The following is a 72,089-nucleotide window of genomic DNA, read 5'->3' on the forward strand; positions in this document are numbered from 1 at the left end:
TCTTATGTAGGCACTAATGACTATAAACACCTTCTAGGTGTCCCAAAGGTTCTGGCATGTATATCAGTATTCTTTTTTAATTCTAAGAATTTTTAAATTTCTCCCTTGATTTTTTCTACCACACATTCATCATTCAAAAGTGTATTGTTCAATCTCCATGTGTTTATATGGTTTCTGTAGGGCTTTTGGTATGAATTTCTGATTTCATTCCATTATGATCTGATAAGGTGCAACAAATTATATCAATCTTTTTGTTTTGGCTAAGAGTTGTTTTGTGGCCTAAACTATGGTCTATTGAGAAGAAAGTATATTTAGCCGTTTTTTGGATGAAATGTTGAATAGATGGCTTCTAAGTCCATTTAATTTATATATTTCAGATCCAAAGAGTCCTTACCGAGTTTATGTCTAGATTACCTAATCTATTGATAGAGGTGTTGAAATCATCTGGCATTATTGTACTGGGGTCTCTCTGAGGCTTTAATTTGAGTAGTACCTCTTTTCTGTAATTAGTTGCACTCATGTTTGGAGCATAAATATTTACTATCATTTTGTCTTTTTGTTGGATTGTTACCTTTACCAGTATGAAGTGACCTTCTTTGTCTCTTCTGATTAATTTTGGTTTGAAGTCTGCTTTGTCAGATATGAGAGTAGCAGCTCCCTCTTGTTTTCAGTCTCCATTCATATGATTTATCAGTTTCCATCCTTTTACTTTCAGCCTGTGGCTGTCTTTGTCTATAAGGTGATTCTCTTGCAAACAATGTATAGTTGTGTCTTGTTTTTAAATCCATTCTGACAAGTTATGTCTTTTAATTGGAGAGTTGAGACCATTTATATTCAATGTTATCATAGAGAAATGTTTATTAATTCTTGCCATTTTGACTTATTTATATTGTTTAATTTGGTCCTGTTTCTCATTTGCTTATATACTCTTCAAATGAGATTTGTTGATTTGTGAGCTTTGGGGTTTGTTTTTGATTTCTTCTGTGTGGAGTATTTCTTTAAGTAAGTTTTGTAGTACTGGATTATCAGACATGAATTCTTTTAGTTTCTGCTTATTTTGGAAGGTTTTTGTTTCCCCTTTGATTTTGAAGTATATCTTTACCAAATATAGTGAACTTGATTGATGGTTATTTTCTTTCAGGACTTGAAACAAATAATTCCAAGCCCTCCTGGATTTTAGAGTTTGCGCTTTGAAATTGGATGTAATTCTGATTGGATTATTTATAAATGTGACCTTATATTTTTCTCTTGAGGCTTTAAAAATTCTATTTTTGTTCTACATGTTAGGCATTTTAATTATAATGTATCATGAAGAAGTTCTTTTTTTGATCTTGTCTATTTGCATTCTGAATGCCTCCTGTATCTGGATGTCCATTTCATTCTCAAGTTTTGGAAAATTTTCTGCTGTTTTTTCCTTGAAGAGAGTATCCATGATATTATACTGCATCTGACAACCCTCCTCAAGTCCAATGATTCTTAAATTTTGCCTCTTAATGTTGTCCCATAGTTCTTGTATATTCTGATCATGGTTATTTATTTACTTTTCTTTAATAATGTCTAAAGAATGAAATTATGGCATTTACAGGTAAATGGATGGAGTTGGAAAATATCATGCTAAGTGAAGTAAACCAATCCCCAAAAACCAAAGGCCAGTGTTTTCTCTGGTAAGTGGATGCTGATCCATAATGTGCGGTGGTGGGTGTGGACAAGGAAAGAATGGAAGAACTTTGGATTGAGCAGAGAGGAGGGAGGAGAGGAAAGGGAGTATGTGGGGGGAAAATATGGTGGAAGGACACAGACATTATTACCCTATATATGTGTGTGATTGCATGAATGCTGTGACTCTACATCATGTACAACTGTTGTGGTATAAACTAATCAATAAGAGTATAAATTATAGGTTATAGATTAGTAAAATATATAATTAAAGATATAAGATTTTGAAAAGTGAGATAAGATAATTATAAAGCAAGAACTGTCATAGATAGGCCTAAGACTCCATTTTGCTGCCATCTATAAAAAACTGTTACAAGAGCTGTTTCTGAGAAACTGAAATGAAAGCTGTTTTCTTATATTATATTGTTTTCTGTACTTTGTACCCCACAAAATGTACTCAACCCATGATAAGGTGGTCTTGGTGACCTAAGATTTTGACGTAGATTCTTGCCCTGCTATCCACCTGCTCGAACTCAGGATACGATTGTCTAACACCTGCTTGGACCCAAGATGTGGTTAACTGAGTTGCAAGGCTGACCACTTTTTTCTAGCTTCTGTGATTGGCTTGCTTGCATGACACTAAAGAAATCTCCTCAGTTGTGGTTTTTATCTTTAAATTCCCAGGATACAGGGCAGGGGGCTTCTCTTCTCCAACAGAACTTCAGTCTTTATGGGTGGTTGACAGTCTCTGGCCAGGTAAATAAAGCTCTCATTGATTAGAATTTGGACTTAGAGTGTTTTCTGAAGCAGGTCCCCATAACACAACCAGAGAAATGAAAAGTTGTGCTTCATTTTTGTAAAAAAAACAAAATAAAATCTAAAAAATCAGTTTAAATTTTACTAATAAACTCTTTTTGTTTCATTAATTTATGCATTTACTTTTGTTATTTCTTCATTTGCTTAGTGCCGTAGTCTGGCTGGGCACAAATCACGAGCCACTGAAGCAGGAACAAACTTTATTTCTGAACTCCACCAGCACACTCCACACATGCTCCCTGGGAATTCTCCTGAACACTACGTGGCTCTTCCAGGAACCAGCAACAGGAAATATCCCTCCAACCAATGGGAACTCTCCAGGAATCCTGCGAGAGCTCAAGCGGAACTCATCGGGAACTCCGCCAGAACTCAAAAGTCATCATCTTAATGGCTCGCTAGCGTCACCTCTCAACCACTACTTCTGGCAAAAATGCCATGCGTCATCCCTACTTCTGGCAGAAATGCCATGCGTCATCCCTACTTGACTGTGGCCCTCAACAGCTTAGTATTTACTTAATTGCCTTTACATAGATTTCATTAAGTTGAAATTTATATATTTTTAAAAAAATATTTTCCCTAGTAAATATTTAAGTCTACAAATTTTCCCCTGAATATTTCATTCTACCTGTTTTAATATATAATAATATTTTTATTATTCATTGATGCAATGTGACATTTCCATTTTATTTTCTCTTATATCCAAGAGTAATTTAGGACATTGTTTTTAAATTTCTAAGTACATATTTTGTTTAATTACATTTAATTCCTGATGTCTGAATATTGCATTATACTCAATGAATATGGCCTGTGTTGTATTTTTCTGGGGAGAATCAAAAGTGTTTTCATCATAGCTTAATATAAGGGTCAAATTTTGGTTAATGACTTCCTGTTGCAACCAAATTTGATTTCATGCAGTTTCTTTTAGTATTTTTTTCCTAGAGGATTTATTTGGGTAGTGAACTTTCCACGTTCCCACAAGCATCTTGAATATTTTTGTTTTAGTCTCACATATACAATAACTTGCACATTATTCAATGGACATTCATTAAGAGTCCTTCATGTTGAGGAAGTCAGGTCCTAAACTGATGTGTAGGAGTGTTAGGCTTACATTTTCTTCTAGTAGGGGCAGGGTTAGTGGTCTAATACCTAGGTCTTTAATGCACGTTGAGTTGAATTCTGTGTAGGATGAGAGACAGGTGTTAAATTTCATTCTACTACATATGGATTTCCAGTTTCCCCAGCACCATTTAAGAGGCTATCTTTTCTCCAATGAATGTTTTTGACACCTTTGTCTAGTATGAGATAATTATATTTATGTGGGTTTGTCTCTGTGTCTTCTATTGTATTCCATTGGTCTTCGTGTCTGTTTTGGTGCTAGTAGCATACTAGTTTTGTTACTGTAGCTCTGTAGTATAAATTTGAGGTCTGGTTTTGTGATGCCTCCTGCTTCACTTTTCTCACTAAGGATTGATTTGGCTATTATGGATCTCTAATCTTTCCAAATAAATTTCATGACTTCTTTTTCTGTTTTGATGAACAACATCATTGGAATTTTAATAGGAATTGTATTAAGTCTATATAGCACTTTTGGTAGTATGGCCATTTTGACAATATTGATTCTGCCTGTCCAAGAACATGGGAGATCTTTCCATCTTCTAAGGTCTTCTTCAATTTCTTTCTTTAGTGTTCTATAACTTTGTAACTTTCATTGTAGAAGTCTTTCACCACTTTTGTTCCCAAGTATTTTTTTAGAGGTTATTGCGAATGGATAGTTTTCTTTTTCAGCAGATTCATCATTGGTGTATAGGGGAATTATTGACTTATGGGTGTTAATTTTATATCCAGCTACTTTGTTGAATTCATTTATTAGTTCTAGAAGTTTTCTGGTGGAGTTTTTTGGGTCTTCTCAGTGTAAGATCATATCATTGGCAAATAGTTTGAACTCTTCTAAATGGAATGGTATCAAATTAAAAAAACTTCATAGCAAAGGAAACAATCAAGAAGGTGAAGAGAGAGTCAACAATGGGAGAAAATCTTTGCATCTGCATCTCAGACAAGGCATTAATTTCCAGAATATACAAAGAACTAAAAGTGCTTAACATCAAGAAAAACAAATGACCCAATCAATAAATGGGCAAAGAAACTAAACATACAGTCCTCAAAAGAAGAAATATGAATGGTCAACAAATATATGAAAAAATGCTCAATATCACTAGCACTTAGAGAAATGAAAATTAGAACTACACTGACATTTCACTTCACTCCAGTCAGAATGGCAATTATCAAGAATACAAGTAACAGTAAATGTTGGTGAGGATGTAGGGAAAAGGGGACACTCATACGTTGGTGGGACTGCAAATTGGTGCAAACAACTATTGAAAGCAATATGGAGATTCCTCAAAAAACTAAGAATGGAACCACCATTTGACCCAGTTAAACCACTCCTCCGTATATATCCAAAGGAGTTAAAATCAGCATACTACAGTGACACAGCCACAGCAAAATTTAAAGCAGCTCAATTCTCAATAGCTAAGCAATGGAACCACATAAATGCCCTTCAACAGATGAATAGATAAAGAAAATGTGGTATGTATACACAATGGAATATTACTCAGCCATAAAGAAGAATGACTTTCTGACATTTGCCATTAAATATAAGGATCTGGAGACTATCATGCTAAGTGAAAAAAAGCCAATTGCCCCAGAAAAACAAATATCTAATGGTCTCTTTGATATGTGGATGCTAACACACAACAAGGGGAGAGGGGAAGAATAGTTCAGTGGATAAGACAAAGGGGAATGAAAGGAAGAGAGAAGGATGGGAATAGGAAAGACAGTGAAATGAATATGACATAACTTTCCTATGTACATATATGAATACACCACAGTGAATTTCAACATTGTGTACATCCACAAGACTGGGATCCTAATTAGAGTAAGATATATTCCATGTTTGTACAAATATGTCAAAATAGTCTCTACTGTCATATAGAACTAAAAATAATGAATAAAAATGTTAAAAAAAGAAAAAGAAAATGTTGACTTAAAAAAAGCAACCTCATTTTACTCACAAAATCTGGAATCTCCTAACTTGATTTATTTAAAGATAATTTAATATGCTATCAAAACTGTCTGGGGCTACTTTTTTTTTTTCCAAATTCAAAACATAAAGTTCATAGACTCTAATTAGATGTTTTTGTCTTGAAGGAATCATTTTTCATCAGAAACTACAATAGATACTATGGATCAAAGTACAATATCCAGAAATGGGATCTTTGAACATTGGGTAAAAATGCTTGTCGCAACTGTTATGTAATAATTAAATTAACTTTAAAAATAGACTTCCTTGTGTAAGCATAGTACTGGAAACTGAATATGAAAATGAAAAACATGAATCTCTTATCCTTTAAGGATTTGCAGCTTCATGGGTAAGAAAGATGATATATAAGGTACTGTGACAGTAGTTAAGAGGAAAGTGACAGTGCATTTAGACGTCTTTGGTGGGAAGGTGATCTCTTGGCTGAGTGATCTCAAAGTTGGATTTTGAAACTGGATATTAAAGGCTAAGGAGGGGGAGTCCTGGGACATATGCAGAAAAATGTTCTCAGACTTGGAAATATCAAAGAAAAAATATAAATCCACAAATGGTCATGTTGTCCAAAGAAGCTGGAGCAAAAGTATGTGGGTTGAAGTATGAGAAGAAAACAGGGTACATGACTATCAGATAACAGAAAGCTGTCAATATCAAGGGGTTTGGATTTTATCCTGCGAGGGTCAGAAGCCCAGTTTTGGAGCCAAGAATTTTGTTCAGATTTTCTAACCCAAATCATAGGTTTCATTACTCTATACTGTCAGATATGTGTCCTTGGTTAGCCAGACCCTGAATGTGACTAGAAGCCTTCCCCAGACATGTCCCTCCCTTCCCTTGCAAACCACTTTTCAAATATAATGGATTCATAATTCTCCCTGGAACATTCTGTTCTCTTTCAAGCCGTAGTATGCCCAAGGCTGGCTTGGCTGGGTGATTGCTAAAGCACCTAGTGTGGACTTTCTTGACCTCGGCAACATGGGTACCAGGGGCTTGATGGGTAAGCCAACTGGTACATAATAAGGAACATCAGAGGGCCGGCACCCAGCACACACGTTGAGCCAGAGAGCTAAACACAGGAGGAAACTGCACAGGCAAGGCTTGGAAGCTGGAAGAAGATGGGATCCCAGCAAGAGCAGGTGGGGAACAAGCCATAAACATCACACAGGACTTGCGTTTCGGGACTGGTGGGCAAGTGGTGTGTGGTTAGGCCAGGCTGTCAGGGCATATGCTTCACTTCTGCAGGAGCTGCTCCTGCTGTATAAAATACTCTTTCTTCATTTCTTCAGGAAGAAAAAGGCCTACACTTCCTTCAGTGTTGCTCCTTGGAAGTCCTTCTAAGACACCATTCCTCCGTCTGGCTTCCTGTGGCTCTCTGCACCAGCCTCCATGAATGAATTATTTTGTTTTATTTTTGCTTCTGTGGCCATCTTCCCCTTCAGATTGTGAACTTTCCAGGACAAAGTCTTGTCATTTATTTCTCTATTCCAGAGTATCTGGAGAGGGCCTGCACATAGCGAGTAGGTAGGATTTCTGAGAGACAACAAAGTTACAAAGCTAGCTTTCATCATGAGATGTCTGTCAAATCCAGGAGACCTGGAAATACGGCTTCTGTCACTGCATGGAGTGCAGCAAACAGGAGATCACACCGGAGGCTGTCCAGATGGAGAACACAGGCCCTCTCACAGGGAGGGCTCAGGGGATGGGTGGGGACAGACCTGTACACTAGCATGCCTTTTTGTGTGTCCAGAGGGCTAGACCAAAACAAGAAAAATAAAACACAACAAAACAGGTGAAGAATCCAATGGAAGATTCTGATGCAAAGCTTCAACCTCAAACAATGATAGCATTGTATTTTAAGATTAAACTAGGGGCTGGGGTGTAGACAAGTAGTAGCATGCTTGTCCGGCATGCATGAAGTCCTGGGCTCAATTCCCCCATCCCCAAAAAAGAGTGGATGAGAAACAAACCTTACCATATAGGCGGCAACACAAGAACTTGCACATTTGTAACATGACACCAGAAGATAAAGCTATTTCCCCTGAGATTTTTATTATTATTATTATTATAAGCTTAGCCTTAGGAGGGTTTGCAGTGCAAACTTTTACTATCTGCACAGTTTGAAATAATAACAAAATAATTTGGTTTAAAGTAATAACAGATTGGTAGTGACCTGTCTCCCTAGGCAACTGGTTGAAACAGAGGCAAAACCCTCTGGAAGTATTCATCCTTCAATCCTGGGCTCAAAGGATTTCCATGGTTCAGGGTCAAATAAAAAAACGAGCAACTATACAAGAAATAACACTCTATATGTGAAGAAAAATCAGAAACATGATATAATAGAAACAACACAGACTTTGGATACTAGAAATATTAAATGGAAAAGGAAATATTTGAAGACTTATGGCTGAGAATATTCAATTAATATTGAAGATATTATTCTTCAGGTACAGGAATTTCAATGAATCTCAAACAGGATAAAATTAAATTCACATTTATAGGCAATCCAAGCTCTTATAAGCAATCAGAGAGAAAGAACATATTGCCTATAAATGAGTAGTCAATAAAACTAACTGCTGTCTTCTCAGCACCAACGCAGAATCCAGCAGAGAATAAAGAAATATCTTTGATGTGATGAAAAATGTTTTCAATCTATGTTTTTAAGTTTTTGCACTGAAGTTTGAATCCTGGCCTTCCTTGTGCATGCTAAACATGTATGTGCTCTACCACTGAGTTACACACTCAGCATTCAACTTACAATCCTATATTCTGATAAATCATCTCTCAGGAATGAGAATTTTTGTATTTTATTATTTTGCTCACCATTTACTGAGCTTTCTTATATGTGTAACACTTTTCCCTTGTTCTTCTAGGATCTACTAATTGTAGTAGATATTTTGTTTGGCTCCCCAACTCTCAAAAGAACCCTTCCCCATTGAGTGGTGGAAATGAAGACTGAGAAGTTGATCTCAGTTCAAGAAGTGAACCTTAATAGTCTATTTTCATCACTCCTTGTTTTGTGATTTAAATTGAGAAACATCTTATTAAAATGCAATTTTTGTCTAATTACTTTAATTGGTAAAACTGATTTTTGAATACAAAATAATTTTAACTTATAATACATAAAAATTATATATAACAATTGGATAAAATGTGATGTTTACACACACACACACACACACACACACACACACTTATAACACTTAAATCAGATTAAACATGTCTATCTCCTCAATTGTATATCGGTTCTTCACGGAGATATCTTCAAATATTCTTTCTTCCAGCTTTTTTGAGATATGCAGTAGGTAATTGTTTATAGTGACTCTACTATGTAGTACTATTCCAGAGCCTCTTACTCTTACTCTTACTCCCACTCCCAATTGTAATTAACACCGATTCATCAACCTTTCCCCATCCCTTCCTCTCTCCTCTCCTCTCCCTGGTTCTGGTAACCACCATTCCATTTTTAACTTCTATGAGGTCAAGTTTTTAGATTCCACATTTGATTGCATTATGTCATGCCTGTCTTTCTGTGCCTGGTCTATTTCACTTAACTGTATAAAATATTCTTTCTTCATTTCTTCAGGAAGAAAAAGGCCTACACTTCCTTCAGTGTTACTCCTTGGAGGTCCTTCTAAGACACCATTCCTCCGTCTGGCTTCCTGTGGCTCTCTGCACCAGCCTCCATGAATGAATTATTTTATTTCATTTTTTTGCTTCTGTGGCCATGTTATATCCATGTTATCACAAATGACAGGATTTCATCCTTATTTTTGGCTGAACAGAATTCTATTTTATATATACACTATATTTTCTTTGTCCATTCATTACTTAATGGATACTTAGGCTATTTCCATTAAGGTATTTAAGTTTTTTTTTTTTTTGGTGGTTTTCTATAATTTTTAGGTTTTTTTTTCCAGTTCTATGAATAGTCACTGGTATTTTGATAGAGATTGCACTGTATTTGTAAATCACTTTGGGAAGTGTAGACATTTTAATTTAATATTGATTTTTCCAATTCAAGAACATGGATATCTTTCCATTTCTTTGTGTTCTCTTCAACTTCTTTCAATAGTTTTCTTTTTTTTCTTTCATTGTAGAAATCTCTCACCTCTTTGCTTTTTATTCTTTGGTATTTTATTTTTGGGGTAGCTCTTGAAAATTGGGTTGCTTTCTTATTTTCCTTTTTAAATAATTCACTATTGGTGTCTAATAGCAATGTTACTGATTTTTTAAATTTTTTTTATTGGTTGTTCACAACATTACAAAGCTCTTGACATATCATATTTCATACATTAGATTGAAGTGGGTTATGAACTCCCAATTTTACCCCAAATGCAGATTGCAGAATCACGTCGGTTACACATCCACAATTTTACATAATGCCCTATTAGTAACTGTTGTATTCTGCTACCTTTCCTATCCCCTACTACCCCCCCTCCCCTTCCCTCACATCTTCTCTCTCTACCCCATCTACCGTAATTCATTTCTTTCCTTGTTTATTTTCCCATTCCCCTCACAACCTCTTATATGTAATTTTGTATAGCAATGAGGGTCTCCCTTCATTTCCATGCAATTTCCCTTTTCTCTCTCTTTCCCTCCCATCTCATGTCTCTGTTTAAAGTTAATCTTTTCTTCCTGCTCTTCCTCCCTGCTCTGTTCATAGTTGCTCTCATTATATCAAAGAAGACATTTGGTATTTGTTTTTTAGGGATCGGCTAGCTTCACTAAGCATAATCTGCTCTAGTGCCATCCATTTCCCTGCAAATTCCATGATTTTGTCATTTTTTAGTGATTCGTAATATTCCATAGTGTATAAATGCCACATTTTTTTTATCCATTCATCTATTGAAGGGCATCTGGGTTGGTTCCACAGTCTAGCTATTGTGAATTGTGCTGCTATGAACATCGATGTGGCAGTATCCCTGTAGCATGCTCTTTTAAGGTCTTCAGGGAATAGTCCAAGAAGGGCAATAGAAGGGTCAAATGGTGGTTCCATTCCCATCTTTCCCAGGAATCTCCAAACTGCTTTCCAAATTGGCCGCACCAATTTGCAGTTCCACCAGCAATGTGCAAGAGTACCCTTTTCTCCACATCCTTGCCAGCACTTGTTGTTGTTTGACTTCATAGTGGCTGCCAATCTTACTGGAGTGAGATGGTATCTTAGGGTGGTTTTGATTTGCATTTCTCTGACTGCTAGAGATGGTGAGCATTTTTTCATGTACTTGTTGATTGATTGTATATCCTCCTCTGAGAAGTGTCTGTTCAGGTCCTTGGCCCTATTACTGATTTTTTTAGAAAATATTTTTTTAGTTGTAGATGGACACAACCTTTATTTTATTTGTTTTTTTAATTTTTTTAATATGGTGCCAGGGATTGAACCCAGTGCCTCAGGCATGCTAGGCAAGCACTCTACCCCTGAGCCACAACCCCAGCCCAGATGCTACTGATCTTTATGTGTTGATTTTATATCCTGCAACTTTGCTGAATTGGTTCTAATAATTTTTTGGTGAAGTCTTGGGGTTTTCTGTATATAAGATCATATCATCTACAGTGACAGTTTGACTTCTTCCTTTTCAACTTGAATGAAAAAGCTCAATAATTTCTGCTTTTATTTTATTTTATTTTTTAAGTTTTCATCTTTAAGGAAATGACTTTAGAAACAATGTACATTTCCAAGACCTTAACACTACGGTTTTCAGAATCACAGTAAGATACACTGAATTACATTCATAATTACTATGAATGCCAACATTTCAAGTAGTAATTTCTGTTATATGGCAAACAAGATTAAGAAAATGACCATCAAACAAAAAAGACCCATAGCTTCAAACAAGGCAAATCCCAGGGTGGCATACAAGAACAGCTGCTGCTTCAGCAAAGGGTTTCTGCCAAGGATAAGGCTTCCAAAGACTGTTCCAATACTAGCACCAGAACCAGCCGCTCTTGCTGTTGCAGCACCTTGCACCAATAAATGTGGCAGCAGTACCAATGTTTCTGCTGATTGCACTGGTTTGAAACTCCCATCGGGTTAGCTGACACACACCATTCCAGGCCCCATTAAAAACTGTTGAGTCCTCTCAAGGCCTCTCAGTATTATCTGGTGGAGATAATACTGAGGCAGAAATGGGCCGGGCTGCACCTCTGGATCCAGCACAAATCAGAGCAAGGGTGCAGGTGAGCGTGGCACAGGTGAACACCTTAGACTTCTGGGGCACTATGACTGGAGGATTTGAGTGACAAGCCACATGGGCTCCTCTTCCACTTCCTCTTTTCCCAGAGGTGGTGGTGGCATCTGTTGAAGGAGCGGGCAGAATTTCTGCTTTTCGAAAAACAACTTCGATCTCCCAATTCACTTTCAGAGTATTGAATTGTTTCTCTGTTCTCTTGAAATTTATTGAGTTTCCTTAAAGTAGCTATTTTGAATTCTCCAGTCAAGACTTTGCAGATATAAGTTGATATATGGTTGGTTTTTGGTGTCTTGTTTGTTAGGTGAGATTATGGTTCCCAGGAAGTTGTTGTTGCTATTTTCCACTTCCTCCTCTTCCTCATCCTCCTCTTCCTCTTCCTCCTCCTCCTTTGTAGCTATGTAGATAGAGAATCAGAAATACAGAAAGTTTAAGTGATGTGTCCAACATCTAATGATCCCCTAAATCATGCATGATGGGTAGAAATATATAACATGACTCAAAATATTCAACATAATAGTATTAAGATGTTCCCCAAAAGTGCTTGATGCTTGTTGGTGTACAAAGTCATGTGCACTTTGAATTTCTAGGTAATTATTGGCAATCTTCATAATCTGCCTATCCTTTGGAAATTCTAAGCTGCTGCCTATTTTCTTTAAAACTGAGGACACTTTGGTTACTTCAGCACTACATGGCACTGTATTTCCAGGTTTGCCTCATCAGCTGAGGCTGTGTTGCTGTTGTTTCAGCCCTAGTGGGTGCTCCAAGATAAGGTCTGTCCCATATCTGCAGTTGGCATATTGTCCAGGATGAAGTAAAGGAATGTTTAAAGAGAGTAGTTTGTCCCTGCAAGTCTCAACCTGGGGCCAGGTTGGTCCCAGATACTTTTTCCACAGTCACTGGCCTATGGTCAGGCCCTGTGGGAGTCTGCCTGGCTCTGGGCCTTACCATGGAGAGAACAGTCTCAGGCTCCTATACAATGACTTGGTGCCCACCTCCCTTTTCTTTACCCAAGAGGACAATTATTCTCTCCACGTTGCTGCCTAGGGTTGAGGAGAGAATGGTGAGGGCAGTCCTTTGGCCACCAATGCCACAAGACTAGATCATGCTCGGAACCCACAACTAATGAAATCAGTGCAGCATGGGGGCAGGACCAAGCCCTTTCTGCTATGATAGACTTGCATTCTTCAACCACTGGAACCTGGTCCAGGTGATTCTGGCTGGAATATAAGCCTGACTGACAGGAGCAGCAGGTACTTGGCACTGGGGCCAGTCCAGAGCTCTGTCTGTAGGCAGTGACCTGGGGACCCAGTGTTAGGTTTTATCAGTTCAGCACTGAGTTTCAGAGAAAAGTCCTGTGCTCACTCTTCTTCTCTATTCTCCTGTGGCTGGAGGCTTACTCCTCTCTGCATGAGATAGAGAATGGGTGGTAGAAGCAATCCTTGGGTTGTCTGGGTATAAGCTGGCTCATACCTCTGTCTCACAGCCACAAGGACCTAAAGAGTGGTGGGAGTGTGTACCAGGCCCTCATGTTGGTGGTGAGGAAACACAAGTCTGTGCCACTGGGGTGGCTGATCCCAGGGTAGGTCGAGGAACACTGGCTTGGGGATAGAGGTTGGTGCTGAGTCTCACTGCAGTGTGCTAGCTCTCAACTCCAAGGCAAAATTCTCTGTTCATTTTCCTGCCCTGCTTCCCACAACTGGAGTCTTGCTCCTTGCTGTCTACTTAAGATTAGAGAAGGGTTTGTAGAAGCAGTCCCTTGGCTGCCTGGTCAAGGAGGATCCGGAGACTTAGGGTGTGGATGGCCAGCGTGGAGGCAGGGGACATGGGTCCCTGTCTAGCATTGAGATTCACGGTGGTGGGTCTGGTAATGGGTTTCAAGTCTAAGGTCTAGACGTTCTTTCCTCTTCTTCTCTGAGTAGGAGGTATCCCTTTCCATGTTATGCAGCTAGTACTGCAGGAGGGATGATGTGGGCAACTCTCTTCTTCAATCTGTCTTTCCTTATTATTATACTAAAACCAGGCACTTCAGCCTCTCACCTGACTCCCTTAGTTCTTTAAAGATAGATTTTTGTGAATAGTTATTCAAAATAATGTCTCTGTGGGGAGACCACCATTAGGTATCTTATTTAACTGCCACCTTGCTCTGAATCCCCTGAATCTTAACAATATTATGCCTTCCAACATATGAACAAAACATCTCTCTCCATTTGTTTAGCTCTTTAATTTCTTTCAACAATGTTTTATAGTTTTCAATATGTAGGTCTTACACTACTTCTGTTAAATTTTTCTAAGATTTTGTTCTTTTTGATGCTATAATAAATGGAACTGTATTGTTAATTTCATTTTCAAACTATTCATTGCTGGTGTTTAGAAATATAATTGATTTTGGTATATTGGTCTGCAACCTTAATGAACTCATTTGTTGGTTTTAAAATCTGTGTGTGTGTGTGTGTGTATGAATATTTCTTGGAATTTTGTACATGGAATGTATTATCAACTTGAGTAGATTTAGTTTTACTTCTTCCTTTGCGATCTGATGCCTTTTATTTATTTATTTTTCTTGCTTAATTGTCAAGGTTAGAGTCTTGAATACAATGTTGAATAGAAGTGGCTAGAGTAGACATCTCTGTGTGGTTCCTTATCTCAGGGGGGAAGGCATCTAGTCTTTCATCATTAAGTATGATGTTAGTAGTGGGGTTTTTGTAGATAGATTCCCTTTATCAAGTTGAAGAAATTTTCTTCTATACAAGAATTATTGGTTAAAAGTCTTTTTCTTTCAACCAATGAATATGTAATATAGCCTCCTATCACCTTTATGGTTTCTGATGAGATATCAGCCATTAGTATTATTGAAAAATCCTTGTTTATGATGAGTCGTTTCTCTTTTGCTGCTGTAAAAATCATGTTTTTGGCTTTGGACATTTGATTGAGATGTGTCTAGAAGTGAATCTCTTGAGTTTATCCTATGTGGAGTCTGCTGTTTTCTCAAATTTATAGATTGTTTTTAATCAAATTTGAGAAGTTTTGGCCATTATTTCTTTAAGTATTCTTTTTGCCTTTTTCTCTGCAGCTGTGTTGCTGTGACTACCATTATTTGCTTGTTGATAAACTTGATGGTGCTCTACAAGTTTACAAGGTTCTTAATTTTTTTCTTAATACTCTTTCCTTTTGTTTTTGTACTATTTTCAAGTTTATTGGTTCATTTTTTTTCTTTGTATGAATCATCTGGTAAATTCCTCTAGTAAGTTTTTCATTTTAGTTATTATACTTTTCAACTGCAGAAATTCTTAGTCCACTCCATCACCTGTGAACCCCATGTTTCCTGGCCTCAGGTTCAGTCTCCAGACTCAATCTCTCCCACCCCTGCCCTTTTGAATTCCCATCCAGGTGCATTGCTCTCAGGTGGTCCTACAAGCAGCCAGATGAAGGGGAAGGGGTAGAGCCAGTGGGTTTCCACGATCAGTTGTCCTCTGTGTAAGCCTCTCTTTATATTTGATTTTCTGCTGGTCACTTAGGCACACTTTGTCATGCAGTGTGGGTTTGCCGGACCTGTATTTCAGGCCAGACTCAAGTTTGCCAGGAACTGGCTCCCTCAGCAGCTTGGCCCCACACCACAGCTGCAAAATTGTTCCTTCCGCTCTGTTCTTCATGCAGCTGGGAGGGATGGAGCTTCTTTCCTGCATCAGGAAATTGTCAGTTAGGCAGGCAGTGTCTTTGATCTCTAAAGTCTCCACACGCAGACATGCCTCAGGCTTCCTAAAAATGTGCGTCCCTTTAATTCTCTCATCCCTCCGGTTTTCTCATAGAGGGACCACTCTGGCTGGTGCCTCCAGCTGTGGCAGTGATGGTGGCACCGGGGATTTCTTCCTTCTTTTATTATATCCAACCTCCTGAGTCCCAGATCTCCGTTGAGTGTCTCATATTAAACTCCAGTAAAGCCCTCACTCTTTTTGTGCACCCACCTTGATGAGAAGCTGCCTCTCTACTTTTTTGGCTTCATGCCATGGAACAGCCAGGAAAGTGACCTTCTCTATTCCGCCATCTTGAAAAACCCACTATTCATTCTTTAAACATATTTAAAACAGCAATTTAAAATCCTTGTCTGGTAGGCTTTCTCAGGGATGGTTTCTATTGATTGCCTTTCCCTGCCTGTATGGGCCACACTTTCTTGTATCTCTTCATGAATTATAATTTACTTGTTGAAAAGTGGGACCCTTTAAATAATAGTATGAAGTGACTCTGGGAATAAGATTATTCTTCCTCCCAAGGAGTTATTGTTGCTGATTATTTGGTATTTTTATGAGCTAATTTTATGAGCCCGTGCTCTTTGTCATGTGCTACGGGCCACTGACATCTTAGTTGGCTTGATGGCCAGATGATGATTGGATAGAATTGATTTAAACTCTTGAAATCAATAAATTTTCCACTCTGCTGAGGGAATCTGCATTGAGGCACACCTTCTAACATTCATTTGAGAGTTGACTATGCTGCCTTATTTGCCGTTTCCTGATTGTACAAGGCTTCAACATCAGCCCGAGGTGAGAGTTTGGGAACTCCTCAGGTCTTTTCTATGTAGCTGTAGGTAGGTACATAGCCCTATGTATATGTATGGCCTTTTAGAGTCCAAGGAATATGTCAGAATGTTTCAACAATCCTATCTTCTCCATATTTTTATTTTAAGTTTTGTGACCAGTCTAATATTTGTTCCAGTTGTTATCCACCACTGCATGTAGTAATGGAGTTAATTGATTGGTGTTTTTCAACACATGTCCCTGGAGAATAAGTCTTTTGCCCTGGGTGAAATCCAAGTCAAGTCAGACAAAGCTGTGCAAGAGGGGTGTTATAGGAAATCTGTTTGATCAAATGATGATAACTATCTCTATAATATTTTAATGTTAGTATTAAAGACTAGATATGTAGACTTAGTTAAATCAATTTGGTGCATACAATCAGTTTTCCCATTAATTATTCAACAAAGAATCATAAAACTATATTTTCTGAGTTCTTGCATATTAGAAATGTTTTATATATAGGTATATGTGAGAAAAATGTTGGACTTGATATAATATTGTTCGGGTCACATTACTTTTTTCCCACTGAACACTTTGGGTAAAAATTGTTCTACTGTCCCATTTTCTACCATTGCATGATATGAAAAACTCTGAGGCTAACCTAATATTTTTCTTTATGGTTATTATTTCTTTGGATTCTCCAAAGGGGATTTTATAATTGAAGAAGAGTATACTTAATATGATAGGCCTCTTTGGTGGGTCTCCTCCCTACTTTGAGCCCTATAATTTGAACTAGGGGTGCTGTACCACTGAACAACACCCAAAGTCCATTTTACATTTTATTTTGAGATACAGTCTCACCAAATTGCTGATGCTGGCCTCAAACTTGTGATCCTCCTGCCTCAGCCTCCCAAGTTGCTGGGATTGCATGTGTGAAGCACTGCACCTGACTCTTTGGTAATTTTTCTCTATCACTTTTTACTAGAACAGTATTGTATTGCTTTTGAATATGGTCAAGCTTTATTTTTATTTTAAAATACTGTGTTAAATTTTGAATATTAATTTCTCTCACATTTACTAAGTTTAGTCTTTAAAGATATAAATCAATTGCATATGTCAGTCTTTGTGTCTCACCTCTACAATTCTTTATAATTCTTTTAAATTTTTTATCATTTCCCATTTAATCATTTAATTTTTTAAATTCTAATTTTCCTCTATTGATATGTTGGTTTATTTTTATTTATTTATTTACTTTTTGCAATATCTGGCCTTCTTTTCCTTCCCTCCTTTCCTTCCTTCATTTCTTTTTTCTTTTTTAAAATTTTTGTACCAGGTATTGCATCCTGGAGCACTAAACCACTGAGCCACAACCCCAGCCCATTTTTATTTTTCATTTTGAGACAGGGTCTTGCTAAAGTGCTTAGGGCCTTGCTAAGTCGCTGAGGCTGGCCTTGAACTTGTGATCCTTCTGTCTCAGCCTCCCGAGCTGTATACCACCATGCCTGGCCAAGCACTTTGAATTTGATGGCCATGAAATATTATCTTTAAACTATAGCAACTAACTGTGTTGTATGACACACATAAATCCCTTGAGAATAGAGCCATATATTATTCTTCCAATCTTCAGAGAGCAGACATTCTGGAAAGGCTAATAAAAGATACCTCTCCAAGCCAATATTTATTAATTCACAAATAAAAACTTTGTCTCAGACAGGGTGATCCGGTCCTAAGTTTCATCGGATGGAATCAGGCCTCTGGCCTCTCAGGCATGGCTCTCATATCCTAAGGATGATCAGAAACCAGAGCAGACCCATTTTTCAGTATATGGGCAGATCTATGACTTCCAGGGCTCCATCAGAACTCACATTCCTCTAGTCCTGTATTTCTCAACCTTAGAATCAGTGACCTTGTGGGCTGGGTAACTCACTGTTGCAAAGGGCTGGGTAATTCATTGTTGGATGTTTAGTCACATCTCCAGTCTCTTCCCACTAGAGACCAGTAATAGAACTCCTTCCTGTACCCCAGTTATGATCTGTCCTCAGTTTCAGGTTTTCTCTTTCCTGGTATCATTATCTCTGGGACCTCCTTTCTAGTTTCACCCACACACCAGTATCCAGATGGTAATTCTGAAGTTTAGGCTATTTCATTTCCACATGTTAAATACGCTCAGAATTTCACACTGCCCAGGGCAGAGTTCTAGATTTCCATCATGGTTTAAGGGAGCTTTATAAGCTACCCCTGCTCTGTCTCTGACAGTACCCCTAATTCTCAGATACACACTCAGATCAATCCACCGAATCATTCACTGTTCCTCCAACACGCTGCGAAATTTCATGTCATCTCTTTTTGCTTTCCTGTGTCCAAGATTGTCATTCCTTCTCATACAGAATATTCTACTCCATATTAGAGTCCCAATGTGAAGTCATTCTCCTAGGAAAACTTTACCTCTTCAGAGTCCCTGCATTTAATGCAGTTTTCATTAAATGGTCTAAAAATTTGTGTTTATTTACAAAGAAAAATTCCCCTTGGCTTTACATTCCATCTTCCTAGCATCAGACCCTGCCCAGAAGAGAGAGAAAATCTGAATCCTGGATGACAAAAAGAGGAAGAGTCAAAGACAGATGATGGGTGACACTCTCTTGGGTGACAGAAGTCATGCAGGCTTGTTGGTCTTGGGTCTGTGGGTAGGCTTGCAAGCTGGGCTCCTCAGAGTCTTCACAGGTCGCCCAGGAATTCCAACCACTATGATGGAAAGTGAGTCTTCAGGAGAGCCTCTGAGACAAAGAAGGTGGCCCTGAAATCTAGGAGAGAATCAAAGACCTAAGATGCGGAGTCCAGAAAAGGCAAAATGGGGCAGAATAATGCACTTGCTACAAGCCAGGCACAGACCTTAAGATATTACACTTAACCTATTTTATATTTACAACATTTTCTCTTTACAACCCAGTGAGTCAGGTTCTGTTTTACTGACAAAAGGTCTGGAGGCCCAGACAGGTTTTTGAAACTTGTCCCAGTTACACTTGGTTATGTGTAAATCAGGAACCCAACCCATGCAGTATGGTGCTAACCCAGAGAAAAGACTGAGCCTGGGAGGGCATGGACAAGAAGAATGGCCCGAGCAGGCCAAGAGGGGCCCTGGGAGTGGTCAGGGTTTGGGCTGTACACAGCTGAGGGTAGTAGGTGTTGGAGTTCCCACTTGTTGTTCAGATCTTGGGGAATTCAAAGGCACAGGAAGCTCATTAGGAAGTTGCTAGAATTGTCCTCCTGGGATCCAGGCTCCCTGGAGCATAGTTTCAAAGGAGAGCCTCTCCACCTCCTGATACATCCCTCACACAGAGCCCAGCAGCCGTGAAGAGAAAGGAGAGTAGGGGAAGGGGAACCGAGAGCTGTTTCTCCCCGTTCTACTGCCCTCCTGTCCCTCTCTTTCTGTCAGACTTAGGGTGTGCATTTCTGTCAAGCATCTGGTCTTCAGTTATCAGGAAAGACAAGGTGAAAGAACAGGGACTTTTTCAGGAAGGCTAAGGTAATTGGCTGTTCCATGTCCCCATCTTAACCAGGTTTGGTCCTGACAAGAGGGTGGCAGATGGGATATGGGGAGATTAGCGAGACACCACTGGATAGAAGATAGAAGGTAGAAGTGCATGAGGGGTTCAAAGGGAAGGTAGGGATTTGGGGAACAACCTTGGAACTGAGAGTTTCTCTAAGGATATCTTATTGAACAGGGGACAGATGCCTCTCACACATATCCTGGCCATCCAGTGATGTTCCTTATTACAATCACCCAGGACAGCAGGGCTGAATGTGTTCTGCAGCCTGTTCACCCAGCCCCACCTCCCATTCTCTCTGCCTCTTCCCCTTTAAGCATCCATTCTCTTTTCCACATTCTGCCCCATAGTAACTGTACTTAACAGGCACAGATCAGGTGAAAAAGTTCTTTTATCAAGACTGCTCTTAAAAAATGCCATTGGGCCAAGTAAGCCAGTGGGCCTGGGAGAGGGTAGTCACAAGTGAGGGGTTACTACAATTCTCCAGGCATCAGGACCAGGGAAAGTTAGAAAATAAAGAGGACAGAGAAGATGGGAGGGTCCTTAACTCTTCCTGATAGACTGGACCTCAGTAGACCTTCTCTCTCTAAGGCTGGGTTAATACCCATGCATCCCTCACATGTTGTCTTATAGTTTGGCCTCCTATAACAAAAATAGCATAGACAGGGGGGTTTAGAAAACTAAAATGTATTTCTCACAATTATGGAGGCTGGAAAGTCTGAAATCAAGGTGCCAGCATGAGTAGGTTCTGGTGAATGAATGCCCTCTTCCTGGTTATGTCCTTACCTGTCCTGTGTCTCCTCCTCCTTTATAAGGGCACTGATTCCATCCTTATCCCAATAAAAGCCCATCTACATGATCTAAGTGTAACCCCAATTACCTCCCAAAGACCCCACCTACTAACACCATCCTATTGGGGGTTAGGGTCTCCTATGAATTTAGGGAGGGGTGTGCAAACATGCAGTCTATAATAGATATGATTAGTAGATCCAGCATGAACTTCTCAACAGAAACAGAGCTCTTTGCCTCTCAGGATGGTCTTTTATATCTGGGAACAGCCCAGAGAAAATCTTCAGCTTGTCATGCTGGTAATATTTATGCCCAATTCTATGCTTGGAGCTTTGTTCAACAAATCTTATCCATGGTTCCTTAACAAAGCCCTTCAGATACTTCTGCAGATGGACCTCAGCATCCTCCCTAATTTAAATTTCTGCAGAGTAAAACATCACCACTTGCTTAAATTTATTCATTACAACATATCTTCCTACAGGCCCAAACCTTCCACATATCCCTCTAAGGCATGGGTCCCAGACATAGTAGAATCTACCATCCAAATGTGTTTGCCCCCCTGGAGGGGAAAGATGTCAATCATCACGCTTTTTCCTGCTTTTAGGATGGAGTCCAAAACTTCTATGCCCGCTTTCATAGTTTAGTAAATATTCACTGAGTTCCCACCATGCACTGGGTACAATGATTAACACTGGAGATATATTAGTGGACAAAACAAAATTTCTGCTTTAATCATCTCATTGGGGGTAGCAGATAATAATTAGACAAGTAGATAAGTTCTTTTTTTAAAAAGAAGTGAGAAGTACAATGAAAAATGAAGCAAGTTAAAGAAACAGTGAAGGACAGCCGTATTTCATAAAGAATGGTATGAAAAGAGTTCTCTGATGAGATGATAACTGGGCAGAAGATCAGAAGTAAGAGAACAAGCTCAATATGAAGATATCTGGTGAAAGAAGCACAGGTGGAGTATTATGTTGAAGGTTTTTAGGTGAAAGCCTGGGTGGCAGACGATGGAACAGAAAGGTTTACAGTGTGGGTTTTGTGGAGTGAACAGTGGCAACAGCAAAGGAGATGAGACCCAAGAGGTAAATGATATAGTGAAAATCAAGAATTTAGTTTTGCACACAAGTTAGAGATGACTGTTAAATATCCAGAAAGGGGTTTCAAGGAGGCAGTTGTCAGCATGGAGTTCTATGTAAGGGAGAAATGTGGAGATGCATGTAAGCACAGACTGTCTGGTTTCAGACTGTAGTTCTTGTTGGATGGTTTTGGATCCTGATTCTGTGTGCACAGCATTTGCTGTCCTCATTTTAGGCAAAACAGATGTTGAAAAGGAAAGAGCTCAGAGTTATCCAGTAAACTTGACACAGATCTACTTCCCAATTTTTGACATGATGCTGACTTTCCAGGTATTCTGTCTATGCTCATTCTTACCTTCCTTCCATCAAGGAGGCTCCTCCTCTGATTTGAGTCCTCTTCTAGTCTGGAGCTGATTCTCTCCTGATCCATCAAAGCCCACTCCATGATTTAGTCTGTCACTTCTTCACCCCTCTTGTATAATTGACAATTTCCATCACTGTGTGAGCAAGCTGTCATTCTTATGTCATTAAAATCTACTTCCTTCACCACGTTTCTCCTGACTTATACCTCTTGTCCACCTTGTGCAAATGTCTCAGAAAGCTAGCCAACAATGACTTGCCTAATAAACTTTGGAGCTATTCTTTCAAAGTCTCCTTGCTGCTAAAAACAGTGGGCATTTTTTTGGTTCTTGTCTCACTTGATGTCTATAAACATTTGACCACAAAAACCATCCTCTCCTTGGAGACTTTGTCTCTAATCCCTGTGTCAGATGTCATAATTCCTCGGCCCCTTAATACCATTTTCCTCTCTGGAGTCTCTCTTTGAAGCCAGCCCTTAAGTGCTGTGGTTTCACAGTCTTCTGCTTTTAGCTGTCTCCCTTTATACACCCTCTGGGGTGACCTCATCCCCTCAATGGCTTTAGCAGCTGTAGAGTGTCAATGGCATTCACATTCCTACCTCAAAGCTTTTTCTTCAGTTCTAGACACAAGAATCCAACAGACACAAGGAATCCCACAAGCTGCCTCAGCCATGAACTAGACTTATCATATGATCTTCTCATCTCCTTCCCCAAACTTTCTACGCCCGTGTTGATCATCTCAGCGAATGGCACCATCTCCCATCCATACCCACACCTGGGTGCTATGTGTAATTGTATGTGCTATACTTTTATGCACCTGGCAGCGAAGCGGGTTTGTCTATACCAGTGTCACCACAAATGGTTGAGGAATGTATTAGTGTACGTCAGCTATGATATCACTGGACAATAGGACTTTTTTAGTTCCATTATAATCTTAGAGGATACTGTCATATATGTTGTCTATTCTTGACTCAATTGTTACATGGTGCATGTCTGTAAGAATGCCACAGTGACTTTGTATAGCTGGCAAAGCCTGAGATACTATCTGGACCTCTACAGAGGAGGTATTCTAACACCTCACCTGGAGACTGAACCATGCATCCTATTGCAGGCTCATTTAAATTAGTACTTACCACTTCCTAAACAATGCAGAAATCTTAGAATAGTTTAGGTCCATTTATCCATTTCCCTTCCTACTTGTTGGGCTATTTTGGCATATATTTTACATATAGACACACACACACATGCGCGCACACACACACACACACACACACTCCAAGATCCACGAGATATTCTTATTTTTGTTGCTTTAAACAATTGACATTCTACATGTTTACCCACACTGCTTCGTATTTTTCTCATCTTCATTCTTTCTTCATTTTTATGCATCTGTCAAGGATCATTTTCCTTCAGACTGCAGGAGTTCTTTAAAATCCCTTTTACTGTGGGTCTTTTGGTAATCAGTTATTGTTTTCATTTGAGAGCAAACAGTTTTAATTTCTGAAGGATATATTTGTTGACTATAAAGGTTTGAGTTGGTGGTTTTCTATTCTCCACTCCTCTTCCCTTCCTCTCCTTCCCCCTCTTCCCCGTCTCTCTCCCCTTTCAACACATCAAAAGTGTCATTCAGTTGTCTTCTGTTTTCTATAGTTTCTGTGGCAAGACTTGAGCCTGTCTCATCGCTGTTCATTTAAAGGTAATCAGTGTTTTTTTTTCCCCCCTAAGGTCTCTTTGAAGATAGCATTTTTGGTTTTTCAGCAGTTTTTCTTTGTATTTATCTTTCCTGGAGCTCAATGGACAGCAGCTCCATTCCATAGGTCGACACCTTTCCTCCATTTGGTAAAACTGTTGAACATTACTTTTTAAGTTATTTTATTGCCTCCACCACCTGGTATCACTCACCTCTGATTCGTGAAAACACAGGATTTTGACCCTTCATTGAATATAATTTATTTCTAAGTAATGGTTATTTTCTTGCTATTCCAAGCTCTAGTAACAGTGTCTCTAAAGTTTCTTGTGTCCCATCAAGTTCTTTGAGTGGCCCAACTGAGACTGATTTGGGGAGGAGTTCCTAGGTGGAGGCATGTTTTCCCATTGGGTATGAAATGCATAACAATTGCTATGTTCTTAACCATCCGTTTCTTTCCTTAATCTCTTTGAATTTTTTAAAAAAGTTAAACGAACTATGAAATGCAAGACATTAATTTTGGACCCTCTTTTTTTCAAATTCTACATTTCAGTGTAGAACTTGTTACTTGAGATCTCTGAATAAACTAAAACTATATAGTAAAATATTAACATGCCATTTTCTAGCAAGTGGAAATTGTTTTAAAAAATTTGGTCCCTGGCTTTGTGGGTTCTATTGTGTATTTATTTTGCTACTTGGGTTTGGCACTCCTATTACAAGAATAGCTGCAGGGTTAGTCTGGAGACTCCACCTTCATGATGATAGCTCTTGCTCTCTGTTTTTTCTCTACAGCAGAAGGATGCAGGACTTGCTCTGGAGAAACCACAGCTCTGTTACTGAATTCATTCTTCTAGGATTCTCCAGGGACACAAAGATAAATGCTATTCTATTTGGTGTCTTTCTCTTTCTCTACCTCATCACCCTCCTGGGCAATGGGCTCATTATCACTTTGATACGCATGGATTTCCGCCTCCACACACCCATGTACTTTTTCCTCAGTGTCTTATCCATTCTGGACATGGGCTATGTCACCACCACAGTGCCCCAAATGCTGGTTCATCTGGTTTGTGAGAAGAAGACCATCTCTTATATTGGATGTGTGGCCCAGATGTACATCTTCCTGATGCTGGGAATCACTGAGTCTTGGCTTTTTGCCATCATGGCTTATGACAGGTATGTGGCCATTTGCCACCCTCTCAGGTACAAAATCATCATGAGCCCTTCACTGTGTGGGTCATTGGTGGCCTTCTGTGGATTCTGGGGTATCAGTTGTGCCCTGATATACACAGTCTCTGCTATGATTCTTCCCTATTGTGGCCCCAATGAGATCAACCACTTCTTCTGTGAAGTACCTGCTGTTTTGAAGTTGGCCTGTGCAGACACCTCTCTCAATGACCAGGTGGACTTCATCCTGGGATTCATTCTTCTTTTGGTTCCACTCTCCCTCATCATCATGGTCTACATCAATATCTTTGCTGCCATCCTGAAGATCCGCTCAACCCAAGGGCGGCTCAAGGCCTTCTCCACCTGTGCTTCTCACATCACTGTGGTCACCATGTTCTCTATCCCATGTATGGTCATGTATATGAGACCTGGATCTGAGTCCTCCCCAGAAGAGGATAAGAAGCTGGCTCTGTTCTACAATGTCATCTCTGCTTTCCTGAACCCCCTCATCTACAGCCTCCGGAACAAAGATGTGAAGAGGGCTTTCCTCAAAGTGTTAGGCCATGACAAAGGGTCAGAATGATGTCCCAGAAGCATGAACACCAAGAACCAAGCCAAAGACAACAGCCTACATATCTTCTTCATCCAAATTCCTTCTAACATCCAGTGGGCACACATGATATATTAATGGAAGATATTTGGCGAAATTATGTTTGAGAAGGCTAGGACAGTGGGTGCCTCTCAAACATGAGCACACCAGATCATAGACTCCATAAAGGCAGGTCCCGTAGTGATCTCTCTTATTATCAGCTTAGACTATCAGGCACAGAATTAGCATCAACATGTGGGTGATTTAATTAATGAAATAAGTTCAAACTGAAGGGCATACGGTGCCTCCAAGACACCCAGATTAGTAACCTGACTACAGGTCAATCAGATGATAACTCCTGAAGAAAGAACAATTTGAGCTAAGTCAGTGGCTATCACAGTAAATAGAGTAATACAGGTCATTATTATCTAGTACTATTAGGACAGTATGAACTTAAGGTACATAAACCCTCATGCCATTAAAGAGAAGAGCTCTTTTTTTGGGAAGTGATATTTGTAGGGAGGAGATAATCTAGGGTGAACGTATCACCTCTTCCATAGACTTCATAATGTACTTTCAACTTCGTTTAAGTACATTGACATAAAATGAATTATGGAATTTACAATTTATATACAATAAATCCAATATAATTTGTATCCAGTTATATAGTCTGATGAGTCCTGATGCATGTGTATACCTGTGAAACCATCACCACAATCAACATCAAGTTTCCTGACTCTTTGCAATCCCTATGTATTAATAACCTAAAGCCATGTACTTAATTGCCCCAAAATTTGGTGGATAAAATTGCAAAAATTTATTGTTTTGCAGTTTCTAGGGGTCAAGAATATCAATGAATCTGAGATGGGTTGCTGGATTAGGGAGTCTCACAAGGTTGCTATCAATGTACAAGCCAGGGTTGCAGATTTTCCAAAGCTCATCTGGAGAAGAATCTGCTTTCAATTTCACAAGATGGTTGTTGCAAGGATTCAACGGGGCCTGTTTAATTATTGACTATTATGCAGAGGATCCATCAGTTCTTTGCCATGTGTGCCTCTCTATAGAGCTGTTCACCAACTGGCAAAAAAAGAGCTTTTCTCTTTAATGGCATGAGGGTTTAATGGCTTCAGTGGAACGAACAAGCAAGAGAGAGGTTGTGAGCAGTGTGGAAGTCTGGCCAGTTGGAGTCTAATTTTGAAAGAGTTGTCCATCACTCATGGGCTATTTTTTCATGAGAAGTGAACTTCTAGGTCCAGTCCAAACTCAGTGGGAGGGTGCTGCAATCTGCATGGCCATTAATTCAGAAACCAGCAAGGGGCGACTGGGGGGGGGGTGGTTAGAAAAGAAATACTTAAAGAAAACTGGGACCAGGTGCGACATCATCCTCTGGTGGAAGAACAATGACCCAGAGCTAGCTCAGCATGTTTATCATATAGGTTTTATCATCAAAAGAGTTTCTATGAAAGTTCCTTCAAAGAAGGCAAGCTGAAGATCAAAGCACTGGCAAACAATTATGATTATCTACTTATGCTCATAATTCTCTATCCCCAGCAGCTGGTGAATTTTATAATCAGCTTGTCTGCACCAACAAAAAGTCCTGCTGCAGTTTTGGTGGGCATTGCATGAAAAAGATCCGTTTAGAAAGAATTGAAAACTGGCTTTTATCTGAATCTTCTAGTTCACCAACAAGGTATGTCCTTTCACCTACTTAGTGAAAGGAAAGCAAAGAACCAGGAGAAGGCAAGCGAGAAATTAAAGAAACCAGGCAGAGATACACACAAGAGTTTGTCAGAGCTGACAAATAAAGGCACATCTCTCCATAGATAGAGAAAGGCGTACAGACTTGGGTTGCAGACTTTTATAGGGGTGGCTCAGGGATTAGAGCCAGGAGGGTCCTAATGTGGGCGATTAAGGGTGGGGTTAGTACCCCTTGGGCAGGAAACAGTGCAGGTGGTGAAGGGTTGGGGTTGGTACGAGGGAGTCGTGAGCCTTTCTCAGAAAAGCCCTTGGGCAGGAAAAGCAAAACCTTTCCTTAAAATGGTGGCTGTCACTTAAGACGGCCACCCAGATGCTAAGCAAGGATCTTACACTTAAGTTTATTGATTCTTTTTCATCATGTTTGTTAAGTTTTACCTACATAGTTAAATGAGATAGTGTGGTCTTAATTTTGTTTTCTAATAGTTATTGCTGTTATATAGAAATAAGATTAATCTTTGGGTATTAGCTTTGCATCCTGTGACATTGGTAAACCTATTAATTAGTTCTAAGAGGTTTTTGTTTGTTTAGAACACATAGATATTTCTATATAGACAATCATATCATCAGCAAATAGAGATAGTTTGAATTCTTCTTTCCAATCTTTTATTTTCTTGCCTTATTGCACTGGTGAGGTCTGACTTCCAATACTGTTTTAAAGAGAAGTGGTGAGAGGAAGCAAGCACCCTTGGCTTTTTCCTAATGGTAGGGGGAAAGTACCTAATCTTTTATCATTATATATAATGTAATATTAGCTGGATGTTTTACCAAGATGAGAAGGTTCCCTTCTAGTCTCAGTTTGCTAAGTTTTGTTTTGTTTAAATCACGGATGAGTGTCAAATTTTGTCAAATGCCTTTTCAGATTCAATTGATATGATCATAACAGAAAAGGAAGATTTTCTTCTTTAGACTATTAACATGATGAATGACTTTGATTTTCAAATATTGGCCCAGCCTTGCATTCCTAGAATAAAGCACACTTGGCTATAGTATTTACTCTTTATATGGATTTGATCTGTGTCTTAGCTGAGGTCACCATACAATGATGAAATACCACAGACTGGGTTAAACAATAAGAATTTATTTCTCCCAGTTCCAAAAGTTGGGAAGTCCAAGATTGAGGAGCTGATAGATTTGTTTCTTGGTTAGAGCTCTCTTTTTGACTTGTAGACGGCTGCCCTTTTGTCATGTTCTCACATGGCCTTTCCTCTGGTGTGAATTCTGTTGTGAGGGCCCTGTCCTCTTGATTTCATCTATACCTAATTAGTCACCAAAAGCCCCATCTCTAAATATATTTTGGATGACCAGGGCTTCAACATAGGAATGGGGAGCAGGGAATACAATTTTGCCCATAGGTTAAAAAGCTTTTCATCTATTTCATTTTTAGTGAGTACTCTGTGTTTTTTGAGTAATTTGTTTAATCCTTTAACATCATTTAAATGGGTTTGTAGTGATGTCCCCTCTTTTTTCCTTATATTTGTATTTTGTGTCAGTTTGGCTAAAATGTTGTCAATTTTATGGTGCTTTCAAAGACCTGGTTTTTAGCTTATTGATTTTCTTTATTGCTTTTTTATATTTTACTTTAATTTTGTTTTCATCTTTATTATTTTCTTCCTTATGTTTATTTTTGGGTGTATTTTTATTTTTATTTTTATTTTTTTAGTTTTTTGATGGGAACTTATATAGCTTGAGGACTTTTCTTTTTTTTCTAATATATGTCATTAGTACTATTAATCTCCTTTTCCAAAGAGGTTAATTCTTTAGCCATAAATTACAGACCTTTATGTGTTATTCTTTCACCTTCTTTCTGTGAAATATTTTTTCATTTCTCTTGAATTTCCTCTTTGATCCATGGATTATTTAAAAGTGTGGAATTTAATTTCTAATAATTTGGAGAATTTTCTATTATCTTTCTGTTATTGATTAATAGTTTGGTTCTTTGTGGCCAGAGAACTTACCTTGTTTGATTTTACTTATTTTAAAATTTACATTATTTCCCAGGATATGGTGTATCTTAGCAAATATTAAACTTTTGCTAGGAAAGAGCTACATTTAATTTTTTTTTTTTTTAGTTGTAGATGGACACAATACCTTTATTTATTTATTTTTATGTGGTTCTGAGGATTGAACCCTGTGCCTCACACATGTTAGGCAAGCACTTCACCACTGAGCCACAACCCCAGCCCCAAGAACTATATTTTTTTCCATCTTGTTTTTTCTCTTTTTTTCCTCTGCATGTAAGACTGTTTGATATTATCCTACATCTCTTGATGTTATGTTCATTTTCCACCTTTTTTTCCTTTTAGTGTTTCACAGCATGAGTTCATTGGTTCTTTTCTCTGTCATATTCTTTTTCAGATAAGTTAGTAGAATAAACCATTCAGTTATGATATCATGCTTTTTATGTCTGGTATTTTCAATTGGACTTTCAAAAATTATTATTCTTAGAGCAGCTTTAAGTTTACAGAAAAATTGCACAGAAAGTGAAATTCTAATATATCCCTTCCCACCATCCCCAATAGTTTTCTCTGTTATTAATAATCTCATATTAATGTGTATTTATTATAATTGATGAAGCAATATTGATACATTATAATCAACTAAGGTCCATAACTGGAGTAATGTGTGTGTGTGTGTGTGTGTGTGTGTGTGTGTGTGTGTGTTAGGAGAGAAGCATTGACTTAGTAGCCCTCTCCCACCATTATAGATTTTGATATTTGATTTCATGAGTAAAAAGGCATTTACAACCACTAGTGGTGTGATCACAAGCTGTTTCCTGCTTTTTGATTTGCTTTACATCATGTTGGGAGAATTCACATTAAACTTATGAAATAACATTTTCAATGGCCACAGAGTAAGTACACCATTATGCGTCCATACCATATTTAAAAAAAATCTTTATTTTATTTTTATGTGGTGCTGAGGATCAAACCCAGTGCCTCATGCATGCCAGGTGAGCGCGCTACCACTTGAGCCATATCCCCAGCCCCTAAACCATATTTTAATGACACACTATTATAAAAGTTTTTTCAATTAACTTCACTTTTTCCCTATCGTAAGTCACACAATGAAAAATTTTGTGTTACATTTTTTTGTGCTTCTGATATCTATTTCTTAAAATGTCCCCAAAGTAGAATTATTGGATTGAAGGGCATGGACATGTTTAATATTCTTAATTCATAAAACTATTCATCTTCAAAAAGATTAATCTATATTTCCACTAGCAAGTTACGAATGTCCATGTTTCATTGCATTTTGGCCACCTCTGACTTTATTTAAAGACTCTGGCAATTTCAAAGTGATACATTTCATTGATATTTTAATTTGCATTTTTTGGTGCTTATTGTGGTGGGATTTCCTTATATGTTTATCCACAGTTTGGATTTCTGTTGCTAGTTTTCTGAAGTATTTGTATTTTTGTTACTAATTTATGAAAGCTCTTTTTGGGTTAATGATACTAACCATGTATCTGTAAGTATTTTGCAATGATAGCTCCTGTTTTGTCACCTACCTTTAATTTTGCAGTATTACTTATGCAACACTCTGGATCCTGGGTTCCCACCTTTGAGATCACTGGGAACCTGTACCCTTGGGATGGATCCTGGCTGTCATAGGGAGCACAGGCATTCATGTTAAAATTTTCAGGTTGTCCCAGCTGATTTTTTTTTTTTTTTGCAAGGGATTGCATAGGCGGAATATATCAGTGAGAAACTGAGGAAGAAGAACTGAGGGGAGGAGCTGCATATTAACTTGTGAGGCACATCTCTAGGGCCTTCTAGGGGTTGCTGTGTTGGGTACTGGAGTTTCTGTAGCATCTAATAGAGGGAGAAACCAGGACAGGATAATGATGGGTGACCCTACAGAATGGTGAAGCCTGGAAAGAAAACAATTTGTGTTTGTAAAGATTCTACTAGGAATATGCAGAGTTTGGTTGGTGGAGTTTCCTCCAATTGAAAGGGAACAGAACCAAAACTCCCCGTTGAGTTTTCCCTCTCTCCTGACACTGCCTACATTTTGCATCTGAGGGCAGGCAGAGCTCTGCCCATTCTCTCCCCTTCTAATTTCCCTAATTTCTCTCCTCTTTTCTGTGAACAGAGTCCCTTTCCCTTGATATCACCTAAGTTAGGCTGCAATTTTCCAAAATGGACCTTATTAAAACAAGGGGAGAAGGGAAAATCAAGAGGTAAAAAAATTTTTTAAAGCACACACACACACACACACACACACACACACACACACCAGACACATTGGTTATAAACCAGTGCTTTCCCCAAGATCATTTCAATCAGCCTCGTGTACTCTAAGTGGCACACTTCGTAGGTGGGTAGACATAGGTTTGTTTCTTCCTTTGCAGGTCTGTTTCACTCTAAGATTCTCCACTTTGCAGTTTGTGGGTTTCTAGTTTTGCTTTTCCCTCTAGTCCTCTAGTCACTTCCACAGCCCAGGAAGATCATGGCTGATTACTAGTTGATGGTTCATTCCTCAGCAATAAATTCAGTTAATCAACAAATATACTAGAACTAACTTTATTGAAAGATTACTATATGCCAGGCCCTGTACTAAGCACTTTTCATAAATTATCTCATTTCATCATTGCAACTTCCATGTGAGGAAGAATTATAAACCTCAGAAATTAAATGACTGGCAAAAATTTATGAATCTAATAATCAGTAAAAAACAAGGCTCTTATTCTGGTTTGTCTGGCACTAAAATCCAAGCTCTTCACTACTGCATCCTACCATCACACTTGTTTGTCTCAAATAACATCACCATTCATATAGCAGATGGCAGGTACCCTGTACCTCTCCCACTTTGCTTGGGTGAAGAGCTGGCTTGACAGAGCCAGTTCTTCCTCGTCTCATGGAAGAGTCTTGGGGAGTGGGTGATTGTAAGTCTTGCTTTTTTTTTTTTTTTTTTTTTTTTAGCTCTCCAGGTCTTTAAAGCCTCACTCTGGAGCCCTGCTCCATCCCATCAATTTGAGGAAAGCCTTTTTCACATCCTTGTTCCTTAGACTGTAGATGACAGGATTGAGGAAGGCTGTGGCAATATTATAGAAAAGAGCCATTTTCTTGCCGCTGTTTGATAAGGACCCAGAGCCAGGGCTCATGTACATGAGGATACATGGAATGGCGAACATGGTGACCACAGTGATGTGGGAGGCACAGGTGGAGAAGGCCTTGATCCTCCCCTGGGCAGAACGGATCTTCAGGATGGTGGCAAAGATGTTGGCATAGACGATGACAACCAGGGTGAGTGGAACCACAATGACATTGAAGCCTGTGATGAAGTCCACCAAGTCATTGAGGGATGTGTCTGCACAGGCCAGCTTCAGAACAGCAGGGACCTCACAGAAGTAGTGGTCAATTTCATTAGGACCACAGTAGGGCAGGTACATAGCAAAGAAGGTATAGCACAGGCCACCCACCACACCATAGGCTGCACAGACACCCACCAAAAGCAGACACATCCTACGTCTCATGATGACCTTGTATCGGAGAGGGTGGCAGATGGCCACATACCTGTCCACAGACATGATGGAGAAAAGCCAGGACTCTGTAACCCCAAAGAGGAGGAAGATGTACATCTGGGCCACACATCTAGCAAAAGAGATGGTCCTCTTCTTGCTGAGAATATGCACAAGCATCTGGGGCACAGTAGTGGTGGTGTAGCACACGTCCAGCAGGGAGAGGACACTGATGAAAAAGTACATGGGTGTGTGGAGACGCAAGTCCTGGTGGATGAGTGTGATAAGGAGACTGTTGCTCACAAGGATCAGCAGGTAGAAAACTAAAAAGAAGGTGAAGAGCAGAGGGTTGGTCCTGGGGTTGGGGGTGAAGCCCAGTAGAATGAATTCTGTCACGGTGGACTGGTTGAGTTCCTGCATTGTGATCTTCCTGTTTTTAAAGAGTTTTTAGGATATGGAATTTATTGAGTGCCTGTGTCAAGAGAATGTAAGGAATTTGCACACCCATTGTTTCACTTACATTTTCTAACAGTATCAGGAAGCTTTGGATTGAAACGTGGAAACACCAAAAATAATTCCCAATTGTATTTTGAATGATTTTGGAATGAGATTCAGGATTTACTGAGAGTCACACTGATGCAAATGGTATTTCCAGTCAGTCCAGGGTAGCAGCGTAGATTATGTTCTTTTCTGGCCTATGGGAATCTGTTTCTCCTTTTCGTGACTCAACCTTATGTTGACTCCATTTTCCTTTTTCTCTTGGGACTACAGAAGTTGCTAAGCCCTATGTGGATGAAGATCAGGATCAGAGTTGGGACTATTAAATTCATTATTTGGATTAAAGTTTTTTTTTAATCATTGTTCGGATGCGATTTAAGGACATTGGGCACTAAATTAAATTTTAAGTACAATAAAGATTAGAGTTAAAATTTAACATTTAGTTTTCTAAACTGAATCTTGACTGAGCTTCAATGGCATTGATTATGTCAGTCATTCAATAATTTTTATCAACATGTTCACTATAACATTGTCTTAACAAATATGAAGGTTGTTTTTCTTAAATGTGGGGGCAGGATATTTTATAGTTAAGAGAAGATTTTGGATAAATTGAGTTTGGCTCTATAAACAATTTTTGGAATTACCAATATAAGAATAATCCTAGTGTATACATACAAAGGAGATATAATCTTAAGTTAAAATGTTTGAATTGCACAATTAATTATTTTTTGTCATGCTTTCTTAATTAGAAATACTACAAAGACTTGTCTTTCACACTGTCAGTGTGGTGCCAATAAACTGGTTTTGCTTTGTTGGAGACAATGAACATCAGGAGATTCAAATTTTTTTCCCTGTGGTTGAGTCTACCTTTTAATATTCATTGTTGTTCTGCTTTATGACTCAAAAATATTTGCTTTGTTCCTAACATACTCAAAATTCTAGGGATTGTAGGAAACTTTGCAGGACGAAATCCATAAAATGGTTTTGTGAAAGGGCAATTTTTGCTAAGAGCTGATGATATGTGGCTGGGTAGAATATCTCAAGGTATCCGTTTTTGATTGGGACCCCTTTTAGTACCCTGGCTTCATAGATTCCTTTCAAATTTCTGTTTTCTGAACTGTCACAGAGACATTTAATATGGCATATATAGAAACTATCTTGACTTTATAAAGAATATCTGGCATAAACCAAAAGCCAACACTATGCTTCATACTAACACTATACAGTTGAGGACATTAAGGAGGACCTGCAGGCCAAATATAACCTTAGACCTGTTTTGTTTGGTTGTTTAGTTTTTAAAAGGGGTGCTTCACCACTGAGCCACATCCCTAGCTCTTTTTATTATTAATTTTTAAATTTTGCAATAGGGTCTTGCTAAATTGCTTAGAATCTCACTAAATTATGAGGCTGGCCTCAAAGTTGTGATTCTCCTGCCTCAGCCTTCTGTATCACTGGGATTACAGATATGCACAACTGTGCCAGGCTTAACTGCCAATATTTTACTTATACATAAAAAAGTAGATCTTCTATAGGAAAGATCAGTGGAGTAGAAGGCAGTTATCAATAGGGAGGGAGAAGAGATAGGAAAAGGGAAGAAAAGCGAATGAATTTAACAAAACCACACTGTTCATACATATATGAATATATCACTGGGAATTCCACTTTTATGTATATGTAGGAAGTACCAATTAAAAATAAATAAACGAGTGAAAGAAAGATCAGTAGAGGACGGGAAATAGGGAAAGGAAAGAGTAGAAGGAACTGGAAATGAAAATGGAATGAATCAAATTTCATGCATGTCTGATTTTTTTCAAAACGAACCCAACTATTATGTATAACCATAATGCTCTAAACAGACAGAAAAAGTAAAAGAAAAAAAAGAAAAAACTAAATTAGATCTTCAGGATTATAAATTTGGCCATAATGGGTCCAGGTTTCTATTATTGACAATGGTCAGGAGGCATGTGACTCTCCTTTTTCATGGAGCATGAACTCTTCCCCTCCCAGTGTGAAGTATTTCTTATCATTCATTAATACTTTTCATAGATTAGATTAGCTTTATACATTTACATTGCTTTTTGAGCCCCTGTCCATGTGAATTTGTGGTTCCCATTCTAATGATGAACTATAATTATGGGCTGCTCTATCCATTGTTATATAATATTATTCAGAAAATTTTTTAGCCAAATAAAGAATAGTTATGAGGGAGGAAAATCAGAAATGGAGAAAGACAGTGGTCCTGGAGAAGGCTCTGAGAAGAATGGAATAGAGTGTCCTCCAGCTCTCCACCACAGAGTGACCTAGGGAATCAGCCTGTGTAGTTTCATGTAAAATCATTGGTTGGTTAATGCAAACCGGTTTTGCATAGGAGATTACCTGGGAGGAAACAGACCAAGAGTGAAAGCCTAGGTGAGCTCCATGCATATGGAGAAGGTGGATTGGGAAACAGACTGGAAACCCATGTTGTAATGACTCATCCCAGAGCCAGACTAGGCAGTTACAGAGAAGATGGTCATTAGGTGAAAAGACAGGTGGGCCCAGATCCTGTCTTCCTGAGGTCCAGATCCTTGGACCCCTGAGGCAGGAAAACTAAGGAGAAACCAGGCTCAAGCTTGGGCTGTTGTGGAATTGGACAGTGCAGTGGGGCAGAGAGAACCCTGGATTTGGAGTCAGGATGACCAAGGCCCCAGGAGCAGCTTTGCCATTCATGCTGTGTGTCCCATGCAAGTTATGTCACCTCTCTGAGCCTTAGTAGCCTCATCTGTACAGGGAATGCCACAAAGTGTTTGGGAGGTTGGGGGACAATAAAGAGTCTTGGGTCCATGCCAATGAATAAAGTAGATGCTGGATAAATACTGAAAACACACAAGGGACCTGCTGGTGTCTGCACAAGAGGTGGGAACACAAAATGCAGAGATACTTCTTTGCCTTCTAAACCATCATGAGAACCCAGCAAATATGCCAGCTGAAAAGGGGAGGAAGCAGACGCCTGGGATGGCCTGCTCTGGGCTCTAGCTGCTCCGTCCATCTCTGTGCCCAAGGATCTATCTGCAGGCTTGCTCACAAGAGGTCTCCATCCCAGCTGCGGGACTTACTGTAGAGGAGCCCATGGCCAGACTGAGACTGCCTGCTACTACCAGTTCACTGCTCTCTTCCCCCAGCCTGCCACCCATCTAGGGCAGGAAGCAACTTTATCATTATTAACAATAAAGGAGGCCAGCCTTCTGAATGTGCATGAAAGGTCTTTACATTTGTCCCAACCAATTGTGAGGTTCACAGCACCCATTAAGTCCTGGTAAAAGTCGAGCCTTTGTTCTTTCTAATCTCTAATTTGCTGTGTGACTTTGGGTAAGTCATCTAATGTCCGTGGCCCTTGTGATCTCATCTGTGAAATGAGGAGGTGGATACTCTGCAGTGATGCCTCTTGGATGCACGATGAACACTTTCTATCTATGCCTAGATTTGGGGCCAGGAGATGGTGTTGTAGAGATAGAACCCACAGTCCTACCTCTCCATGGGTGCCCCATACGGACTGTCCTCGGCCTGAGGACATGTGAAGCTGAGCCTGGCAGGAAGTGTGTGTGGTGAGGGGATGCTGTCTTCTAGAACTGGCCACTCCTGAGAACAGAACTGAAAATGTGTGTTGGAGTGAGTGGACCTGTAGCTTTGAGAGACTTAAGTCTTACAATTTCACTGTTATGCATTTTCAAACTTTTTAAAGCCCTGGAACTTTTTTTGGCCAAAGGCCAAGTTCTACAGAAGCTTTGAAACCATTCCATACACCTCTACTGGAAACGCAGGATCCCCGGTGACTCCTCTTACTAATTAAATGTTCCTTGAAACTCAATTTGATAATTGCTAGTACAAATTCTCTCACCAAAGCCCAGAGAGGGGAAGACACTGGGCTGAGTCTGCACAGCAAGGGGGTGCCTAATTAGGGGGGTACCAATTGTGTTGTTCCCCAGCGCAGACCCCTACAGCACCACATGCTGCTCTCAGAGGTGAGCCAGGACATGGGACTCAGAGACAAGGAATCTGATGCTACAAACCACATCAGCTCTGAGATATGGGGATCCTTAATAAATAAGAGCTATGATGATGAGAGGACACCCCATTCTTACCTGCAGCATGTGCCTGCAGGCTGGGGGCAGGGGAAGCAGAGAAGATGTAGGTGGCAAGTCCCTGTTCCCCAGGACTCCTTGGCTTTTGATGAATTGGTGTCTTCATCCAGAGCAGTCCATGGGAACTGGGTTTTCTTCTCACTTTCCTTGGTTGGCTTGCTGAATGCCTTGGGGCCAACTGCTTGGCCTCTCTGAGCCTTAAGTTCTGACTCCGTCACAAGCTGGGTTTAATGATGATCTGTTGTCAATGAGAAGATAGAAGTGGATTGTGTGGTTGCAAGGTCCTGGCAGAGGGCAAGTCTCTAGCTCCCTGGGTGGCTGGGAATTGGGGTCAGGGGACTATCCTTGGTTACTTGCCAAAATATAATGAAAATCAGAGAAAAGCTGATTTTTTTTTTTTTTTACTGTGGACCTTTTTATTTATCTCCTCCTGTCAGATCTCCTCTCCTGCAGCATCCACAAGGAGATAAAAGACTCAAAACAGCTGGTTTGAATTTCTCCCTTTGCCATTTACTGGCCACGACTCTGAGCAGTGATTGTTCCTTATCTTTAGAAAGAGGAGGTTGAGTGAAATAATATCTATTTCTAAAGATGCGTGTTTTCTCTCCCCTTCCCTTTTCGCCGGCCCCTTCCCCTATCTCTCTCACACACACACACACACACACACACACACACACACACACACACACGCCTCCCTCCGTGTCAGCACAGAGCTTCAGAGATAAGAACATCCAGAGAACAGATGAAATCTAAAAGCAGAGAGAACGATGGGGAGGGAGGGTGAGAAGGAAGAGAGGGATACACACCAGATGAGCACGAGGCAGAGAAAGGCACCCAAGGCAGGAAGGGCCCAGATGGAGGAGAGAGAAAGGGACGATGGAGCACAAGGAATAGGAAGAGGAGAGTGGGGCTCAGGAGGAGGAGGACGGTGGGACAGTATTTGGTGTTAGAAGAGGGACAGAGACATGGAGACCTGATGGATGACTCTCAGAGGGACCAAAAAGGGCAAGGGAACAAGAGGACAGAGAGGAGAGAGGACAGGGAAGAGTGTCTGAGATGCTGAGCAAGCAGGGTGTGAGGTCAGCTGGCTGCAAGGCAGAGACCAGGGGGAGGGGGGCAGAAGGGAAGAAGCAGGGGAGGAGGGAGCGGAGGAAGGAGGAAGAGCCCAACAGCAGGGGAATCAGAGACATGAGGGGAAGAGGAGGTATCAGGGATGGTTGGGGCTGGGGGGCAGCTGGGCCACCAGCAAATCCAAGGTCAGAGAGAGTCCAAGAGCGCAAAACAGAGAAGTCAAGAGACAAAGAAAGGCAGAAAGAGTGAGCTCAAGATGTGGGCGAGAACTTCAGAGTTGGAAGAGGAAGAGAGGGGACAGAAATGTACAGAGAGAGCAAAGAGAATCAGGCAGAGAGATAGATAGAGATGGACAGGAAGAAGCAGACAGAGAGATAACAGTAGGCCCAGAGAAAGGGAGGAGTAGATAAGACTCAGAGAGCAGGAGGCAGAGACAGGCAGCCACATATGCACTCAGATCAACATGGGAAGGGACAGAGGTAGAGAGACAGATGGCTGGCCGACAGGAACTGCACGTCAGCCCAGACTCTTACCTGGAGCTCCTGGCCAGCAAGACCAGAGCTGGGGCAGCTGACAGCTCCCCTGCAGGACTGGAGACACTGCCGTCCTGAGCTTATAATCCTGCAGGGAAGGGGTGTGGGCAGGGCCCTCTCCGACTCAGGGGCCCACTCCTGAGAAGACCTGGCCCCAGGGCTCCAGCCAGGACAGTTCCTGCAGCCACCACTGGCTCAGGGAGGAAGCACTGGGCTCCTGTGGGGCTTTGCCTCCCAAGGATGTTCAGTCTATACCCTCTTCTGGAGCCCTCGCTGCATATGGGAGGAGAGAGGAGGCTGGAGCAGGGTTCAGATGCTGAGGGTTATGAGCTGGGCCCACACAGGGCCCCAGGGCATGTCTTTTCTCAGTGACTCCTTCCCTAAGGGGAAAAAATGAGGTCTCTGGGAGGTCCGGGGTGATGAAGGCCATGAAATTGTCCTTTCTCCTTGCCAGGTGATGTCCCTGGGTGATTTCATCTACGAGGTACCATAGGCAACGTGTCTAGGCCCTTGAGCTTTCTTGGTCTACAGATATATTAGAGACTTGAAGTAAAATTATCACCTCAAAATAGGGATCATGCAAAATAAATATTAGTCAATGTTTAAATGACTATTAAATATAACCTCTCATCAGTTAGTCAACTCTATATGTTATTGAACTCTCACATAGTTATATAGAAAGTGATATATTAATTGTATTTAATGTGGAATATGGTTAAATCTTAATATGTATCTCATAAAGTATGGTGCCCCTGCAAGTCTTAAGCTATCCAGTGGGCTCTGGGGTCTTAGCCCCTTGAGGGGGTGTTCTGGAATCTCAGGCCACCTGGTGACAAACCTTTCTCTTCCATGTGGAGAAAATAGGAAGAGAGAAGGAGCCAAGATTGTGGCACAGAAGACTCAAGACAGACAGCAGAAAAAACATACATCTTAAAATTCTCAGAGTGAGGCAGCTGGGAGGATTTCAGGGCCTCCACTTTTGATGTCTTTGGCCAAAGGGGAGGGAGAAGCCCAGGTCTGCCTGGAGAGCAAAAGAAACTTCAGGTTCCATTTTTTTTTCTGAGTGTGAGAAATTCACTGGTTCCCCCAGACAGAAGTGATATTGGAACATTGTTCAGTATGTCACTCGAGGAGCCAGACTGATGCTTGAGAAGGTGTCTGGGGCCATATACAGGCTCTGAGGCGCTGCTGGTTTGAGCTCAGCCAAGGAGCGTTGGCTGTGGGACAGGAGGAACCTCAGGCTGGCTTGCCTTCTCCTGGGTGGTGGGGAGGTAGGAAGCCAGGGATGGGAGCTGTGACCTCACTGGTCTTGTTTTCCCTCTCCTACTCACTTGGTCACCTCTGTGGCCACAATGATGGCTGGACACTCTTCTCAGAGATGGATTCCTTCTTCTATTCCCTCTCTTTTGATCCAGCATTGGAACCCACTACAGTACTGATCAGGCCATGGAGGCCCGTCCTCCAAGGGAGAGAATCTCAGGAATTGGTGGTGTCCACATGCTTTCTCAGAGACCCTCAGGGAGGCCTTTGCCTGCCACATGGGAAGTTCCCACTCCAGGGGTCTCCTAACACCTCTAGAGGGCTGTTTCTTTCCCAGCATTTTCCTAATCCGTCCTGGCTGCTCAATCCCAATCACTCAGGGACTGTAGGTCTATGCTCCATTTCCCTTCTCAAGAAACAGGGCCTAAATTCAGCAACCAGGCTCTTTAGACCATGAGTGTCCACATGGCTGCTACATCTGTCTTTCTGATCTGCTGCCTGACTTTGCTCCTGTCCTTCTCAGGAACCTTTAATGGTTTCCATCTGTGGAATTCCATCTTAGCTCTTATCTGGCAACCCGAGCCCTTTCTGAATGGACTCCTGTCCAGCTGTGCAGACGCCAACTCCTCTGCTGTTGTTTAACTCACACGTGCACTCTGCACAGCCAGGACCCCCCTGTAGCTGCCCCGCCTCATGCTGCTCCCTCAGCCTAGGCTGCCCTAGGGTACTTCCTGGACCCCCTACCCCATGCCTCCTAGCCCAGCTTCAGTGCTCCCTCAGCTGTTGAACCTTCCTTTGCAAACTTAAGTGGACTTCTATGAGGTCATCTGCTCTCATGCCCTGCACAGTTCCTTTCTGACATTTCATATAATGAGAACTCTGCTTTCATGAGAGCTCTCCAGGATTGCTTATTATGTTTCTCTGTGTGCTATGGTTTCACTGACCAGCTGTCCACAGATTCTCATAGATGCCAGTGGTGTGTCAGACATTACTGACCACTGAAGACCAAGGATGAATAAGACCTGGTCTGTCCATGATGGTTTTAGTTCTGGTTAGGGAGATGGAGTTGGATACATGTGTACTAAAGGTCTGGGGAAGGACATACACAAGTTTCTTTAGTGTCAAAGAGAATGGTCCCATTGATTCTTTTACTCTGAGCAATATGGAAAGAGTTCATAGAAGAGGCAGTATTTAAACTGAGTCTTGAAAGATGAATAGGAATTCGATAGACGAAGAGGACAGAGAAGGTACAGGGAACACAGTATGTGGGAAAAAAAAAAGGAAGGAAATAAAATGGCCACGAAATCCTCCTTCAGACCACATAAGAACAGTGATCGTGTCATTACCTCAGTGTTGCACAGGGCTTGACATAGAGAGGGCATTGGTCAATAAGGATGGAGTGAATCAATGAAGAAATGGTGCATCTGAAGGACAAAAAGAAATGTGAATGTGATGTGAACAGAGCAAGAGAGACATTATCGATGGGGCATGGTGTCCTAGGGAAGACAGAACCCAAAGAGACCAGGTTGGAATTTCAGGTTGGACAGCTCAGGGACTCCCAGCTAGATCTCTAGTCCCTGGAGCTGAGCAGGTCCTCCATGGGGCACTGGCTATTGGCTTGGGTCCATAGCTCATTCCTGACCTTGCAACTTACTCCCCAAGGGCTGCACCCTTCTAAGTCCTGTAAAGGTGGCAAGAATAATTTCCTAGCTGAAGATACAGATAAATGGTTTGACAAAGGATTATTTTTTTTCTGATCAATTAATTTAGTCCTGTAGGAAAACAGCTGCCCCAACTCCTTTCTGGACAAAGGCAGAGTGTGAAAAAAAACAAAATTAGGGAACACTTTGTGTAAGTAACAAAAGATCTTATTCTTCATTTGAATGAATAAAGTTACTCAAATCAGTACTTTTATGGAAAACCAAGGAGAAATATATTGTTTCTGTCCATAAGACAAGGTGGAAACAACAGTAATTCAATATCTATAGTGTGTCCTTGAAATGTGTTTTCTCAATAAACACTCACAATCCTGAACAGGAGTTGCTATCCTTGTTTTATAGAGGAGAAAACTGAAAATTGATGAGCCACAAACTTTGCTAGCTGTTCTGACAAATATCAAACTCTCAGAGAGGAGAAAGAGGGATCAGAGGATGTCAGAACAGGTTGTTTGTGAAGCACATAGTACAGAGGAATGAACAGAAGCTTTGGAGTCATACACATTTAAATCTTTTTTTGAAAGCCACTGCAGGCTGCAGGACAAGTCATTTTTAGCTCTCCATACCTGCCTCATTTATAAAATTAAGGTAATTTAACCTATCAGTGTTGTTGTGAGAATGAGATAATGAATATTAGAGGAAAATGAATGTGTACTTCCTTTAAGAAATCTCATCAAATATTGTGGTTTCACCCAGATATAGTAGTCCCCTCTAACCCACAGGAGATATGTTATAAGGCCACCAGTGGATGCCTGACATGGCAGATAGTACTGAACCCTATACATACCAACAGGTGGGTAGCATATTCAGTATGGATATACTGGACAAAGGATGATTCACATCTGGATGGGGCAGAACAGGACAGCAGCATATTTCATCTTGAGATGATGCTTTGACTGCAGCCTTGGGATAGACCTTGAGCCAGAGGATTGAACTCAGTTGTGCCAGGGATCCTGACTCATAGGACTGTGAGATAATAAATGTTTGTTGTTTTAAACCATCACACTGCATAGAGAAACTTCAGAATATTATCATGAAAGACCAAAGTAGCCAAAGCAAAGGGAAAAAAGAATTTAAAGAACAGATGACAGCCAACGTTCTTTCCAACAGCAACAATGGAAATATGCTGAAAGAAAACTACTGATAAGGAATTTTGTACTCAGTGAAATATCATTAAAGAATGAAGTTGGAATAAAGACATTTACAAAGTAACCAAAAATTATAAAAATTTGTCACCAGCAGTATTGCAGGGCAACCAACACCCTCCCAGGATAGATTTCTGCTCAGAAGGTGTGAACTGCCTGAGAAATATAAAATCTGAAATAATTAGCAAAAAATAAGAGGCAGAGCCAGAAATTAGATAAAGAGGAAGTGGAGCATCTGATAGGTCTTCCAGTCCTGATAGAAGCTGGAATTGAACAACTAAAAATTGGCTTCGGTTCTTTATTTAAGGGGAGTTCATCAAAGGCAAGGATAAGGTTTCAGCAGGAGGAGTCTTGCTTCTCGGTGTGGCAGGAGTCTTGCAGTTAACAGGTTGATTGGCATCTTGGCAAGCCACACCCATCTCCAAGAGGCTGTGTGGTTCCAGTTGGTCAACAATGAAAATAAGCAGAGGGAAGTATTACACTAAAGGAAAAGCTAATCAAAAGAGAAATCAAGTCAAGTTAAATAACAAAAACAAACAAAAATGGCTGGGAATACAAATCATGTCTCAATAATAACCCTCAATGTTAATGGCCTAAACTCACCAATCAAAAGATTGATTGGTGACATAAGACATAGGTTGGCAGATTGGATTTTTAAAAAAAGACCCAACAATATGCTGCCACCAGGAGACTCATCTCATAGGAAAAGAACTATACAGACTGAAGGTGAAAGGTTGGGAAAAATCATATCACTCACATGGACTGCAAAAGAAAGCAAGAGTTTCCATCCTCATATCTAATGAAGTAGACTTCAAGCCAAAGTTAATCAAAAGGGATAAATAAGGACATTTCATTCTGCTTAAGGGAACCATTCATCAACAGGAATATATAATAAATTATATATTATAATAATTATAATAAATTTATATGCCCCAAACAATGGAGCATCTATGTTCACCAAACAAACTCTTCTCAAGTTCAAGAGTCAAATAGACCACAACACAAAAATTCTGGGTGACTTTAACACACCTCTTTCACCACTGGATAGATCATCCAAATAAAAGCTGAACAAAGAAACTATAGAACTAAATAATACAATCAATAAATTAGACTTAACTGACATATATAGAATAGTTCATCCTTCAATGAGAGAATACACTTTCTTCTCAGCAGCACATGGATCTTTCTCTAAAATAGACCATATATTATGCCACAAAGCAACTCTTAGCAAATATAAAAAAGTAGAGATACTACTCTGCATTCTGTCAGATCATAATGGAATGAAATTAGAAATCAATGATAAAATAAAAAATAAAAGCTATTCCAATACCTGGAGACTAAATAATATGCTACTGAATGAACAATGGGTTGCAAAAGACAGCAAGGAGGAGATTTAAAAAATTGAGTTTAATGAGAACATAAATACAACATATTGAAATCTCTGGGACACTATGAAGGCAGTGCTAAGAGGAAAGTTCATTGCATGGAGTTTATTCCTTAAAAGAAGAAAAGGTCAACAAATAAATGACTTAACATTACATCTCAAAGCCCTAGGGAGAAAAAAGAATAAAACAACCCCCAGAGCAGTAAAACACAGGAAATAATTAAAATCAGAGCTGAAATCAATGAACTCGAAACAAAAGAAACAATTTTTAAAAATTGACAAAACAAAAAGTTGGCTCTTTGAAAAAATAAATAAAATTGGCAAACCCTTAGCCATGCTAACGAAGAGAAGGAGAGAGAAAACTCAAATTACTAACATAGGGGATGAAAAAGGAAATATCACAACAAACACTACAGAAGTACAGAAGATAATTAGAAATTATTTTGAAAACTTGTACTCCAATAAAATAGAAAATATTGAAGGCATCGACAAATTTCTAGAGTCATATGATTTGCCCAAATTGAATCAGGATGATATACACAACTTAAACAGATCAATTTCAAGCGACAAAATAGAAGATGCTATCAGAAGTCTACCAACCAAGAAAAGCCTAGGACCAGATGGATACACAGGTGAGTTCTACAAGACTTTTAAAGAAGAACTAACACCAATACTCCTCAACTTATTTCAGGAAATAGGAAAAGAGGAAGAACTTCCAAACTCATTCTATGAGGCCAATATCACCCTGATTCCAAAACCAGGCAAAGACACATCAAAAAAAGAAAACTTCAGACCAATATCTCTAATGAGCATAGATGCAAAAGTTCTCAATAAAATTCTGAAAAATTAATTACAAAAACATATTATTTAAAAGATAGTGCACCATGATCAAGTGGGGCCCAGGGATACAAGGTTGGTTCAACATATGGAAATCAATAAATGTAATTCATCACATCAATAGTCTTAAAGAATCATATGATCATCTCAGTAGATGCAGAAAAAGCATTCAACAAAATACAGCACCACTTCATGCTCAAAACACTAGAAAAACTAGGGATGATTGGAACATATCTCAACATTATAAAAGATATCTATGCTAAGCCCCAGGCCAATATCATTCTAAATGGAGAAAATTTGAAAATATTTCCTCTAAAAACTGGAACAAGTCAGGGAGGCCCTCTTTCACCACTTCTATTTAACATAATTCTTGAAACACTGGCCAGAGCAATTAGACAAATGAAAGAAATTAAAGGATACAGATAGGAAAAGAAGAACTCAAATTAGCACTATTTGCTGACAATATGATTCTATACCCAGAAGACCCAAAAAGTCCCCCAGAAAACTTTTTGAAATAGTAAATGAATTCAGCAAAGTAGCAGGATACAAAATCAACACCCACAAATCAAATGCATTTCTGTATATCAGTGACAAATCCTCTGAAAGGGAAATGAGGAAAACTACCCCATTTAAAATAGCCTAAAAATATATATATTCTTGGGAATCAACCTAACAAAAGAGGTGAAAGATCTCTACAATGAAAACTACAGAATGCTAAAGAAAGAAATTAAAGAAGACCTTAGAAGATGGAAAGATCTACCATGTTCCTGGATAGGTAGAATTAATATTGTCAAAATGACCACACTACCAAAACCATTATACAGATTTAATACAATTCCAACCAAAATCCCAATGACATTCCTCATAGAAATAGAAAAAGCAATCATGAAATTCATCTGGAAAAATAAGAGACCCCAAAGTAGCTAAAGCAATCCTTAGCAGGAAGAGTGAAGCAGGTGGCATCATGATACCAGACCTTAAACTATACTACAAAAATATAGTAACAAAAACAGCATGATATTGGCACCAAAATAGACTGGTAGACCAATGGTACAGAATAGAGAACACAGAGACTAATCCACATAATTACAGTTATCTTATATTAGACAAAGGTGCCACAAACATACATTGGAGAAAAGATAGCCTCTTCAACAAATGGCACTGGAAAAACTAGAAATACATATGCAACAAAATGAAATTAAACCCCTATCTCTCATCATGCTCAAAACTCAACTCAAAGTAGATCAAGGACCTAGGAATTAAACCAGAGACCCTGCACCTAACAGAAGAAAAAGTAAGCCCAATCTCTATCATATCGGATTAGGCCCCTACTTCCTTAACAAGACTCTAATAGTGCAAGAATTAAAATCAAGATTTAATAAATGGGATGGATTCAAACTAAAAAGCTTTTTCTCAGCAAAAGAAACAATCTGTGAGGTGAATAGAGAGCCTATAGCTTGGGAGCAAATTTTTACCACTTGCACATCAGATAGAGCACTAATCTCTAGGATATATAAAGAACTCAAAAAGCTAAACATACACACACACACACACACACACACACACACACACACAACAAATAACCCAATCAATAAATGGGCCAAGGACCTGAACAGACAGTTCTCAGAAGAGGATATACAATCAATCAACAAATATATGAAAAATTGTTCAACATCTCTAGCAATTAGAGAAATGCAAATAAAAACTACTCTAAGATTTCATTCCACTCCAGTCAGAATGGCAGCTGAATACAAACAACAATAAATGACTACAAACAACAATAAATGTTGGCGAGGATGTGGGGAAAAAGGCACACTCACACATTGCTGGTGGGACTGCAAATTGGTACAGCCAATATGGAAAGCCAGTATGGAGATTCCTTGGAAAACAGGGAATGGAACCACCATTGGACCCAGCTATCCCATTCCTCGGCTTATACACAAAGGACTTAAAAAAAGCATACTACAGGGACACAGTCACATCAATGTTTATAGCAGCACAATTCACAATAGCTAAACTATGGAACCAACCTAGATGCCCTTCAGTAGATGAATGGATTAAAAATGTGGCATATATATATAATGGAATGTTATTCAGCAATAAAAGAGAATAAAATCATGGAATTTGCAGGTAAATGGATGGTGTTGGAGAAGATAATGCTAAGTGAAGTTAGCCAATCCCAAAAAATCAAATGCTGAATGTTTTCTTTGATATAAGGAGGCTGATTCATAGTGGGGTTGGGAGGGGGAACATGGAAAGATTAGACAAACTGTAGATAGGGCAAAGGGGAAGGAGGGTGAGGGAGGGGCAAGGGGGTAAAAAAAAAGATGGTGGAATGAGATAAAGATCACTACCCTAAGTACATTATGAAAAGGACAAATGGTATAAATATACTTTGTATACAAGCAGATGAAAAATTGTGCTCTACATGTGTAATATGAATTATAATGCATTCTGCTGTCATATATAACAAATTGGAATAAAAATTTTAAAAAAGAATACAAATAATAATAAATGCTGGTGAGGTTGTGCAGAGAAAGGTACACTCTTACATTGTTGGTGGAATTGCAAATTAGTACAACCACTTTGGAAAGCAGTATGGAGATATCTCAAAAAACTGGGAATGGAACCCTTATGAGCCAGCTATCCCACTTCCTTGGTAATTATACAAAACAACTGAAATCAGCATACTATAACAATACAGCCACTGTAATATTTATAAAAGCACAATTCAACAATAGCCAAGTTATGGAATCAATGCAAGTGCCTGACAATAGATGACTGGATTAAGAAAATGTGGTGTATATATACACAATAGAGTTTTACTCAGCCATAAAAGAAGAATGAAACAATGGCATTTGCTGGTAAATAGAGAGGGAGGAGGATAGGAAAGGGAAAGAAATATGGACTGAAATATGGACTGAATAACGGAATCATTTTATACACATATATAAATGTACCAAAGGGAATTTCACCTTTATATACATGTAGCAAGTACCAATCAAAAATAAATAATTAAAGGAATGAAAGGAAGATCAGTAGAGGAGGGAGAAAAAGGGAGGGGAAGTGGGGATTGAAATAAAATTCCTCGTATGTTTGTCTATGTCAAAAGGAACCCAAATACTATGTATAATTATAATCCTCTAATTAAAAAATCCTAAGGTTCTTCTCTTAGAGGATAATATCATTATCAATATCAACTACAATGAGAGTTTTAGACTTTAAAAATGAGATATGTGTGCTTTTCTATTCTGAAAGAATAGCAATAAGTTGTCTGACTTCTAAAGTGAGGGGAGGAATCAAAGGGTAAATTTTTAACCAATCCTAATGAAGGCAAGAAATTATATTCAAACATTTGGAATTATAATTTCAAATATACAAGTGATTGCATTGACCAGATTATCGGACTGGTTTATAAAGTTAAAATCCAATTTAAAAATAAATCTAAAACATGACCATCCAGGAAGTTGGGAGTAAAACTGGTAGAAAAAAAGATTTACTATGTTGGTAATTGATGAAATGGATTTTAAAAGAGAAAAGCCTTATTGGAGATAATGACAGGAGTTTCATGACAAAAAGCTCAACTTACATACAATTTATTTGTATGAATTTTACTGGCCTCCAAATATGCAAAGGACCAAGTGAAGAAAGAGCAAATCCATAATCAAGTTTCAGAGAGAGCATACTCATGTAATCACCACCAGACCAAGACACAGAACACAACTATGAGCCTGCTTCCTGCCTCCTCCCAGTTGCTCTGAACATTTGCCATTTCAAGGAAAAGGCATTTTGGTCCAGGATTCCAAGCTGAAATCACTTAGGCAAATTTCCAAATGTACTAAGTGGACTGAGTCAGGATTCCCAGATGCTTTTCAGACTAGACTCAGAGCAAGAGCTAATTACGAGGAGTTGGATGCAAGCGATGAGGTTATTTGTTTGATCACTGTTACTGTTGTGTTTAATGTTTACTTGTTATGGATATATGAAAAATCCCTTCCTCCTCTTAAACTGTCTCTAATATCAGCCAAGTAGATCTTGTTTTGGTAAACTAAAATGAAACGTTTTTAACTTGTATCTGATTCTTATTTATTCTTATCTGATTCTGAATTCAGAAACTCAAATTATGTCTCCTTACTTTTTACAGCAGCATTTATATTAGCATGCAATCAATAGATTCTGTTTTCTTTAAGCCAAGTTATACTTGATTAGATTGATTATTAACCAAGGTCGTATTTTAAAATGAGTATTTTAGGATTGGGCAGAGTGAACTACGGGACGAATCTCTGTAAGGGTTTCCTAGCAAAGCCAGCCTGATACCTGCCTTTCAGAATCCTGTCCTGCTCTATCACTTCCTGGCCAGGAGACCTTAGCAAAGTTAGAGACCTTGATTAAAGAGGAGTTCATCCAAATTTATAGGTACTGCCAGTAAAATATGATAATTTCTTGGTTTCCAATCCCCTTGTGGCAAATAATAGTGGATTTTGAAAGTCAAATTTGATCAATTTGCTGGGGATCAAATTCAGGGGCTAGGATGGTGCTCTGCGACCGAGCTACAGTCCAGCCCTAAAAGTCCAATCTGAGATTCCTTATTGAAACTTCCAGACAGAAATGGCTCAATACTGCCTGTCTCTAGATTAAGCAAAGCAAAGCAAAGCAAAGCAAAGCAAAGCAAAGCAAAGCAAAGCAAAGCAAAGCAAAGCAAAGCAAAGCAAAGCAAAGAGCCTCTATGGTTAACATTCTCACCATGCCGATTTAAACAATGAGGCCAGACAATGTGACCAGCATTTTTTTGTCATCCAGAATAATCTTTGAAGATTATCTAAGTATAATAAAAGTGGGATATTTTCAGGAATAAAAGCACTTAAGACTTGCAAAAGGGGGAAAAGGATTACTTGGTGGCTTCTCAGTACAGTCTGGATGTTGTCTAGATATCCTTGGAGCACTGTCTGTCTTTATAGGCCTGGGTCCCTTTGACTTCCTATGGATGAGGGTATTTTATAACTCTGCAGTTTTTTCTGTTAAATTTCAGAAAACTGAAAGCAATGCAAATGAACCCTGTCCACAGTGCTGCAGATGAGCCCTGCTCATAATAATGCAAATAGAATTTGTTCAGTTGAGCAATATAAATCTCTGTAAATCAAGTTCTGTTTTGATCCAGTGCTGACATCATACTGGTTCCTTCATGGTGATGAGCTCAGTGAAATCTTTGACGTATGTTCACTTCATAACCATAAAGGAAAAGATGCGTACATTCATCTGTATTAAATGAAGAATCATATTCATCAAAAGTTATTTGTATTTTATTCTATTATAGTCATCAAAAGAAAGTGAAAAGAATACTCTTCAGCAGCAAAAATAAATCAACATAGATAAATGTCCAGAAATCTCTTGTTGAGTAATTGTGATAAGTTATAGAATATGCAGTGAATAATTCAAAATTTGGGGAAAAGATAAATTATTTAATAATTTTATGTATATTTCTTTAAAAATAACATGTTAAAATCTAACAATTGAAACTCCAAAACATGAACATTGGAATGTTAACAGTGGTTGCCTCCAGGTTTAAGATAAAGGATGATTTTCTTCTTTTTGTCTGTTTTATAAAATTTTAAGAATAAACATGTAATTCTTTTGTAATAAAGAAAACAAGTAATAAGTTCATAGACAATACTTTCTATGCATGTAATAGACAAAAAAATCTATGTACAAATGTATAACAAACTACAAATCAATAAAAGACAAACAAACTTTATAGCATATTATTCACTATAAGTGCTTTGCGTGTATTATCTCATTTAATTCTTCTGACTACCTTCTAAGGCATGTACTATTTTCTTCCCACTTACAGATGAGGAAATTGAGATCCAGAGAGGTTGGGTAACTTGCCCATCACCACTGAGTTCCTAAAGGATAGATCTGGAATTTGACCCTGAAGTCTGATTCTTGAGTCTATCACACTATGTAATACTACTGACAATCTTATGGAAGATGTTAACCTAACTGGCAACCAGGGAGTAAATGAGACAAAGAGCAATGTGACCACTTCTCACCTATAAGAAGGGTAGAAACATTAGAATGTTGATTCAAACAATTTCAAGTGTCAGTGAAGGTGAGAGGTGTATCCTGGCATAACTACTTGGAAGAATAACTTAAAACTGTCTTGTAAATTTGAGATTTATTTGTTTCTACAATCTACAAAATTTACTTCTACACATAAATCTTAGAAAAATATTTATATATGGATGGGTTCCCAAAGACTTTTTTTGCAGAATTATTTAAATAGTGAAAAAGTGGAAATAAATGTCTATTGAATGAAAGGGAATGAGATAAATGAAATGTGGTATATTCATATGCTTATTAAAGGGAATGAACTAGACCTATCATCCTCAAATGAGTAGAAATCACGAACATGATATTTAGTACTTTTAAGAGTCATACTGATATCAAGTTACCATTTAAGAAATTTAAACACATACAAGAACAGCTTAAAAATAGATTGAATACACTTCAGTTTGACTTTGGAGTCAGAAATAGTCAAAGAGTAATTTAACTTTATTTTTATTATCTAATCCTTTAAAAAAGAAGAAAGAAGGAAGGCTTGGACAAAATATGACAAAACATTATCAAGTGTTTACTTTTGGTTGGAGAAAATAGAGTCTTTGTTATATTATTTTCCATTATCTTTCTCATTTTCTATATATCTACTTATCTCTGTCTCTCTAATGATATACGTATGTAGATATAGATATGCATGATAATATTTATTTTTCCATTAAGAAATATACATAAATTTTAAATTGACCAGGTAAGAGTCATTTTCATAAGCTGAGCTCAGATTACGCCAATCATTAGCTATATTTTTACATGGGTATGACTAAAATGATTCTAGTCCATATTTTATGGCATCTAGTGCAAAAGGCAATGTTAAATATTGTGTATAAGTTGCTTATCAAACAGTAACACAAGATTGTGTCCCTATATAATCTTGTTTACTCTTTATGTCCTTTTCATCCCCAATTCCTTTATAACAAAGAAAAGTTTGTGTGCATGTTGAACATTTGGCTGTGATCATATTGAGATGACATAAACTTCCAGAGGTAAGGAGAGAACAATAAAGTAATGGCCATGAACTTTAAGGACACAGTATTTATAAATAGATTCTTTGCCTTCAATACTTAGCTGATAGTGGTGGCAACTGTACGCTTTCTAACCAATGGGAGGGACCTTCCATTTAGGAGTGGCCACACCTTCTCCTAGTTGCTCACAGCTCCGGGAAGACAGGTTGGCCAGAATGGATGAGTCTTTATTATGCTACATGAATTCCATCCAGTCTGCCAGTGACTAGGGATGACTCTGGAATATCCTGGGTCAATGAGCTGTCCCTCTATCTCCAAGTACTTTCAGAAAGGCCCCCTTTACATCCTTGTTCCTGAGGCTGTAGATGATGGGGTTGAGGAAGGCAGAGACGACATTGTAGAATAGGGCCAGCTTCTTGTCCCTCTCTGGGTCATACCAGGAGCCGGGCCTCATGTACATGATCATGGCTGGCCCATAGAACATGGTGACCACAGTGATGTGGGAAGCGCACGTGGAGAAGCACTTGAGCCTTCCCTGGATTGAGCGGATTCTTAAGATGGAGATGAAGATACAGACATAGGATGCCAGGATGAGAGAGAGAGGTACCAAAAGTAGGATGAAACCCAAGATGAAGTCCAACCGGTCATTGAGGAATGTGTCTGCACAGGCCAACTTCAGGACAGCAGGGACCTCACAGAAGAAGTGGTTGATCTTGTAGGGGCCACAGTATGGCAGGCGCATGGTGAAGACAGTGTAGATGAGAGCCCCAGTAACACTAATGGACCAACAGACTGTCACCATCTTGATACAGACGAGACGGCTCATGAGGAGGGAATAGTGAAGGGGGAAGCAAATGGCGACATACCTGTCATAGGCCATAATGGCATAGAGGACACACTCAGCAATGCCCAGGACCAAGAAGATGAACATCTGGGCCACACAAGCACCCCAGGATATGGGCCTCCTTGGACATACCATATTAACTAACATCTGGGGCACAGTGGTGGTGACATAGCTCATGTCCACCAGAGAGAGGACACTGAGAAAGAAGTACATAGGTGTGTGGAGGCGTGAGTCTAGGTAGATCAGGGTGACGATGAGTCCATTGCCCAGGAGGGTGATGAGGTAGAGGAGCAGGAAGAAGATGAACAGGGCTGTTCTGACCTGTGACTCACTGGAGAAGCCCAGGAGGAGGAACTCGGACACTGAACTGTGGTTTTCCTTGCCAAGGCGCTGCATGGCGATCTGCCTGTTAAGGAGAGATAAGCACGTCCCTGTTCTGTCCCTGGTGTTGGGGGAGCAGGGACAGAAAGGACAGAAGCTGAGCCACACATAGCAGCTTTCCTGGATTTGGTCAAACCTTTGTTGAGTTGGATGAAATGGGGAGGGAAGCTAGAGCTGGTGAGGCGGCAACCTTAAGTTTCCATGGAGCTAAAGCCACAGAGAGAGATGATAAAAGACAAGCTGGGAGAACAAACAGAATTTTACTACTCAGTTTAGGTTACAGCCAAATACACTTAAAGTACATTAATTTAGAAATTGTGATAATTCGAATATTGACTAACTAGGTTATAGCTGACCTCTCTGAACACATTAAAAAAATCAGGCAAATTAACTCTAGACAAGATTAGTATGGGTGTGTTTACCAGCTTAAATGTCTCATGGCATACACATTTATATATCAATCATTGGTTTGGCAACGTTTTGTTCATCTAATAAAAATGATGGTTTACAATGAAAATAAAAACTTGCTGGGAAGCAGCGAGGAGAGATCTGCAGCCCTGAACTGTCTCAAGTCGTCGGTGGCCCTGGTTCCTGACTGCTACTCCCAGTTCCCCTGAGGCCTGTCTGGGCTTTGTTTCTTGTGACCTTGGGCAAATCCCTTCACCTCTGAGCCTCAATCTACCCATTTGTTAAACAAAAATGAAACATCTATGATGCAGGGTTATGGCAAAGCAAACCTGAGATTCTGTAGGTCAAGACATTTTGCAAAATATAAAACATGAGGCAAATAAAAGCAGTTAGTGTAAATGAAATGAATCTGGAAATCAGAAGAGTTAAGGTCTACTCCTAGCTTTGTCCATGATTTTGCTGTGTGATCTTGGGTAACTTAAAATTTCTGAGGTCCTAGAGGACGGGGCTGAAAACATGGTGGTGCAGATCGATTGCCATGGGATGATGGTGGAGGTCTGGAAGATGCAACAGGTGCTTGTGATTGAGTGGGCAAAAGGAGATGGTGTGAGATGTGTGTTCTGAACTTTAAGGAACATCATTCATTGGATGGAGGAGAAAAGTGTCCCAGGTAAGGAATGTTTGTGAAGATAAGAGGGGATAGAACAGTTCAGAGCCTTGGATACTGAGAGGGCTACTTTCAGGGGTTGAGGAATGATCTCTGGTGTTGAGATAGTGAGGGCTGAGAATAAGGATGTGCCCCATTCTCCTTTCTACCCGTCCACATCCCAGACCTGGACTTTGGCAGAGGCCTCCCACTGGTCTCCTTGTCCACGTACCAGCAGAGACAGTTTCATCTATTATGCCCTTCTCATGCCTTCTTGATCAAATTCAAGGCCGCTCTCAGTCTGGTTATAACCAGTTCAGTATGATTCTCCAGTAGCTCTGTGAGACTTCGGAGCCACAATGCTAGTAACATGACCACCTGTGGAATCCTAATATGGACAGTCTGGGGATCTCCTCCTGGTGGAGTCACAGATCTTCCAAGCTAACTGGCTTTCTCAGCACCTGCCATGTATGCTCAACACACTTTGCTCTAGCTGTCCCTTTGTGGGGAATGCCTCTTGCATACCCCACCTGGCCTTTAAACACTGCGCCCTACTGCCTCTAGCAAAGGCACATGTAAAGGAACAACTACATTAAGCTCTCTTACTAGCAAAGCTCCATATTCACATCCATTCTACATTTTCTACTTACCCAAGGTTTCCCTGCTCCTTCCCAGCCTCTGAACTTCTAGTAAAGAAGGGAGAGGATGCCTTATCAGGGTTCCCACTAGAGAGAATTAGGACACACTCTGAGTGCAGAGGAGAGGGGTGTGCTGCTGACAGGGACCTGCACAAGTCTGGAAATCCATGGAAGAGAGCTGGGGCTGGACCCGTGCCCAGGAAGAGAAGGTTCTTGTTCCTCCTCCCCAGTGAGTGGGCAAGAGAAGGTTAGGGCCCCTTTGTCCATCCTTGGGGATGTCCAGGGCAGAAACTTCCCTCCATCCCCTCCCTCAGTCATACCTACAAATGACCCGAGTAGCTTCTTTTGCCTGAGCAGCTTCCTTCACCCCTGTAGCCGCAGCAGGCTGTTTTTTCTTAGTTCTGTGCTTCTCAGTGGAAAGCAGCCATCTTCCTCTCCCCGGCACAGTGGCTCCATGGGGAAGCTCTGCACCTCTCTTAAGTGTGTTGGGCCTAAAGCAGCCCTGTAGAGACGGGCTCCTGGTTGGTAGACCCAGGAGCCCTCTTTATATCTGAATGGGATGAAGAGTGGATTTCTAACCCCTGAAAAGCCTGGTGGAGTTCTTGTCTATGCTGGTGAATTCAGCACAGAGCCCCTGGGCTGGATAGAAGAAGACACAGCCAGCAAGTCTAATGCCCCTGACATTTCAGGCTTGGTCTCTGGAGCTGGTGAGCTGGGCATTCTTTGGAAATTTCCATTTGGGAACTGAAATTTCTTCCCACTGAGACCGAGAAGGGAGGGGTCCCTCTGGCTGCATGGCCACATCCCTTTTTGACATGATAATAAGGCAAGTAAGATGCTTTGTTTCCTTCCCAAACACTTTAACATCTACAGACATCTTAACCAAGGTCACACATCTAATAGAAGTTAAAAAAATAAGGCTTGGATATAGATAATATAAGGGCAACTAATAATGTTACTAGTGTCCTATAACTACCATTTATTGAAGACCTAGTATCCTTAGGTAACCACCCTAAATCACATACTTCATTGTGGTATAAATGTATCTTAATACCTACAATTGAACGCCAACTTTTGTTAGATACAGTGGGCACTACACATAATATCATTAATCTTCACAGCAGGTTGGTAGGCCATTTGATAGATAATGAGGCCCAGAGACTTTAAGAATTAAGCGGCTAGTTCACCCCACATAGTAGATACATTGTACAGCCCAAATGTGAACATGGATCTGTCAGATTTCAAATCATCCTACTACAGCATTTCTGTGACTGAGGCACAGTGCTGGTTTTCAGGGTGTGTGGTCAAGCTGTAAAATGTCCAAAGGCTGGTGTAGGAGCCAGAGGTCAAAGGCCAGGGAAGATGTGTAGCCACCTTCTGACCCACTTTGAGGATATCCTCCCCACTGGAATGCTCTGAGTCTGGAAGTCCAGGAGAGAGTGGCCGTTAACTGGCTTGGCCTCATTAACTGCTGCAGGGTAGGGATCACTCGAAAGGAGCTGCCTCGAGGACAGGAGGTAGGGACCAACTGTGAGAGATGGCTCGATCCAACTAGTGAGAACTAATTAATATATGCATTACTTTATATTAATTTACATTTATTTTGTGGTGAGAGCACTAAAAATTGCTCTCAGTGAGATTCAAGCATAAAGTGCATTGTTATTAACTAAAGTCACCAGATTGTCCAATTGATCTCTGGAGCTTATTCCTCCTATCCTCCTGAAATTTGACCAATGCCTCCCCAGTTCTGGGAGCCCAGCTCCTCCTAACCACCCTCTGCTCTCTGCTTCTGTGAGTTGGTCTTTTTTAGATTCCAACATATAAACAAGGTTATGTGGTGTCTGTCTTTCTGTACCTAGCTTACTTTACCCAACATGATGTCTTCCAGGTTCACACATGTTGTTGCAAATGTCAGGATTTCTTTTTTTTTTTTCTTTTTTAAAAAAAAGGTTGAATAGTATACTTTTTGTATGTAGACCAGATTTTCTTTTTTTTTTTAAATGGTCATTTTTAGTTATACATGACAATAGGATAACTAATGTAAAAGCAAGAAACATAATTTGTTCTACTTCAGTCCCCAGCACTTCCCCTTTCCCTCCCCTCCTCCTCTCTCCTGTTTCCTTCCCTCTACTCTACTGAACTTTCTGCTATTACAGTTTTTTAAAAAAATTAGCGTCTTGGGCTGGGGATGTGGCTCAAGCGGTAGCGCGCTCGCCTGGCATGCGTGCGGCCCGGGTTCGATCCTCAGCACCACATACCAACAAAGATGTTGTGTCTGCCGAGAACTAAAAAATAAATATTAAAAATTCTCTCTCTCTCTCTCTCTGTCTCTCTGTCTGTCTCTCTCTCCTCTCTCACTCTCTCTTTAAAAAAAAATAGCGTCTTGTGGAGTTACAGGATGGTGAGATTCACTGCGGTATAATCATACATGAACATAGGAAAGTTAGGTCAGATTCATTCTATTGTCTTTCCCTCTCCAATTCCTCCTCCCTTTCCTTCATTCCCCTTTGTCTATTCCACTGATCTTTCTTCTATTCTTTTTTTATACCCTCCTCCCCATTTCTTTTGGATTAGTTTCCATATATGAGATAAACCAACAACATTCAAGGGTTTCCTTTTCATCACAGCCTCACCAACACTTGTCCTTTTGATCATATCCATAGAATTCAATTATGAGGGGTGTGATAATGAAGGAGGAGTTCAGGTAGGGTGAAGCCCAATTTGTGTACTGGTGCACTTAAAGCCAATGGGAAATACTTTTACCTTGGTAGACGTCACTGTTGAGAATTCAGATCAAATGACATCTTTGTGCAGGAGCAGGTCCTGAGTCACAGAATGGGAACTGAGGGGCAGAATTGGATATGTCCCAGTGACTGGAAGGGTCCTAGCAAGATCAATCATCTGAGAGGACAGGATCAGACATTATATGGCTTCCTATATTAGGAGGCCATGAGCCTGGTAGCTGTCTGGTATGGAGCAGGACTTACCAGGGTGTATGAGGTGTATTTTGCACAATCTACTCATATACTTTCATATGTTTTCTCTCTTAACTGTTTGCTCCTCCATGCATCATTTCCTTCCCTAGATTTGGGTTCTTAAACACCAGAAGACACAGGGCCTCTCTTTATCATATGACACAAAAACAAAAAGACAGTTTGGGGGGTTGAACATTGACTTCACCAATTCCTAGCTATATAGACCTTGAGTAAATCATGTTCCCTCCCTGAACCTCATTTTATTCATATTTAGAACACAAAATAATGCTGTGCATGTACAGTGATTAGCACAGGTTCTGCTCTGTAGAAGAGATCAGCCAGCGGTAGATGCTATCCTGACTAGAAGAGGGCAGCTATTAAGAGTCTGTTCCTTTTCCAGTGGGGAGCCAGGACACACATAGTAGGGGCAGGAGCTGGATGCCTGGATCCACAGTGGAAGGCCCTTGTCCTGAGGTCTCAAGCAAGTGGGAGGAGGCAGTGGCCACTTGATGATCATTTCCTTTGCTCCTAAAAGAGGATGAACCTCTTGAATCTGGCATCCTGGGAATTAATGTCCAAGAGTGGGCTACACACCATGAACTGAAGGGAGCTTAGAAATACGGCCCATGTCCAATGTGCCAGGCAGTGCCAACCGCTTTGTAGTTATTATCTTACTGAATCTGTTAGGTTCAAATTCCAGTCTGGTTTCTATTGGTAGCTCAGGAAATTCACTTGAATTTTCTAAGCTTTAGCTTCCTAAATGTAAAAATTCGATAATATGAAGTTCACATGATTGGAGAATTAAGTGAGATTAGATAATTAAACATTTGATAACATGAGTGTAGCATGTACTGAAGAAATGGGAGAACTTATCATCATCGTCACCCTCATCATCATCTTCATCTGCCTGAGGTCACACAGCTCGGAAATGGTCCCAATGGGGCTGGAGCTCAGACTTATATCCCACTGAGACTGGTTTCCATTCCAGCATACTTCTCTGCCTCTCAGCTTAACTCTCTTTACCTAATACTTGCAAGGTGTATTCATCTTTTTAGATATAGTTGGATCTAATTTGTGAAATTTCTGTTAATAATTTTTCTACCATGTTCATAGAAATATGGCTATATGGTTTCTTTTCTTGTAACATATTTTGTTGGTTTTGATGTCAGGATGGTGCTGGTCTCACAGAATGAGTTGACTGTATCCTCTGAAATTTTCTCAAAGAGTTTGTTCAGACTTTGAAATATTTCTTATTTCTTCCTTAAATGATTGCTTGAATTCATGAGTTAACCTACCTGGGTCTAGTTTTCATTGTGAAAAGTTTTAATGGTGAATTCAACTTTAAAAATAGATCTATGACTATTCAGTTTATATAATTTTTCCGATGAACTTTAGTAATTAATGTCTTTCAACAAATCTATCCATTTCATCTAAGTTATTAATGTGTTAGAATAAAATTATTCATAATATTCCATTATTATTCTTTTAATATCTATAGAATCTATAATGATATTCTCATTTCTGATACTGGAACTTTGTATCTTCTACCTTTTTTTTCCTGATTGGTCTGGCAATAGTATTGTCAGTATTATTTATGTTCTCAAAATAAAAACATTGGTTTCTGGTTTGATTTTTCTCTATTGTTTTTGTCAATACCATTTAATTGATTTCCTAATACTTATTATTTTCTTTTTTCTTCTTACTTTGAATTTAACTTGTTCTTTATCTAGTTCTTGAGGTAATAACAGAAACCATTAATATGAGATTTTTCTTCTTTTTTAATACAGGCATTTTAGTTCCACAATTTTTTAACTGTTTTCATTTTCATTGCTTCCAAATATTTTCTAATATTTTTATTTGATTCATAGATTTTTTAGAAATATGTTTTTAGTTCCAAATAATTGGTAATTTTTTAGGTATATTTATGTCAAGGTCTTTTAGTTTTTGAATATCTGAAAAATTAATTGTTTACCTCAATTTTGAAAGACATTTCCTCTGGGTAAAAGATTCTAGTTTGACAGGTATTTTTCTCCCTTCAGAACTTTAGAGACTCTGCTTCATGGTCTTTTGACAAAATTCTGTTATTACTGATGAGACGTTGGCTGTCCTTGATCCTCTGAGTGTAATACACCTTTTTTTCTGGCCTTTTAAAGATGATCACAGGTTTTAAGCAATTGGACTGTGATGTGTCTTGTTATAATTTCATATGTATTTTTCATTGAGCCTTAATTGGATCTGTGGGATTATAGTTTTACTCAGATTTGGAACATTTTGAGCCATCATTTTTTCAAATACTTTCCTGTTTTCCCTCTATTCCTCTTTGAAGGCTAATTGTGTAACATGTTACTGGGCCAGTTGAAACTGTGCCACAGCTCACTGAATGCTTGGTTCATTTATAAAGTCTTTTATCTTCCTGGGTTTCATTTTGGTAAGCTTTTGTTGTCACATAACCATATTAATCTTTTCTCCTGAAGTTTCTATATCTAGAGTTAATCTCGGGCATTTCTCATCTAACACATTGGAGTTGTCCTCTGTGTATAGTTTTACAATTGCTTGTGAGTCTTAGACTTGTATTCATTCAGTCTTTCCAGTCTTCTTAAACATATGGGATATAGATAGGATAACTCTTTAACATCCCTGCATACTTTTTCTATTATCTGTATACCTTTAAAAGTCAATTTTGACCAGTGATCTTTCTCCTTGTCATGGGTTGTAACATCTTGCTTCATCATGTTCCTCGTAATTTTTTATTGTTGGCCAGATATTTGAATCTTGCGGATTCGGCTCTAATGGGGATTTTTTTTTTATTCTTACTAAATATACTCGAGTATTTTTTTCTGGAATGCAATCCAGTTACTTGTAAATATTTTGAGCCTTTCGAGTTTTACTTTGGGTTTTCTTAGGTGAGACAAGAGCTGCATTTGGTCTCTCCCTGGCTCTGTGTGAATTCTGAGAAATGTGCTCTCCAAGCCTTGGCCTTGTATTTCCCCCTGTACACACTTGTTTCCTTCCCCCTCCATCCTCTGGTTGTTTCCAAACACATGTGCCCATCAGTGCTCAACTGAGAAGTCTGGAGTCGACTCCAGCCACCTCAACCGCCCCACTCTATCTCCTCAATGCAGGAGATCTCCATCCCCACAGCTCAGCTTGCAATTCTTTTAAGCAGTTACCCGGAGAAATCCTAGGGCTCAACTCAATCCTTCTCTCATAGATCCCTATCACTTGCTGCCTCACATCCCATGTCTTGGAGAACATTATTTCACAAATTTTATAAAGGTTATTATAGGAAGAAGAGTAATTCCAGTTCCTGTAACTTCAACCTGGTGGGGAACAAATTCTGAAACTGGCATCTTTGTATTTTATAACTCTAACTCAATCAGTTTATGTATAGAAGGTCATTTTCATTACTCTTTCATTACAATTTTCATCTTTTAAAAATTACTTAAAATAATCAACAAGCCAGTAGTGCTTAAACATCCAACTGCCTCATAAATTCCACTTGCACATAAATGAACAGATTTTTATCTATTATTTATTTATGTGACCCAATACCCAAATAAGTTTAACACATTATGATTAACTGACATAACACATAAGTCTTCTATAATTTTAGATTGTTCTTTATTTTTAAAAAATATTTATTTTTTATTTGTAGTTGGACACAGTAGCTTTATTTAACTTATTTATTTGTATGTGGTGCTGAGGATAGAACCCAGGCCCTTGCATGTGCTAGGCAAGCGCTCTACCTCTGAGCCACAATCCCAGCCCCTTAGTGTTCTTTCATCACCTGTATTGTTAATTGAAAAAAATAAATGTCCTGTGGAGTTCCCCACATGCTAGGTGATTCTGACTGTATCATGGTCGAATCTTGTTGAACACTGTTGAACATGCTCTTCTACTAGCCTTCTTATTTGTTGTAACTTTATTTGATTTTGACTTTTGTTGAAAAAAGAAAAAAACTCTTTTTTTGACCTTCAAGACTTGGCTCAGATGTCCAGGAAAACTGTCTGGGTCATCAGATTGGATAACAGTCCTGTCTTTCTATTCTGACAATACCATGAGTTTGTAATAACAAATTCCTCATTAAATGGAAAGTTTTGACAACTGCAAAAAAAAAAAAAAAATCTTGCTACATTGCCATGATGTCCGATTTGGCAGGATATCATTTGTAATAGGGAAGAAATGAGATAAAAACTACATATCCAAAAATAGGTGAATGAGTATTTGAAAATGATATTTACAAAGAATATGTAAGTAGATGGTAAATTAATTATCATATAATATTACATCTTTCAAAAGGCAAAATATTTAATCCATTAGAATTTGACTGCAAAAATAAACAGAAAAACCAACTAACAGTGTTTTAGATAAACACATTTTTTTTCACATAGCAAGAAGTCTTGAGTACACCATTGTGATTCTTTGAGCCTTTTTCCTCAAAGAAAGTGTGCCAAACTCCAGACATTGTATCTGTATTCATGGTGAAAGAAAGAAGGCTTGAAGGATGGTGTTATATCACAATTTGTCTCTCTGTTTTGTTAGGAAGTTAAGGTTAGTCAACCAACTAGTATCTGTCACAATAAAATCAATTGTAAAATATGATATCAACCAAATAAGAAAAAAAATCCACTATTGTTCAGTCATAGAAAAAAATCAGAGAGGAACATTAAGAAATCATAATGGGGGCTGGGGATGTGGCTCAAGTGGTAGCGTGCTCGCCTGGCACGTGTGGGGTGCTGGGTTCGATCCTCAGCACCACATAAAAATAAAATAAAGATGTTGTGTCCACCGAAAACTAAAAAAATAAATATTTAAAAAATTCTCTCTCTCTCTCTCTGTCTCTCTCTCTCTCTCTCTCTCCCTCTCTCTCTGTCTCTCTCTTAAAAGAAAAAAAAAGAAAGCATAATGGAAATTTGCTGTATGGAACTAAAGGGTAATATTTCCACCTTATTGTGTTCCACTTCTGTAACTCAGAAATAGGGACATATTGAGTAGGGATTATCCCAGGCATAAAGGAGTTCACAGTGGAAAACCTCTCCACTGAGGATCAGGATTGTCTATTTCCTGCTTGGTCTTTCCACTTGCAGCTCAGGTGGAGACCTCAGGAGCAACTGGGATTCCTGGAAAGACTGGAATCTGGCTTAGGGCCTTCATTCTGCAGGTGATGCAGCCATCAGAAAAGCTTAGGGCAGACTCTCCCTCCAGGCTAGAGATTGGGTGGTCCTGGCCCATCATCCCACCCCCAAGCAGAGTGCAGTGTAGGCACTGTGTAGTCCGTCAGACCTAGATGGGATCTCAGCTACCTGGAACAGCTGTTTGACCTGGGATAGTTATTTTACCTCTCTGGTCCTCAGTATCCTCCACCTGGCTTGTGCTGGATCATGACACTGGGTGGAGTATTGGTTAGGAGCACAGATTTGGTCATACAAAACTGTTTGCAATCCCAGCTCCACACAGAACACTTAATGCTCCAATTTTTCATTTTTGTGTCTGCAAAATGGAGATAATGATACTGCAAAATTTAAGATATATCAGCTATCTGGCCCATAGTGATTATACAAAAAATTGCAAATATTGGGGCTGGGGCTGTAGCTCAGTGGCATAGCGCTTGCCTAGCCTGTGTGAGGCACTGGGTTTGATCCTTAGCACTGCATAAAAATAAAGAAATGAATAAAATATTTTTAGAAAAATTTCAAGTATGATTATGATATAAGGAACACAGTTCCAATTTATAGAGGAAGCAGAAGTTCTGGGAATCCACATGACTTGTCCTGGTTAGAGTGACCAAGTCTAACTACAGATCCCTGGCTCATGTGCTGCAGCAGCTGCTTCCCCAGAGGTTGTTCTTGGGAGCCATTAGCTGCTGAGCAGAAGGGCGTGATGATCCCTGTGGCTGCGGGTGGAAGTGTCTGCTGGGGCTGCCGTCTGGCATTGGGGATGTTGGGTGGAAACAAGGATCCAGCTTGGGAATTATGTGCAGGATTAGGACAAGAGGAGAGAAGGAGACCCAGACAACCCCACACGCCCTCCTAGACATAGGTGAGAGCAGATAAGGGCTACTGTATTGTAATGCAGACTGGAGAGGCTGGAAGAGAGGTGTTGGGGTGGGAGGGTGGAGGTCAGAGCTTGGGGAGCAGAGTACTTTAGAGAATTCATCACTGATTTTAGCACACACCGAAGTAAGTGCGTGCTCTTACTTCAGTACAAGAAAGGGTTTTTCTGAAGGGCAGAGCCACAGTCTCCTAAGTGTCCTTGACCAATACAGAGAGCCCTGTACCTAGAGGTAGGTGAACAGTGTTGGAGCATCTTTTGCTGGTGAGGCTGCATAGATGCCCTTTTAGGGGCTGACTTTTCAAGATTGTCACTATCCCCAAAATTTAGTGCATCTCTGAAGTTGTTCAGAGCAGACCTGTGGGGTGGCATTGAGGATAGAGGGAGGTGAGTGCATCCCAGAGCAGATGAGAGAAAGAGCCAGAACTTGCTGGCTCTAGACTTCTGCCCAGGTCTTGCCACCTCAGACCAGACCCTTCCCAGATACAGAGGCTGTGGGGAGCACTGGAACTGCCTTTCTCAGCTGGAGAGAAGTACTACGGTTGAGGCACTGGGGCTGCATCTAACTCTGAGGACAGCTTCTGCCTGCAATGCTCAGGGAGGCTGCAGGTTTCAAGCAGCCAGGAAAGATATGCTCCTGCAGGAGGTTGTGTGGAGGTGGCAGCCACTGAGCCAGCTGCTAGAGCCCTGGGGGGTCACCGCTTGCTCCCTGGGATCAGATTCCTGACTCCTGGATTCTGTCTTCCAGCTTCCATCCCTTTCTATTCAAGAGGCTCTTTCCTGACTTTGTGGTCCTTTGTGTCTCCTCCTCTGTCCTTCTGCTCATTGACTTGGCCTCTGTGTCTCTATTCTGCCCAGCCCGGGTCTCTGGCCTGGACCCTGGTCCATCCTTGCTGCTCTCAGGTGAGGGTCTTCCCCTCTCTCCCCACTCTGTCTTTTGTCTCCCAGATTCTCCTGATGGTGCCCGGCTGCCACCAGGTCTTCTCTCTGGTATTGCAGGTGTCAGAACTTAAAGAAGGCTGCCCCCACTCACCCTCATACCCCTGAGCCAGCCCTCTCTCCTCTTCCCAGATGACATTGTGGACTCCCTGGGATATCTGGATGTGACTGGAGAGGACTATGCGGAAGGGCCATCCCTGGCCCACCTGCCTGGCCTCTGGCTTCCCATTAGGATGCCTCTTCCCTTCATGCAGCTGGCTAAGAAGGAGATGATGGTGTGGAGGGCAGGGGGAAGAAGTGGACGCACAGGCTGGGGTAGGGCAGGGCAGCCCCGGCAGCCTTCAGAACAAGCCTGGTATCCTTCCCTTCCTGCATCTGCTGGGCCTGTTCCAGCTTTACTCATTCTGCTGTGGGGCCACAATTTCTGCTCCTCTTGTCCCTTTTCATTTGCATTCTGCTTCTGGAGGAAGCTTCTACTCTGGAGGAGGCAGGGATGAGCCAGTAAGTGAATGGGTAAGTGGTGAGAGAGGGAGGGTGCCCTGTTTTCAGGGTCAGCCAACCACACTCTTTCCATTGACAGCTGTGACCCTGGGCAAGGCATGACACCTCTTTCCTCATCTGTAAAATGTGCATAGTAAAATGCCCACCTCCCAGGACTCCTGTTCATCTTGTAGGCATGCTGCTACAGCTTTCCCTGTTTCCTAGGGCAGCAGTTTATGCTGACTGGGGGCGGGGGGAGGGTGTCCACATTCATTGTTAAATCTTCCAACTATTACTCCAGTTATGGGGATAAAGAAAATAATTCATGTAAAGCACATGGATATTATAGTGCCTGGCACATAGAAAACTGTTATTATTAGAATTATTATTTATTGCCTGGGACAGGAGTTGAGAGAGAAAGATCCATGATATTTAGTACCAGCTATCCCAACCCATCCATGGACTTATGGCATGATTTCTTCGGAGGGTCTGGTGACCTCCTGCATAAATGAATTTTTTTCTTGAACTCTGAGGAACAGGAGGGAAAATTAAAAAGAGAAAGAAACTATAAACATTCCTTTTTCTCTTGTCCTGGCTTCCCAGAACCTCCCAGTATGTAGATCACTCAGTAAGTATTTATTGGTGTCATGATGTGCCTGGCTCTGTATTCAGTAAGGACATTACAGAGGAAAACATGACAGCAGAGCCAAGCTGCTCAGTGGGCACGTGTCCAACCTGTAGAATTTTCAGGTGAACCAAGGCTGGCCTTCAGCTAGGACAGAGCCCAAAGAGCTGGCCAGATGGCAACCAGGAGGTCTGGGACCTCATCTCAACTCTTTCCCAAACCTCCATCATGCCAGAAGAAATGGGTCTCTAACTGCAGATCAGTGTCCATGTCTCCTCTCTGAAGACGGCTTCCAGAACTAGTGGGAGGCTTTGCAGGCCAGCCCTGTACTTGCTGAAGATCTCTCTAAAGGACAGAGCCCACCAACCTGCCTGGGAACCTAGAGACCAAAACCAAGTCTGGCTTGAAGGAATGCCGGGGTGCTGTTCTAACTCTCTTAGCCTTTCACCAACAGATTCATGAAGGAGCAGCCCCACTAGATTTTTGTTTTAGAAAGAGCATTCTGAAGGCTAGTGCAGAGAACAGGCTGGGCAGAGCTTCAGTGGAAGGACTGAGATAAGAGCCCATGAGAGAGAGACACTAAGTGTCGAAGCTGACATTGGCAATGGGATAGTGGAGGGACAGGTGGGTGGAGGAGGCATTCTGGAGGTGGCAACAATGGACACTGAGGACAGATAGGATGTAGGGGATGAGATAGGAGTTGAGGGGTCTTCCCAAGTTCCTGACTGGTTTGATTGGATTGATCTCACAGATGCCATCAATTACTGTGTGTGTGTGTGTGTGTGTGTGTGTGTGAATGTGCACACACATGTGCTTATTTATATGTATGTATACATATATGTAAACTAAATTCAGTACAAGCTTCTATGTGCTCACGATTTGTCTTTCTGACCTAATAATCCAGGACTAAAAGAGATTCTGTAAATTGAGGGCTCTGACTGGTTGAGTTCTAGTGAGCTCTGGTTTTGCTGCACATGGGAAACCCTACTGCAATTGAAGAATGAGTGAGATTCCGTTTCTCCCATACATTCCCTCAGTTTCCCTATCTGTGAGATGGTGATGATGATCCCTATCTTATATTTCTCACTGTCACGATGTGGCTCAGAGAGAATGAATGTCAAGCATGCTGTAAGGCATGACCCACAAGCTGGATTATGTATTTTTGGCTCAAAGGCACAAATTCCAGGCTCTTCATGGTAGGTAATGATGTTGCTACTTGTTCTTCCTCACATGGGGTATCTCCTTTCTATACTTTAGAGTTGGGCAGTTTTTCCTCCCAAGTAGTCTGCATACTTTTGGGAGAGTCAAGGAGGGGTGGGGACCCAGGGAGCCTGTTTCTGACTCAAACTCCTGGTCGTGGAACAGGGTCACTTTGTTGGTTTAGAGATAGCAGTCCCATTTTGACCATAGTCAAAATGTCCCCACAGTTCAACCAGGTTAGACCCTCCTAAACACCAGTCCCTCAAAGAAAATCCTACTCGCTGGCTTTGTGTGAAAAATGAGAAATGACAGCACATGTTCCCACTCTAAATTTCAAGGTAAAAAATTCTGACATTCTTGGGATGTTTATTCATAGGAAGAATGTGGTTCGCAAAAATGTGTTTTTTTCTTTTTTACAGCTGAGACCTAGAGAAATCCGCTAATGGCCCAAGTCTCATAGCAGTGAAGTCAGGGCCAAGATTCAAGCAGAACCAGCTGCCTCCACCTGCCATGTCTGTCTCTTTAAGACACCTAGCCCAGGTACTACCATCTTTTGTGAAGGTAGAGAAGCTAAGGCCAGCCTACAGAGACAATGTAGATTATAAAGGCTTTTTGGTGAAAAATAAGATTTAATAAAAACAATTGTCTTCCAGCTACCTGGCAGCTATTGGATAAGATCTGTGAAGGTCCCACAAAGGTCTTCAGCACACAAGAGGTTTAGATTGTGTGCAATTCTGTTGGCCAAAGTGAAAAAAGTACCTAAGGTATTGAATGTAGGCACAAGGTTCTTATGAAGCCTCACTCGAATGCTTCAGAGAACAAGCTGATTAGAGAACAAGTAGGCTGGAGATCAGATGGAAAAGAGTAACCCCAACACCATCAAGATTGCTCCATTCCCCAAGTACTAGCAATGCAAATGGCATCTCTTTGGAGAGGTGTCCTTCCCTGTTCCCATGAAGAAACTGATTCTCAGGGAATTAAGCTCAGACAGAGCTAAGAGGGAGTAAGAAGCTGAAAGAGTGGAAGGAGGAGAATCAGGGGTAGGCACTGGTGGGGGGTTAATTGACTGCAGGCATCCAGGATGGGGGAGTGACTTCTCAGGATGTTTCTTGTGTACCTTGGATCTGAATCCCAGTCTTATGTAAGGAGAACCATTCAGAAATGCAGATAGCATTAGCCGAGCATCAACTACATGCTAAACTTTCTATGATCTTTGTGCCAAAATATCCTTCAATTTTTGCAGCAAACCTGTGACAAAGGGATATTTGTTCTAATTTTGTACTTGTTCAAAGCAGTCTCAAAGGATGGCGGGGTGGGGGGATGTAAATGACTTGTTCAAGGTTATTTAGCAAATTATACAGCCAGGATTGAGAAATCAGTGTTTTTTCTAATACACTGTGGCATGAAATGGGGTGAGTGGATAGTCAGAGATTTATCATGCCTAATGAAAAACTAAGGGTAAAATTAAATTGGAAAAATTAATCTATGTATTTGCAATAAGTAAATGGATTCTCTTCCTGTTTCAAGCATCTGAAGTTTGCCAACTTGTATGGGATCTGCACACCAATGCTAAGCTCTAAATACCTGGGTGTATGAAGGAGAACTGGATGCTAAGGGGAATTGGTGATCAGCTTGCCCAATGCTTTCATCTCAGAGCAGAGGAAACTGAGGCTGAGATGGGGGAACTGCTAGTGGTTTTGAGACACAGCTAACCCCAAATAAGAAGCTCTCCTCTTCATAAATCTACTGGGGGTGGTGAAAAAAGATAAAAGCAGGTAAGATGGGTTGTCTCATTGTTCGGGGAAAGCTTAGAGATTATGGTGTTTCATCAGAATTGGACACCAGCCACTACCTAACCCCTTAAGTAACCCCAGCTCTTAGTGTATACCTTGACAAGTCCACTGTCTAAATTGGTGCCTCTATTTTTCATTGAGAGATAAAAGACAATGCAAAAGCTCAACCAGTCCTTTGTGAGTGAATTCATTCTTCTGGGCTTCTCCCTGGATCCCAGAACCACACCCCTGCTCTTCTGGATCTTTCTGATGATCTACCTGTTGATTATTCTGGGCAATGGCTTGATTACCATCCTCATCTGCCTGGATTCCCACCTTCACACTCCCATGTACTCCTTTATTGGCATCCTTTCCATGTTGGACCTGGGCTATACCACCACGACTGTGCCCCAGATGTTGGCACATCTGGCCAGCCAGGAGAAGACCATCTCTTTTTCTAGCTGTGTGGCTCAGATGTACATTTTCTTGGTGTTAGGTGTCACTGAGTCCTGGCTCTTTGCCATGATGTCTATTGACAGGTATGTGGCCATCTGCCATCCACTCCGGTACAAGGTCATCATGAGCCCATGGCTATGTGGGGTAATGGTCATTTTCTGTGGACTCTGGGGTGTCATCTCTGCTCTTGTCTACACCATCTTTGCCATGCGCCTTCCCTACTGTGGCCCCAACAAGATTAACCACTTCTTCTGTGAAGTTCCTGCAGTCTTAAAGCTGGCTTGTGCAGATACCTCACTCAATGACCGAGTGGACTTCATCCTTGGTTTTAGTGTCATACTGATCCCACTGTCCCTTATCCTCATCATTTATGTCAACATCTTCATCGCCATCCTGAAGATCCGTTCAGCACAGGGGAAGCTGAAGGCCTTCTCCACTTGTGCCTCTCATATCACTGTGGTCACCATGTTCTGTGTGCCAGCCATGGTCATGTACATGAAGCCTGGCTCTAAGGCCTCCCCAGAAGAGGACAAGAAGCTGGCACTGTTCTACAATGTCATCTCTGCTTTTCTCAACCCCATCATCTACAGCCTCCGGAACAAGGACGTGAAGAGGGCTTTCCTAAAGTTGACGGGCTGGGCAAGGTCACAGAATGAGTTTGCCTAAAAGGACAGAGAAACACTACTCATGAGTGCATGCTGGCCATGGCCCTAAACAGTTCCTCACATGACTTGGCCGCACCAGTGCTCACTCCTCTTCAGCCTCTAATCACAACTCTGTGCAGGTCCTTGGAGACCACCCACTACTTGGCTGATATAACAGGATCCTGTGAAATATCTTCCAGGCACACCAGGTCTTTCGTCTCCTTTTGTTCCACAGTCTTGGTGTTCAGCAAAGGAGAGATAACTGAGCAATTAGTCTTTAATTAAGATGAAGGGAAAGAGTTTGGGGGTATACCCCACTACTGAATCATGAGAAAGTTTCCCTATCCTCTGGAAACCATAGTCATGGTATTAGGTGAGCTGAATACAAGGGCAAGAGTGTTGTCTTAGAAGATTCCTGGCCCTAGAGGAGAAGTGAGTTTCAGATATGCTGGGTGGAGACAAGTTGGGCTGACTTGAGGCCAGGTGCAATCTGACCCCACTGACCTTCTCAGACTCATCTCAGGTTGGTCTGTCTTCTTCCTTTCACTTCACATGAATTGGACTTCTGTCATTGCCTTTTCTGCATCAAACCTTCCACATACCCTCCGCTCTCTCCTTACCCTAAACCCTACCCTCCCTCCATGCCACCCCAAAGGACTGTTAATTCCTATTTATCCATCAGGTCTTGGCTTAAACTGAAGTTTCTAAAAGAACACTTTTCTTGAGTCCAAAAGAGTTGAGAGTGAGTTCACCTTCAAAGCATCCTGTACCTCCTCTCACATAATAATAAAGGTGTGTGGCTCAACTTCTTAGTTCTCTGCTAGATACCAAGGCGGGAACTCTGACAGCCTGATTTACTGCTGTTTGCTCAGGACATAGCACCCTGCTTCCCACAAATTGGTCTTCAACAAATAGGTTGTGGGTGAGGGAATGAACACCACACTTTGACCTGATTTCTAGATTACTAATTTTCTATTCAATTGTATCTAGTCTGTCATTAAAAACAGTAATAATCAACTTGTACATTGTTGGTGAGACTACAAAATAGTGCAATAACTTTGGAAGGCAGTAAGGAGATTCCTCAAAAAACTAGGAATGGAACCATCATATGACCCAGCTAGCCCACTCCTCAGTATATATCCAAAGGAGTTAATATCATCATACATGTGCATGTGACAAAGCCACATCACTGTTTATCTCTGCTCAATTTCTAATAGCTAAGTTATAGAACCAGCCCAGATATCTGTCAATGAAATCAAGAAAATGTGGCATATATGCATGATAAAGTTTTACTCAACCATACAAAAAAAAAGTGACTTCATGACATTTGCCAGGATATGGATGGATCTGGAGACTATGATGCTAAGTGAAATAAGCCAATCCAAAAAAAACAAAGACTGAATGTTCCCTCTGATATGTGGATGCTAACACACAACAAGGGGTTGGGGAAGAATAGAAGTTCATTGGATTAAACAAAGGGGAATGAAGGGAAGGGAGAGAGGATAGGAATAGGAAAGACAATGGAATGAATCTGACACAGACTTTTTATGTTTGTTTATGAATACACCACGTCATGTACAACCACAAGACTGGGATCCTAATTAGAATAAGATAGACTCAGTGTTTTTATAAACATGTTAAAATATACTGTACTGACATGTAATATCTAAAAAGGAACAAATACATTTAAAAAAACA

The 72,089-nt window shown here is 40.2% G+C and overlaps 4 protein-coding genes and 1 pseudogene across 5 annotated transcripts; 2 read left to right on the top strand and 3 right to left on the bottom strand.

Annotated features, from left to right (window-relative positions):
- Positions 1–11,333: 11,333 nt before the first annotated feature.
- LOC308655556 (ATP synthase F(0) complex subunit C3, mitochondrial-like) lies at positions 11,334–13,687 on the bottom strand (annotated as a pseudogene). Its single transcript has 2 exons — positions 13,603–13,687; positions 11,334–11,855 (listed from the first exon to the last, which is right to left on the bottom strand). The product of its transcript is annotated as an ATP synthase F(0) complex subunit C3, mitochondrial-like (transcript).
- A 10,833-nt stretch (positions 13,688–24,520) lies between these two features.
- Positions 24,521–25,468, top strand: LOC308655953 (olfactory receptor 2A12-like; the record flags this gene model as incomplete). The annotated part of the gene is made up of 1 exon (XM_081306449.1): positions 24,521–25,468. One exon carries the CDS (start codon positions 24,521–24,523, stop codon positions 25,466–25,468), a length of 948 nt encoding a protein of 315 aa, XP_081162575.1.
- Positions 25,469–32,174: 6,706 nt separating this feature from the next.
- Positions 32,175–33,113, bottom strand: LOC308655959 (olfactory receptor 2G3-like; the record flags this gene model as incomplete). The annotated part of the gene is made up of 1 exon (XM_081306457.1): positions 32,175–33,113. One exon carries the CDS (start codon positions 33,111–33,113, stop codon positions 32,175–32,177), a length of 939 nt encoding a protein of 312 aa, XP_081162583.1.
- A 19,512-nt stretch (positions 33,114–52,625) lies between these two features.
- Positions 52,626–53,573, bottom strand: LOC308655557 (olfactory receptor 2A12-like; the record flags this gene model as incomplete). Its single annotated transcript, XM_081305626.1, has 1 exon — positions 52,626–53,573. The coding sequence occupies one exon, from the start codon at positions 53,571–53,573 to the stop codon at positions 52,626–52,628; it is 948 nt and encodes a 315-aa protein (XP_081161752.1).
- Positions 53,574–69,466: 15,893 nt separating this feature from the next.
- LOC308655558 (olfactory receptor 2A12-like) lies at positions 69,467–70,414 on the top strand (the record flags this gene model as incomplete). Its single annotated transcript, XM_081305627.1, has 1 exon — positions 69,467–70,414. One exon carries the CDS (start codon positions 69,467–69,469, stop codon positions 70,412–70,414), a length of 948 nt encoding a protein of 315 aa, XP_081161753.1.
- Between the last annotated feature and the right edge of the window lie 1,675 nt (positions 70,415–72,089).

The sequence above is a fragment of the Spermophilus citellus genome, assembly GCF_964194105.1.
Source record: "Spermophilus citellus genome assembly, chromosome: 9".
NCBI lineage: Eukaryota > Metazoa > Chordata > Mammalia > Rodentia > Sciuridae > Spermophilus > Spermophilus citellus.